Source organism: Haliotis cracherodii, unplaced genomic scaffold (assembly GCF_022045235.1).
Source record: "Haliotis cracherodii isolate W230 unplaced genomic scaffold, xgHalCrac1.p SCAF_10, whole genome shotgun sequence".
NCBI lineage: Eukaryota > Metazoa > Mollusca > Gastropoda > Lepetellida > Haliotidae > Haliotis > Haliotis cracherodii.
Genome location: NW_027266265.1, coordinates 552,852 through 624,940, shown reverse-complemented (window position 1 = coordinate 624,940; position 72,089 = coordinate 552,852). Strand labels below are relative to the sequence as shown.

Genomic DNA, 72,089 nt, shown 5'->3' with positions numbered 1-72,089 from the left:
ACCAAACCTCCTCTCACCTGCCAAAGCACCCTCCTCCAAACACCCACACTCAACACCTCTAAACTCACCAAATCTCACTCACTTCCACCCAACCTCATCTACAACAACATGTCCGACGCACGTGTTATCATCCAGGCAGACATCCACCAACCCGACACCCCTACACCGGCCGAAGCACACAACACTTCCAACCGGACACCCAACACCCTCATACCTCACGATTACGGCACAGAAACTCCAGCAGCTTCACCTCCCAAACCTGCCGAATCGCCTGCACCCATTACGAACCCTAAGAAACGGAAGCTGGACACTTCACCCGCATCACCCACCTTCCCAGCATCCATAGTCACCTTCGCTCTGTACTTTTGCGCCGCCGGCCCCATAAACACCCTAAATAAAGCTCTCACAGTTAATAAAGTAGGCATTTGGTTCAAAAAACAAAAAATCAATTTCGATAAAATCAAAGAAGTAAATAAAGGATTCCAGATAATCTTCCCCGACCTACAATCCCTAAACGCAGCCAAAAAGATAACGCAAATCTTCCAATTTACAGTCACACATCAAACTCCAAACTGGCAGCTCTACACCAGAGGTGTAATTAGGGTTAACCCTAGAGAAACAGAAGGTGACTTAATAATGTACGCTAACGAAGCAAACGATAACACAGACACCTCCCCTCAACCCAAAATCACTAGCACTAGGAGGATAACTTCAAATAGGAATGGAAAGACCTCAAACACCCCTATCGTTATCGTCAACTTTCAAAAAACTGCTAAATATCCTGAAGCCCCAAAATTCATCTCTTTCGGCGCATCAACAAAACTAGAAGTAAAACCTTATATTAAACAGGTAAAACAATGCTCTAACTGCCTTCAATACAACCATACAGCAAACGGATGTAATTTTAAAAAAACCAAATGCAGGAAATGCGCCCAAACAGAATGCCCAGGGATTTGCGCACCATGGTGCATACACTGTAAAACAACAAACCACTCCTCACTCTCTAACAAATGCCCACACAGGCACACTCTCACACAACAGGCCAACAGACACATTAATATAGATACGGCCAAACACCAAACAAGAAAACTAACACAGCACACGAAACAACCACTCATACCCACACCGCAACCAAACATTCCCCGACATCTAAACTCCGCATGGGATGGTATCCTCCAGGAAGTACACCCAGCAATCACCACCCACACCCACTACCCACACCACCCCCAAACCTTCACCACCCCCAACCCTCTCACAACATCCACACCTGCACGCAAAACAAACCGCATTATACCTGCCATCACCCAACCTTCCACCACTCAGCCTACAGCCACCAGGGCAACAACAACCACACCCGAGCAGGCAAAACCCGAAAATCCAACCAGCAGCCAAGACACAGACACGCCCAGCACGCACACGCAAACACAACCAGAGACGCTACCAACCCCCATGGAGAGTGAGGAACTAAACAACGATAACTCAGACTATTACGAAGTAGAAACCGATGATGACGTAAACGAAATAACACGCTCAGCACCTAAAAGAACCAAAAAACTACAACGTAAACCCCAAACTCTCCCCAAAAACACGCTAAATAGTGTTACTCTCCTTCTAGCTTACATGCTAAAACAAATAAATCCAGATGCTAGCACTAAAGCCCTGCATAAAGTAGCATTCAAACTCAAACTCACCACCCAAAACTATAAAGACTTCAATACAGGTTACCAACTAATTATCTCAGATATATAAAATAATCCCATAAAACAACCAATCTCCAAACACTAAAAACCCAAATAATGGCAGGACTAAATATTTTTCAGTGGAATGCTGGCGGGCTTAACTCGCACAGCCACGAACTAAAAGCAAAATTTAAACTAAACAAAGGACCGCATGTAGCATGCATCCAAGAAACTAAATTCTCAAATAAATCAAAATTTAACTTAGCCAACTATAACATAGTCAGAACAGATCGTCCTAAAACCAAAACAACTAGAGCATCAGGAGGCTTAGCCATACTAATTAGAGAAGACTTAAACTATGAAGAGATCAAAATAAACACACCAAACCTAGAAACCAACGGTATTCAAATCACCCTAAACACAAAAAAAATAAACATCATAAATATCTACCACTGGCATCAACAAAAAATCCAAGCAGAGGATCTAAACATACTTCAACAAATAGGCAAAAAGTCAACAATTTTCCTAGGAGACTTTAATGCCCACCACCCCTCCTGGGGCACGGGGGAAAAAATAGACAATCACGGTATAATAATCTCTGAATGGATAGAGGCCAACGATTTCGTATTACTTAACAATAACCAACCAACCAGATATGATAAAAGCAATAGAGACATGTCGGCTATCGACCTAAGTATATGCACCTCAGACTTAGCCCAAAGCACTCAATGGGAAGTTCACGACGCCCCACTAGGAAGTGACCACTTCCCAATAAACATAACCATAGGAAATACCAACGTCCCCGACAAACCCGAAAACTCAGAACCCAAATTTAACTATAACCAGGCTAACTGGGATAAATTCCAAAATATCTGCAAACAAGCCAATCTAAACGAGATAGAACATAATGACCCAGAAACCTTCTGCAAAAACCTAACAGAATACATAATCACCTCAGCTAAAAATTCAATACCCTTTAGAAAAGCAAACAAATCAGGCAAACCCTCAGTACCCTGGTGGAACGAGGAAATAGAACAAACCAGACAAAAACGTAAAAAAGCCTTCAATAAAGCCAAACGCGACCATAACTACATACCTATAGCCCACAAACTAAACCATGAGGTCCAAAACCTAGTCAAAATAGCCAAAACCAGGGACTGGAAAAATTTTTGCGAGGGATTAAATAACCGCACAGATGCCAGGACGGTCTGGCGCAAAATTCATGCCATTAGAGGCCTAAAAAGACACAAAAAAACTCCTAATATAAATAACTCAACCAACCCCAGCGAAAAAGCAAATAACCTAGCTAAACACTTTTCGACCATCAGCAGTAACAAAAACTTCAGTGATAAATTCCAAACAAAACTCAAAACAGAATCCAAACCTACCAAAGAATTAAACGATAACCTAGAAATAAACCAACCCTTCACAATAGAAGAACTAAACTATGTACTCCAAAACAGGAAAAAGGGAACAGCCCCAGGACTAGACCTAACATCCTACCAAATAATCAAAAAACTCCCTCCCAAGCTACTACAGTCACTACTCAAACTCTATAATCTAATCTACCTAAACGGCCAGGTACCAACCTCTTGGAAACAGGCTCTAGTTATCCCTATCCCTAAACCCGACAAACCTACAAACCAAGCTAACTCTTACAGGCCAATATCTCTGACCTCAAACTTATGTAAAGTAATGGAATCTATGACCAAAAATAGATTACAACACTACCTAACTCTAAACAACACCATAAATACAGACCAAAGCGGGTTCACTCCTGGCCGCTCAACTCTAGACAATCTCGCCCGGTTAGAACAGGAGATCAAAACAGGACAACTCAACAAACAATATACTACAGGCATCTTCTTGGACTTCTCAAAAGCATTCGACATGGTTTGGCACAACGGGCTAATTCAAAAACTTAAAAAAATAGGACTAAAAGGACAAATCGTTAACTACATCCAGGACTTCCTAAATAACCGAAAAATCACAGTGGGTATAGACCAGGTTCTATCGGACCAGTGTCCCCTAGAAAACGGCACTCCCCAGGGCAGCATTCTTAGCCCAACACTCTTTAACATAATGATCAATGACCTCTTCGAGGGCCTATCCCCTAAAATTAAAACATCCAAATTCGCAGATGACGGAGCCCTCTGGATCCGCACAAAAAGTATGTCAACTTCCCAAAATCTACTCCAAAAATCCCTAAATAAAATACAGCAATGGGCAGACAAGTGGGGCTTCTCCCTAAACTCCGAAAAAACTACAGGAATAGTCTTCAAACACCGAAAAATGAAACACACCACCCCAAATCTTAAATTAAACAATAAACCAATTAAGTTCCAAAAACAAACCAAATTCCTAGGGCTAATCTTCGATCAACACCTAACATGGGAGGCCCACGTTAAAAACTTAACAACTAAATGCAGCAAAGATCTAAACGCACCAAAGAAGCCTCACCGGCTCCAACTGGGGGGCCTCCAAAGATACTCTACTCTCTCTCTACACATCACTAATTAGGTCTAAATTAGATTACGGATGTGCGATCTATGATACGCTTAGCAATAACCTAACCAAAAAACTAGACTCAATCCAATACCAAGCTCTTAAAATAGTCACACGTTCCCAACATGGCACCTCTCTCACTTCACTTCAGGCCTTAACAGGAGAAATGCCACTAAACCTACGTAGGCAACACTTAACCCTTAATTTCTGGGCCTCGTCCCAATCAAACCCTCTCATCCAAAACCTCATAAACGAAAATATCCGCCCTCGTAACCAGGCTCTAACTAGGAAGCACCCTTTACTTACTCCAATATCTCAACGAATTTTCAACTACCTAAACGAAAACCAAATAGATAACCTCCAACAAAACTGCAAACCATCAAATATATTTACCCCAAAACTAAAAATCCCCCAAATAGACACATCTCTGGCAAACTCAATAAACAAACAAACCGATCCAAACATAGCTAAATCCACCACACTAGCTTACATACACGAAAACTGGCCAAATTGGTGCCACATCTACACAGACGGATCTTCCGATCCGATCACAAATCGCACTGGTTTTGGAGTCCACATAGCACAACCAAATAGGAACACTCAATCTTATCGACTCCCAAACAACCAATCCATCTTCACTGCAGAGTTAATGGGCATAGCATCCGCCCTCCATAACCAACATGCTAAAAAACATAAAAAAATCCTAATACTCACAGACTCACTAAGTGGACTACAGGCCCTCCAAAATAAAAACACCAAAAACCGCCCTAAACTCATTAACCAAATACTCAAAAGCGCAAATAACTTAACAGAGGCAGGCAAACAAATAGCATTTATCTGGATCCCAGCCCACGTAGGAATATATGGAAACGAAAACGCCGATCAAGCCGCCAAAAAATCCCTCAAAATTCCTGAAATAAGCCTTAATCTACCAATGTCTAAAGCAGAGATCAAAAGCATTAACAAACGTAAAATCACCCAAAGATGGCATAAGACATACCTAAAAACAAACACACAGATAATCAAAATCCTCAAAAAACCTCTAACCAAACCTAAAATCCTCCATCCATCCAAGAAAATTGATAGAATAATCACCAAACTCCAAACAGGTCACACTAAACTAAACAGTCAACTCCTAAAAATGAAAAAGCACGCAACCGGAAAATGCCCACACTGCCCACACCTGGAAACAATAGAACATGCACTCTTACACTGCACGCACTACCAAACCCACCGAGCAACACTCCAAACAAATCTAAAAGTAGATAAAGCCATAACCCTAGAATCAATCCTAAATCCACATAACAATATAGAAAAATTTAAAGCACTAGGCATATACTTAACTAAAACCAATCTAATGATCCGCATCTAAAAACACTCAACCACGCCACATAAACAAACAAACACACACCAACACACTCCCTTGGTACACTACCACACCCCTAGGCATGCATTCCAAATTTCAAAATCTCCAAAACTTATATAAGCAACCACTAAAACCCCCCTCTGGTTGCAACACCTTTATTTTCCCTTCAAAACCACGCTAAATGGCCCGACCGGGCCCGTGTGCGAAATACGCTCCAGTCGGAAAGCGCACGTTAAATCTCCAAACGTAAGTAAGTAAGTAAGTAAGCTTCAACCTCAAACACCATAAACCCAGATCAAAGCGGTTTCACTCCTGGCCGCTCAACCCTAGATAACCTCGCCCGACTAGAACAAGATATTAAGACAGGACAACTAAATAAACAATATACCACAGGCATCTTCTTAGACTTCTCTAAAGCTTTCGACATGGTATGGCACGATGGGCTAATACAAAAACTTAAAAAAATAGGACTCAAAGGTCAGATAATAAACTACATCCAGGACTTCCTAAACAATCGTAAAATAACCGTGGGTATAGACCAAACTCTATCGGACCAATGTCCCCTAGAAAATGGCACTCCACAGGGCAGTATCCTCAGCCCCACCCTCTTCAATATAATGATAAACGATCTATTCGAGGGTCTATCCCCTAAAGTAAACACATCAAAATTCGCGGATGATGGAGCCATCTGGATCCGCACTAAAAGCATGAAAATGGCCAAAAATCTACTCCAAAAATCTCTTAATAAAATACAACAATGGGCTGACAAATGGGGCTTCTCCCTTAACTCAGAAAAAACAACAGGAATAGTATTCAAACATAAAAACATGAAACCCGCCTCCCCAATCCTCCAGCTAAACAATCAAACAATCAAATTTCAAAAACAAACCAAATTCTTAGGACTTATTTTCGATGAACATCTCACCTGGGATGCTCACATCCAAAACCTAACAACTAAATGCAGTAAAGACCTAAACACCCTAAGATGCCTAACTGGCTCTAACTGGGGAGCCTCCAAAGATACTCTCCTCTCTCTCTACATATCCCTAATTAGATCAAAACTAGACTACGGCTGCGCCATATACAACACCCTAAACAACTCTCTATCTAAAAAACTTGACTCAATACAATATCAGGCTCTCAAACTCATTACACGCACCCAACATGGCACCTCCTACACCTCACTTCAGGCCTTAACAGGAGAAATGCCACTAAGTCTACGCAGGGAACAGCTAAGCTTAAATTTATGGGCCGCGTCCCAATCAAACCCTCTCATCCAAAACTTAATAAACCAAAACATCAGCCCTAAAAACCAAGCTCTAGCTCGTAAACACCCCTTACTTACCCCAGTATCCCAAAGAATAACAAACTACCTAAATGAACACCAAATTAAAAATCTTAAACAAAACTGCAAACAATCAAATATCTTCACCCCTAAACTTAAAATACCCAAAATAGACACAACACTAGCTAGCCAAATAAATAAACAAACCGACCCAAACATAGCTAAAACTACCACACTAGCATACATACACAAAAATTGGCCAAATTGGTGTCACATTTACACGGACGGATCCTCAGATCCGACCTCCAAACACACCGGTTTCGGAGTCCATACCACACAACCAACTAAAACCACACAATCCTTCCGACTCCCAAATAACCAATCAATATTCACGGCAGAACTAATGGGCATGGCCTCAGCCCTCCACAATCAAGAATCCAAAAACAACCAAAAAATCCTAATACTTACTGACTCCCTAAGTGGACTACAAGCCCTCCAAAACAAAAATACCAAAAACCGACCTAAATTAATAAATCAAATACTTAAAAGCTCCAACGACCTAACAAAAGCAGGCAAACAAATAACCTTCTTGTGGATACCCGCCCACGTAGGAATATACGGTAATGAAAACGCCGATAAAGCAGCTAAACTATCCCTCAAAATCCCAGAAATAAGCTTAAACTTACCCATCTCAAAATCAGAAATTAAAAGAGTAAACAAACAAAAAATCACCAAAAAATGGCATAACCTATATCTAAACTCATATAGCCAAATCAAAAGAGTGCTCAGCAAACCACTAACCAAACCAAAAATTCTCCATCCATCCAAAAAAATCGACAGAGTAATCACTAAACTCCAAACAGGACACACCAACCTAAATAACCACCTAAAAAAATTTAAAAAACACACTACAGGTAACTGCCCACACTGCAAACAACCAGAAACCCCAGAACACGCACTCATCCACTGCACACACTATCTAACACATCGAACCGCATTATAAACCACCCTCAATCTAAACAAGGCTCTCACTCTAGAAGCAATACTAAACCCACAAAATAAACTAGAAAACTTCAAGGAACTTAGGCGTATTCTTAATCAAAACGGAACTAATAAAACGCATCTAAAACCATAATAACCTACCAAATCAAAATCACAAAAACAAACAATCATCCACAATACCCAGCTCCCTTAGTTCTCCTCCCCAACCCCATCGGCATCTATTCCAAATCTCAAAATTCCCAAATTCTATATAAGCAGCCCCTAAAGCCCCCTCTTGGGTTGCACAGACCACCCTCGCCCCTTTCGGAAACACATTAAATGGCCTGGCCGGGCCCGTGTGCGAAATACGCATCAGTCGGAAAGCGCACGTTAAATCTCCAAAGTAAGTAAGTAAGTAAGCTTCAACCTCGTCCAATTAAGCTATGGCCGAAAGTTGAGTATGTCTTGTCCCAGAAAGGTGCCCCACAAGTTCTCCTAGACGCTACACGTATGCTAAGTACGGGACGAAGAATGTAAATGTGTACTGAAGGTTACGACATGGGTGGATGACGATGCCCGGTTCCCACCTCGACTGTGGATATACCATGCGACACAAGGGCCCCGTACAAACAACAACCCAGAAGGCTTCCACTCCAGAATCAGCAAGTCCCTCCAGCGCAAGCATCCAAACATCTTCAGATTTATCGAACTGATCCAGAAGGTAGAAATTTCGGAGAGAGCGAAACTAGCGCAGATTCAATTTGGAGCAGCACCGCCACCCAGGAAGGTTGTCTACAGAGAGAAGGAACAGCTTCATCGCCGTGAAAAGACACCCCTTCAGTACCTGGATGCAGTTGGTCCACTGATGATAAACAAGTGAAAATGACTGATAATCATAAATGACAATGAAATATTATTTGAATAAAAAATTGTGAACTGTACCCAGCTTTCTTTCTTGTTAATGGGTGATACCATTTTACTTAAGGGTACAGGGTACTAAATACTGATGCAACCAGCCATAACGAGTGTTGTTTTAACGGGTCTGCGTTTTGGCAGGTCTACGTTTTGGGAGGATACCACCTAACCATACAGAACTGCAAAGCTTGCTAGAATAATTCGTATGATTACTTATAAAAACATTGCGGATATGATGGAAAATAAACACCCAAACTGTAGCTCGAAACAAGGACGATACAATCTCAGCAAAGTAATACGCGCAGTTTGTTGTCTTTAAATGCTTATAGTTAAAAGATGAGTAGATTTATTTGTGTTTGTATGTATGTTTGTATTTTTCTCTTCTTTTGTGGAATTATTAATGCGTTGTCTGCTTGTCACGCTTGCTTGCTTGCGGAATGCTGTCGGTGATACAGTGTCCGTCCATCATTTTTCCGGTACTTTCCCTATACACCATTCAATATTTCTTCATTAAACTTTACATACACATTCGACATGCACTGGACTGGACAGGGGTTTTTCATATTGCGTTTCCAGGTCGACGAGAGTAGGGACGATCGTTTCTGGAGCATACCTAATAATCTGTTTACCAAAGGCAAATCACCATCATGTCACGTTAAGTAATGTCTAGAATTTAAGTCTGTGGTTGGTATTCAGAAGTTGGAAAACCATGAATGATGAAGTCAAAGGAAGTAGTCCTGAAATGTCGTTACAAAGAATAAAGAAGTTGTTATCCATAAAAAGAGGGGTTTTTTCATAGAAACATTTTATTGCCTTTATTTCTAAGATGTTAATCCCCATTAGGGGAGAGGATTTATGGATGTCTAGTCTCCAAAACCATCCGCAAGACCAACAGTGGGCAAACGGGAAGCCGGGGGTAATTAGCACTGATAGGTAAAAGATGGAAATAGCAATAAGGGCAAAAGGAAGCCAGCTAGATAATTAACACCGACAAAGATCAAAGCAATAAGTGCAAGCACCTGGCAGATAGGTGTCCTGGTTACGGTTCACGGCTGGCTGATGTCTCCTGGTGTCAATGGCTTCTTGTCGTTTTCTTTGTCGCCAGTCGTTGTTGGTAGACGGGACTTTGGTCGCTTCCCACATGATGTTATGTTCTTGGTTCTTCAGGATGCGTTCGGATAGCGGAAGAAATTAATTAACATGTGTCCTTTGTCGAAATCTTTATAGATCACAGTTAACCAATCAGTGTTTATGCAAAAATGCGTAAAACAAATATTGCCTCCAGCCTCCAAGTTTATTTAGCTGTCCTTGCAGACGGTAGCCCAGTCTCTGGTCACGCTCAGTTGCGTTGCGTATCATCCGGGTACTCACGGGGGAAAAAACAATAACAAAGGCAACAACCAGTCCGGGGAATGGCGTTAGATTAGTGCCCCTTTAAGGGCTGGCTTCCAGTTGTCCATAACCATCAGCGTTAGTTACAGTAAAGTGTTGGCTTTCATTGTCTTTTGCTAATCACCATTCGGCGGTAATTATCCCTTGTTAGTTTCCACATTTTGTTATCTTATTACTATTGTTGTCCTTACCTGTACATATATACGTTCTCTGCCTCATATCATTCATTCATCTGATGAAGGAGTAATTATATACTCATGAACGTTGTGTTTCCTCATAATAAAGAAGTTGACATCCATAAATTCTCTTCCTTATGTGTATCACTTCTAAATGCCATTCAAAGGCCTGATGTTAATCCCCATTGTTAATCCTCGTCGCCATTGTAGTGTACTTTACTGTCAGTCGGCCTAGTTTCGACCCGGGAGCGGCAAATTTGATATTTAGGAGGAAAACTCGTGGCGTTCCCGGGACCCAGCAACGGTTCATTGACACGGGACTTGGAAGGGTTCAAACACGTTTCATTAACACGAGATTTGGCGCTCCCGGGTTTATGCACACGAAGTCGAGTTTCCAATGACTGGTCACGGGTAAGTTAATTCTGATCGACTGCGTGAGATTTTGGCAAATAAAGGCTTAGCGGTACAGTATTGTAAGCCGTTAGTCCATACATCACTAAACACAAAATCCTTGTTACAACCAGAACATGTTTCAGCAGGGGTGTTCTCACTTTGCCAGCAGCTATTGTTCTAGTTTAAAACTCAGAAGCCCGTGATAATCCCTACAACAATCAGGATTAACACTGTTTCACTTTCACTGACTGACTATAACCAGACTACAGCCTGTGGTTTAAACATATTTTTATTCATTGAAATGAGTTAGGATAGGTGAACAAGCTTTACAGCTTATGTTGACACCGCTCCCATACAACATATATTACATATTGAAATGAAGGATGTGACGTCATCGATATAGACATTATTTAAATAATATGTTTGTACACATTACATCAAATACAAATACAAAGTGAACATAAATAGAAAGTTACAGCTTGTGTGTGTCTAACAAGTCGTTTGTAACAAAAGAAATAGTCAATAATGAGGTTATTGTCCGGTTAATTTAATTATTAATTTGTGAAGAGCTGAAACGTTTTGTCTTGATGAGGAAATCGTAGACGGATTCAACTAGTTTCTGGTTTTCAGAGTGAGCAAGTTCATTGTTTCCGTTCATAATAGTATCCAGGTTATAACCGGTAGTGTAAAAGTGTATATTAAGTCTTATCTGAGTAAAGTTACAGCAAGTAAAAAAATAATGTAGGTCGTTTTCACTCTGTTATCCACAGGAGCAACACGGACTGTCAATTAAATGTCTGTTATAATACTTATCGGCGTTTAGGTCGCTACAACCGAGTCTGAGGCGGCAGTGAACGATTTGACAGAATCGAGTGCCATAGCTAAGGTAAAAATAAGTCGGTTTTCGGTTTTCGTAATTAGGTTTTTAAATTCTGACTACTTGACTCTTTGGACTTTGGTAGAACATTCCATAAGTGTATTGTGTCAGGATTTGTTGATCATGTTGATGAACTTGTATACGTTCGGGTGGCAGGCAGCGAGCTTCGACTTCTTGGAATGCCATCCTTGTATGTTAGTTGTTCTAGGGCCGATGGTATCATGGTGGTTCCACATGAGTCTTTCACCGCCCTCTGCCCACTGCTAAGTGACAAAATCAGCAAAGTTTCTAACTCCAGACAGATACAAGGCACCGGCCTAGGGTCAACTTGAACTGTATCTATCATGGAGGCAAGGAAGACGTCGACTTTCAACTTGGCTTCATCGGGAAGATCTATGGTTATGGATGTTGCTGTAGGTGGTGATGAGATTGTTGGCAGTGTTGATGGTTGCAGGACATCCAACCTTACAACACCTCCAGTGCACTGTGTCTCGTCTTCTTGTCTTGACTCTGAACTTATGTCCACCATACACTAAACTCTGTCCATCTCGCGAATTAAGGATGAACTTAACGTTTTGCCATTTTGCAATAAATTCTCAAATGGCACCTCCATATATATACAGTGTATATACCCGTTATTTTAAACTCACTCAATTTGTCTGTTTGGAAAAGTATAGTAATCAGGGATTTATTTTCACATCAAATAATTTAGCCATATCTGTTAAGCTGAACACAGTTCACATCATAAGTTAAGTTTGGCTCACCGTGGGTCACAGCTAAGTCATCAAGGAGCCCAGATAATCAGAACAGGCTATAGCTGGCAAGTCACTGGACCGTACAAGTTAATCTCCCCAGCCTGCTGGCAAAGTGAGAGTAAACCGTTTAAGCACATTACAAGCTAAAACTCAATTGAGAGCTCTTTGTTAATTTAGAACATCTCTCCATAACTTCCTTGTCAATAAATATTGCAGAACCAAGGATAGTGATATTGGAAACTGTATATGTTCTAACTGTACCAACAAGGAGACTGAAGACGAGTTGCATGTTCTTTTTATATGTGAAAATTATAAAACGTTGAGATTAAAGTTTCTTCTAAATTTAGATATTTACACACAAAAGCAATCAACTGATAATCAATTTGTTGAATTCGACCAATGAAGATGTTATTAAATCTTTAGCAATGTATTTGAAACATGTATTTAGACTCAGGTGAATATATTATGCTATGTTCAAGATCACGTTGATTTTTATGTGTCTATTAAAACTGAACTGTACCATGGGCCATATGGCCTTGCATACTGAATAAACTGTCTGTCTGTCTGTCTGTCTATAAACACAAAATTGTGGCATTTCTGATTTTTATTTACCATTTTATATATCATTATCTTACCACAGTCATGCACATAAATACATAGATATATATGCGTTTGACAATGAGATAAATATATACAATCACTAAAAACGGAAACCATGTTATTTTCTACTAAAATTAATCCTAGTCCTAAATTACCTCTGCGAATGAATGATATTCTTATACCTGAAGTAAGTGATCATAAACATCTAGGACTTGTATTCCAGGAAGATGTAAAATGGCACAAACACATTGATTATATTGTACGTAAAGTGAGCCCATTAATTAATTTGTTTGCGTAGCCTGAAATACCGTCTAAATCGAAGAACGTTCGAAACCATGTACAAATCTTTTATTTTACCTATTTTTGATTATTGTGATAATATTTGGGATAATTGTAAAAATGAACAAGTAAAATTATTAGAAAATTTACACTTGGATGCTCTACGAACAATATGTGGAGCAGTACGAGGAACCAGTCACAAAAAAACTTTATAGGGAAACGGGTTTATGCTCACAGACGACATTACCATAAATTATGTATATTTTACAAAATGGTCAATGGGATAACTCCTAAATATCTATCTTTATGGGTCCCCACCTAATATATCCAGCATAACTGGATATAACCTTCGTACTTCTAATGACTTCCAGTGCAGGACGCTTATCCAAGTATAATCGATCTTTTTTGCCATCTGTTACCGATATAAGCCTTTTTGTAAAAAGGGTAACTCGGTTTACAAACCTTACTGGTGTGACGCCTTACAAGCTCAGTTGGATACAGTCTCTACTGCCGAGCGTGATTGGTTAAAATGTAAATCGCCATTTCGTAGAAAATCACTCAAAAGTGACTATTTATCTAAACGTAAAACTTTTGGCAAAATGCTCCGGGCTCGGAAGCGGTCTTACCAGAGACAACAACAAACACTTCTTAATAAATATAAGGATAAGGATTCCAGGGAATTTTGGAAGGCTATCGGGAAAATCGGAATAGTTAATGATAGGAGTACTTCTATCCCCTGGGAAGTTGTGGAAAATGGGACGGTTGTCTCTGATAAGGGCAAAGTTTTGGATAAGTGGAAATCTGATTATTGTAAATTATACAATGGCGACATATATGATCAGTTCGATGATAACCACTTCCATCACGTAGTGGAGTGTGTATCTTCTGATTCCGTTACTTGTACCAGCACTGTGGACACAGGCTCTTTAGATGCATCTATAACACGCGAGGAGGTCCTCCATGCAATTAATCGTGCTAAATGTGGTAAGGCTGCTGGGTTAGATTTTATACCTGCCGAGGCATTAAAAAATAACTACTGTATTGACGTATTATTGCGCATATTTTCATATTGTTTTAATAACAATGTTTGCCCTAATATTTGGCGTCATAGTTTAATTTATCCTATCAAAAAAGCTGATACCGACCCACGTGACCCATTAGGGTACCGCGGAATTTCTTTAATATCAATACCATGTAAGTTATACGCGGATATTTTAAATACTCGTTTTTCTAGATGGTTGGAATTTAATGATATTTTGGCAGAAGAGCAAAACGGCTTCCGCAGTAAAAGAAGTACAACAGAACACATTTATACTTTATTCTCCATTATCAAAAACCGTAAATCTGTTAAACTCCCAACTTACGTCTGTTATATCGACGCCATGAAAGCCTTTGATCGTGTGAACCGCGACTGTCTGTGGTATAAATTACATAGATTGGGAATAAACGGAAAGTTCTTCCGATCAGTTAAATCGCTATATGAAAATAATAGCTCTCGGGTTTTTATAAATGTTAAAATGACTGACAGCTTCGCTGTATTTAGCGGTGTAAAACAAGGTTGTGTTCTGTCGCCTATGCTCTTTTCTGTTTTTATTAATGATTTAGTTAAAGAAATGAATGATCTGAAATGCGGAATAAAGGTTGATAATTCTATAATCAGTATTTTATTTTATGCCGACGATATCGCTCTTTTAGCACCCGATGAAAAGTCATTACAATCAATGTTAACCTGTGTCGACAGTTGGTGCAAGAAATGGCGCCTTCAAATAAATAGCAAAAAAACAAAAATTGTTCATTATCGTTACACATCCTCTGTTAAGTCATCCTATCACTTTACTTGTGGTGCGGAAAATATAGAAATTGTTCATTCATATAAGTATCTTGGGCTTTGGTTACATGAAAACTTAGATATGAATTATACAGCAAAAGAAATATCTAAATCAGCCAGTAGGGCACTTGGGGTAATTATCAGTAAGTTTAAAGCGGTGGGCGGCATGGATTATGATGTATTCACTACCTTATACAATAACCTAGTTCAACCAATTTTATCATATGGTTCAGCTATTTGGGGCACCAAAGAATTTAGTTGTATTAACGCTATCCAAAATAGAGCTTGCCGCTTTTTCTTGGGAGTAGGCAACAAAACACCTAATTTGGCAGTAAGAGGGGAAATGGGCTGGTCATCTAACTATACAAAGCAAAAAATTGAGATAGTACGTTTCTGGAAAAGGCTGAGTTTGGCAGATGAAAACAGACTAATGCATATAGTGCAAAGATGGTCATCTAAATTTCGTAAGTCATGGGATAATTCAGTTAAGAAATTATTCGATGTGAAATCAATTACTTCTGTTATAACTAATCTATTATCTTGTGACTTCGACCATGCTAGAAATATACTCATCAATAAGGATAAGGAATTATGGTGAAAATCTGGGATGACAGAGGATTAACAAATGGTATTAAGTTAAGAACATATCGACTGTTTAAAACGTCTTTAAGTACCTCCAAATATGTCATTAATTTAGCCAACAGAGAACATCGTAGTATATTTGCTAAATTTAGATGTGGCACCCTCCCCCTGGAAATTGAACTCGGTCGTTTCTTGAAACCAAACATTCCCTTACATTATCGTATTTGTAAACACTGTAATACAAACAGTATCGAAGACGAGGTTCATTTCTTAACAACGTGTAATCTTTATGCAGATCAACGAGAATATGTTTGGGGTTACGCCTCGTCTCTTTGCCCAAATTTTTGTCTCATGACCCCTACAGATCAAACCACATTCCTTATGAAGTGCGATAATTTATCCTATTCTGTGGCTGCACTAATTAAATCAATGTACAAACGTAGGTTATATAACAACGTGTCATAAACCCATTCTAGTATTGTATGCCCCTGTGTATTTTATAAAACATGTCATTGTATAGCAATGCTTGTTTTAAATGTACGAGTATTATACTTTTATCACTTATTTTGTGCACCATTAATAAATTCATCACTGTCCACTATAACTATTTTAGCACTTGCAGTGCTTTTAAGAACATTAGTGTCTAATAGGCCTACGTTGGCCGGGCGATGTATATCTTTTAATATATTCTATTTCCTGTATAAATTGATGTAATTTTATGTATACACCGCTGGACACTTAAATAAACCATTTTTCTTCTTCTTCTTCTTCGTCTGTTACACAAGCTTGGAATGCACTTGATATTAATATTAGAAATGTAGATTCCTTATCTCGGTTTAAGCAATTAATTTCTAGAGAAACTAAGCTTACTTCAAATTTTACATCTTTTACTAGTTATGGCCAGCGGCAATGCCAAGTGATTTTATTTAGACTTAGGCTAGGTTGTAGTGATTTAAAATCACATTTATTTGACAGATTTCTGATTGATAATCCCATCTGTCCATGTGGCCTAAATAGAGAAAATGCTTTCCACTTTTTTCTATCTTGTCCACGCTATGCCAAGTTCAGAATTGATAAATACTTTTTTGTTATAAATACATTATAAAATCAGTTTACAATTACATCATTGAAACAAACCGCTTTACGTAAGTTATGTGTCAACTTAAGAATATAAAATGCATTTGGTATCTTGCTTTCCATTTTATTTCATTTTGTGTTACTCATTAATGTCTGCTTTATAGACTTCATTACAATCTACATGTATGATGTACAATATTAGGAGAAGCATTAATATAGGCCTTTTTGGCCTGTTTACTCATCCTTTTTCCATTTTGTAACGTTATGTAATGAAAAATCTGAACATTAATGGAAATAAAATACTGTTTAAATCACAATCACTAAATACACCACACTTAAGTTTCTTAATCTAGATGTATGGCATGTGAAGCTGATCTTGTGAAAAATGCAATGTCTATGTTTCCGAAACAAAACGATATCCGCTGTTCGACTTCCTGCGAACAGTGTCACATCGAAAGTTCGACTTCCTGTGCAGACACCAAAACCAGACCAAAGGAGTACCGCTCATCAATTGTGTGTCAATCCTAAACGGATCCTACACATTTGGTGTGTTCTGTCTGAACACGTTTCTGGTCTAAACACATGAAATGAACCTTACCACACGAACTAAAGTGCATATCATCAGCCAATAAGTGAAATGTGGCGTTCCCGTCCCATAACGTTGCAACTATGTCACTTATGAATTATAACTGTTCATATTTATAACCCGTGGTGCAGTGGTGAGGCCTTCATAGCCCAGCACTGGCAAACCCAATGGGACGCCACTAAACTCGGCAGATGGCTACACAAAGTTTAAGTCAATTCTAAACTCCCAACAGATAGTTCCAAAGAAGGACAGCTCAAGCTGAGGCGACCTCCCATAAACGTCATTACTATGTTGGCGTCGTGGGAGTGACCCTCTATGGCTGGACGCATTGTATATCTTATAAACATAATTTGTAATAGACTGCAAGTGTAATATATTTCGGTTGAAGTGTAATATTTCGTTGCGTATTTTTCTAGTATATATGGAAGATAATGATTTTTCATTCACCAGATTGTACGAAATTCCAAATATATATTTTCGTGGATGTATTTCTTATTCTGTGACCTTTTCTACGTCAGTACGTGTTCTAAAGATTTTAACTACAGTTATCGCCGTTGTCATTGCGTTCTTTAATTTTAAAAGCGGTTGACAGATGCAGGTGGTACGTGTTACTCTGATGTAAACGGTCCGCGAAAAGGAACGGCAGATTTTAGCACTGAAGTACACACTCCCCAAGGCCATGTATGTCCAGTATCTTCTATGTAAGGCAAATATTCAATAACTGAATTGGACATAAGGCCTTGTAACTACTATTTCCTGACTTGAAATTATACGTTAAAACATAACTGTGCGGGATACTTTATAGTATTCTGTTACACTGCCATATGACTATATATCATACAATTAGCATTAGCCTCCCTGCTTTTATAATTGCAAGGAATATCAGAGGCGAAGTATCGGTATATTGACTCAGGCAATATATACCAAACTGTCACCACCTACAACGATAAGTTTGACAGTCGGCAAGTTATTAAGTTGCATTCTACAGAGTTTCGTTTACGTATTTGTTGGTTATATTTGAGCACGAAATTGAAATCTACGTGAGGCAGTCTCTTCAACATGCATTTTTATAATAAGTTTCACAGTATACGACAGTCGGGTTGTCTTAGATCAATTACGTGCTGTAAACAATCCGCCAAATGGCGCGAGCGTAGAATTGGCATGTAGTAAACATGTTGCGTAGAATTCCTATAAGTGTATATTATTATCATTATTATTATTTACATATTAAAAGTTTTAAAAAATGCAGCAAAGAGGGTTTGGGTAATCCTGGCACAGTCAGGCTGGTTAAGCTCATCATCACCTCAAAGCCCTTGCCCCCTCTACACTCAGCCCAGACAGCGAATGGGACTTCTCCCAGGAAGCGCTGCATAGTCAAACCCACCCAGAACTTTTCGGAGAACGTGAAGACTCCCCAACACTGCAGCCTTCTGCATTAATGTGCAATATAGACTTGGTGAACATTTTATTTTATCACAATATAACATTTGTTTTACTAAACTATGTTAAAGGTATTTGGTTGCATAAGAAGTGGAACGAAAATACTTTTTGAAGCGACTTTTACTATTTCAGCCCACAACCTTATTAGAATTGTTCTTGCGGGTGTCAACATAAGAAGTTCAAGTGTGTGTCACCATAAGAATTTCAAGTGTAATATAAGTTGCTATGCAACTCGCCCAAGAAGCTTACCCATACACATTATCACAGATATTTGAAGGTAATTCGACTTGACCACTTACTCGCCTATTTAAGTCGCAACCTATCCTGTCCAGTATTTGGTGACTTGTAGTGCTTGAATGAATAAATGGCACAATAAAACTATATACTAGAACAGAATATGATAATACCTTCTTTTGAAATCTTTGTGTGGTGGAGTCCATCTGTTGCCCAGGTATAACGGCTACCGTGCAAGACGACGGCTGCTACCACAAAGGCCACTACAAGCACTATCAGCGATCTAACTTTCAAGGACGCCATGTTGCCACTGAGAGCCTGACGGACCCCTGCCTTATATAGTCAATTCCCGTTAATCCTACATGTTTGGTTGCATAGGATTATGCCGGATTAACGAGTATAACGGATAAACGAAATAAGTAGTATTAACTTTCGTGATCGAAAACTGGACAACTTCACGATAGATGACGATACAAACACGTAATAAAAAATGAAAAATGGAATATTCATATTGTTGTGTTACATTGTTAACGGAATTCTTATGTTGACACACACTTGAAATTCTTATGTTGACACACACTTGAAATTCTTATGTTGACACACACTTGAACTTCTTATGTTGACACACATTTGAAATTCTTATGTTGACACACACTTGAAATGCTTATGTTTACACACACTTGAAATTCTTATGTTGACACACACTTGAAATTCTTATGTTGACACACACTTGAAATTCTTATGTTGACACCCGCAAGAACAATTCTAATAAGGTTGTGGGCTGAAATAGTAAAAGTCGCTTCAAAAAGTATTTTCGTTCCACTTCTTATGCAACCAAATACCTTTAACATAGTTTAGTAAAACAAATGTTATATTGTGATAAAATAAAATGTTCACCAAGTCTATATTGCACATTAAGTTATTACGGGGAACTAACTGATGTTTGATAACCTTATACTATACAAAATTGCATTTTATTTTGTTTGTTTTCTGATTTCTAAATATAAGCCGCAAAAACCTGTACCATATTCATAAGGATTGACTGCCCAAAGCGACTGTACGATTCCGACTATATTGTGAGCAAGTGCCATATCAGATCGGCCCAGACTCAAGGAGAGGTTATCTGAACGACCACTGCATCGAGTTTATGTGCAGTGTGTTGATAAGTTGAGCAACCCTGGAGAGTACTTCACTTGGATGAAGTCGGCTGGCCTGAAAAGTGAAACAGAAGGCTTTCTGTTTGCTGCTCAGGAGCAGTCACCTCCCACTCGAAACCGTCAATGTGTGATTTTGCATCAAAATGTAAAAATGAAATTTAGATTATGCAACGAATTTAATGAGACAGTCCGACACATTGTCAGTGGATGCCCACCTTTGGCACAAACACAGTATCTGAAGCGACATGATGGTGGAGCTCGATCGTTTTATTACCGTCTTCGCTATGCTTGTGGGTTTGACACAGAGGTCCATTGTCTTGCTGTACAAGTAACCTTCAAAAAGAACCAGTTGTGTGCCTCGCTGCGATGTTACAATACTCTACCAACCTTAAACCCGACATGGTTATGAACCAAGCCTCTGTATACACAGGTAACTGTAGAGTAGAGACCCGACTCTAGTAAAATAATTTAAATTCATTAACAATTAATTTTCCAAAGAATATCTCATTGTTTCATATGTAATGTTCTAAGACATTAACCATACAAATCAATTAGTTGCCTTTTAGTCATGTCACAACATTTCACTTGGTATCTGTGGTAATTCTATGTACTCCAGTTAGGACTGGTCAATTATTCATCCGGTGTTGTCTTAATTAATCCCCCCCCCCCCCCCCCCCCCCCCACACACACACACACACACACACTGGCCTCCTCCCAGGTTGTGTATCAACTGGGAATATGGAGGTTTGTGACAAATGGGACGTGTAACTAATGGGAGATGACCACTTCACGATATAATAGTGAGTTATGATCTACGTAATCTCATTAAAACAGCCCACACGTATTACACAATCTCGGCTACTCTGATTGACTCTATTGTTTAAGCCAGGACGGCGAAACTATAGAAGCCGGCGGTTTAGTCTTTAGCGTGCCCACATGGGACTATGCAAAGGCTGACTGGCCTAAATTCAGGAAGGAATGTATATCATTCAAGTCCTCAGAAATTGCCTCGTATGATCCTGATCTTTTTTGCCAAAATCTCACCTCAGCAATTATTGCCGCAGCTGAAAAATCAATTCCAAAAAAAGACCACAAAACTGGCAAAACGCCGGTACCATGGTGGAACAGGGAAATAGCAAAAGCTAGGAGAGTGAGAAAGAAAGCCCTGAATAGGTCAAAAAGGGATAAATCAGCCTTTGCCCAAGTCCGAGCAGCCAGGACGAAAGTAAGACAACTCATAGACGATTCTAAAAAAGAGTCATGGCAGACCATCTGCAAATCCCTTAATGAGAAAACAAATGCTAAAACAGTCTGGAGCAAAATACACGCAATCAAGGGTAAGCGGAAACCCACAAAAATTCCCAAGTTAGCCAACGCCCATACAGTCAAAGAAAAGGCCAACATTCTAGCTGAGCACTTCTCATCTGTCAGCAGCAACACAAATTGCAGCGAAGAATTCAAACAGGAAAAAATGCTTATGCCTAAGATCTCAAAACGGCCGCAAAGCAAGCATCTGGTATACAATATACCATTTACTGTGACAGAGTTTGATGATGCGATACAGCATAGAAAAGGCACAGCACCTGGTCTTGACACAACCAGCTACGAGATATTGAAAAACCTACCTGATCAAACCAAAGGCTTACTCACTGAGTTGTATAACACGATATTGTCCAAAGGAGAAGTCCCAAAAGCATGGAAACATGCTGCGGTTATCCCGCTGCTAAAGCAAGGGAAAGACTAAGCCCTACCAAACTCTTATCGACCTATCTCACTCACCTCAAACATGTGCAAAGCCATGGAAGCCATGGTTACAAAAAAGCTCATGCATCATCTTGAAACTGGCAATCACATAAAACCTGACCAAAGTGGCTTCAGGAAGGCACACTCGTGTCTAGATCATATTCTAAGACTTGAAAATGAAATAAAAAAAGCCCAATTAAACAGACAATACCTAGCCGCAGTATTTCTGGACTTCAGCAAAGCCTTCGATATGGTATGGCATGACGGACTCCTCTCAAAACTATCACAAAATGGAGTTGAAAGGAACGTGGCACACTTCATAGACAGCTTCCTGCAAGACAGGTCGTTTTAGTTGAAATAGGGAACAATCGATCGGATCCTATGGCACTGGACAATGGCACGCCACAAGGCAGCATCATAAGCCCAACCCTGTTTAATATCATGATCAATGATCTTTTTGACCATGTCAACTCTCCTACCCAAACTTCTAAGTTCGCTGATGACGGAGCAATATGGGTAAAACACAGAGATATCTCACAAATCAGAAAAAAACTCCAGTCAGCCCTGGACGGAGTAGATCAATGGTGCAATAAATGGGGATTCACCCTTTCAAGTGAAAAAACGGTTGGAGTTCTATTCAAACGCCGGGGGAAAGATGCTATGATACCCCGTGTCTCCATAAAAGGCAAACCTATCAAATTCGAAAAATCTGCAATATTTCTTGGAGTTATCCTTGATCAACACCTCACTTGGCGCAAGCACATAGAATATGTGGAAAACAGATGTCAAAAAGACCTGAACGTATTACGGGCAATTCCAGGCACATCTTGGGGCACATCGATGGACACTCAGCTGGACCTCTACAAAGCTCTTATCAGATCAAAAATTGACTATGGTTGTGAGGCCTTTCACTCAGCATCAAATACTGTCTTGAGGCGCCTAGACAGAATACAATACAAAGCCCTAATGCTGGCCACAGGCGCAGCGACAGGCACCTCACTAGAAGCACTACAAGTAGAAACGGGAGAACTCCCATTGAAACTAAGAAGAGAGCAGGCAATATTATCGTTCTGGGGACGAACATCAAACCCTTTGGTTAAAAAGATATGGCAAGACAAAAACGCTCGAGATGAAGCCCTAGCTCGAAAAAATCCCTCACTAAAGCCATCTGGGATATTAGTACGTGAACTCATTCGAAGTCACAATTGCGATGACATTCAGCCTCCAGAAAGTCACTACAAAGGGTTACACCCTCCCTGGACTTTACAAACTCCCAAAGTTGACACTGCTTTAACATCAGAAGTCACTAAAAGAGAAAACCAACCCTACTACGATCAGTAGCTATCGCTAAAATTCAAACTACCTGGGACAGCTGGGCCCATATATACACTGATGGATCCAAGAATCCTATCAACAACAGTGCTGGTTACGGGATCCATATCCACAGCTCCAAACCCCAAGCACATTCAGTTCGCTTGCCTGATGGTCAGTCAGTATTCACGGCTGAATTGGAGGCAATTCATCATGCACTCAAACTCATACCGGAACTCCCGGAAGCAAAGGCAGTCGTCCTATCAGACTCGCTAAGTGCACTTCAGGCCATCAGTGGGAGAAACTCAAACTCCAGGCCAAACACAGTCAACAATATTCTATACGAATATACAAAACTATCGGACCAAGGGCAACAGGCGGAGCTGTGTTGGATCCCCTCTCACATAGATATTCATGGAAATGAAAAAGCAGACTCACTGGCGAAGCTAGCTCTAGACAAAGCGGATATACAGCCTATTCCCTTTAGTAAACTAGAGATAAAAAGCAAAATCAAAGCCTCCATAGCAAAAAGATGGCAAGCCCAATGGGACGCAAGTAAGATCGGCAGATGGCTATACAAAATTCAACCCAATGTCCAACAAAAGCCAAACTCATACTCAAATGAAAAGAAAATTGAAACTGCTATCTCACGCCTCAGACTTGGTCACAAAAAGCACTATGACAAGGTTTGTTCATCTTGCAATCAGGCTGAAACCATTGACCACCTGCTACTAGAATGTCAAGACCATGTCCCAGCCCGGGCTAGGTTAAAACAAGAATTGCAGTTAGATCCGCTATCTGTCATAGATCTCCTAAAGCCAAGAGATGCAATAGCGAAGGCCAAACTAACTCTATTTCTGAGAGATGGACAGCTGCTCGAACGTATATAAACAGAGCAGCCAAGGATAAAAATGAAATCATATCAATATAAGAAAATAGAAATCATATCAATGGAAAAAAAATAAATTATGTGAACACCGAAATCACAATAGATATGTGAACCCTTCTCACACACAGGAGTCCCAAAGAGGGACAGGTCATCCAAAATTGCCTAGGCAGAAGGCGACCTCTTAAACACCTAATGCAACAACAACAACTTTAGCGTGGATAACAGTGACCACTGGGTTTTTTGTCACTCTTTCCAATTGTATCAACTTAACAGAGTCTTATGTAAGATATGTTTTACTTTACAAGCAAGGAGATAATTATCCACGCCTAAATCAGCTTATTGTTTCCACAGATTGTGAAAAAAACGTTTGACTCCTGCAATTCGGTCAGCGAAGCCTGTGACGACTTAACATTAGCACTGAGTCAATATGTAAAAAAGAGTGCGTACCTTCCAAACGAGTAATAATAAGGCCAGGGGATAAACCCTGGTTTAACAGCGAAATTCGACGAGCAATCCGTATTAGAGAAACACTCAGAAATAAGGCAAAATTATCCTGTAAACCAAATGACTTTCTAGGGTACAAAAAAAACAAAAGAAATACTGTTAATAATCTTCGAAAACAAGCAAGAGAGCTCTTCCATTGTAAATTAGATGGGTTTTTTATCAACTATTGGAAATTACTTAGATTTATTCTGAAGGATTCTGGTACTACAACAACTGTACCCCATTGGTCACTGATGTTTCAAAAGTCTGAAGCATTAAATATATATTTCAATTCAGTCTCAAAACTCAAATAGCCAAATCAAAAAGGTTCTCAAGAAAACCCTAACCAAACCAAAAATTCTACATCCCTCCAAAAAAATCGACAGAGTAATCACTAAACTCCAAACAGGACATACCAACCTAAATAACCACCTCAAAATATAAAAAAAACGCAACAGGAACCTGCCCACATTGTGAACAACAAGAAACCCCAGAACACGCACTCATACACTGCACCCACTACCTAACACATCGAACTTCACTACAAACCACCCTAAATCTAAATAAGGCTCTTACTCTAGAAGCAATCCTAAACCCACAAAATAAAATAGAAAAATTCAAAGCCTTAGGCGTATACTTAGTCAAAACAGGACTAATAAATCGCATTTAAAACCCCAATAAACTACCAAAACCAAACCACATAATCAAAATAACAAACTTCCATACTCAGCTCCCTTAGTCCCCTCTTGGCCTTTTACCAAATCTCAAAATTTCCAAAATTCTACATAAGCCACCACTAAAACACCCCTACTGGATTGCCAAACAACTTTTTCCCCTTTTCGGAAACACATTAAAGGGTCTGGCCTGGCCGTGTGCGAAATACGCTGCAGTCGCAAAGCGCACGTAAAATCTCCAATATAAGTAAGTATGTAAGCAAATATCGATAACTGCAACCCTGTGTTACCTGATATTTATAACAAATAGGATTCTGAACTACAAGATTTTCATGTTGAACATAACGAAATAATCGATTTGATAATGTCACTTCCAGTAAACAAGGCACGTGGTCCAGATAACATTAATCATCGCTTATTGAATCACATTGACAATTCAATAGCCCCTCCATTGTATTTATTGTTCAATTTGTCTTTGCTTGAGAACGAATTTCCACACAGTGGAAATTGGTACATGTAATTCCTATATATAAGAAAGGGGATCAATCTTCACCTTCCAACTATAGACCTGTATCACTACTATCATGTATAAGTAAGATTTTTGAGCGAATCGTACACAAGAGATGGTTTAAACATATTTTTATTTCAAAGGAAATCTGGATCGGTTTGTAGAACTGCTAACTACACTACTGCCATGTAATATCGTTTTTAAATCATACCCATGTGTGTAGAAATACATAGTATTTCTGATATTATGGTATTTTTAACAGGTATAGAAAAAGTGAATTGCGTCTTCAAAGTGATACCCACAAGTGCAGGCTGATATGTCTGATACATGTCGTCTAAACTTATCAGCATTTAGGTCACTGCAGCCGAGCCTAAGGCGACAGTGGACAATTTGACATGATCTATGACCGTATTTTAAGTCAAAATTATTAATAATTGTATCAGAACGATTAATTAAGGATTTGAATTCTTTTAATGAGCATGAATTAGTAACTTCATTGGGTAGAGTGTTCCACAGGTTAATCATATCCGGAAGAAATGATTTAGGTCTGGGTTCTACATTTGATTGTTTATATGTTAGATCTATTTCTAAGGTTATAATTGCTATTATCAGAGACTGGACTTGGAATGAGATCGTTGAGATAAACAGGTGAAATACTGTTTTTCATTTTGTAAAATGTAATCAATTTGAAGCGGTGTCGTCGTTCTTTTAAGGACTGAAAGTTTGTTTCGTTATAAACATGACTGGTACCCCGAACCGCCCCACAAATAGTTCTCAATGCGTCCAAATGTAAATTCTCGAGTTTCTTACTCTTGCTTGATCAGTGAAAAATTCATTTAGGACATTGGAAATATCTTCAATATCATCATATATAGAGGTTATCACGCTTGTGTGTTTGGGGATGGTAAATATCCTGCAGTAGGAATAAACATTGTATTTAGCGAGCCTTGGCGAGCTAAATACATAGTGTTTATTCCTAATACAGGATATTTACCATCCACAAACACACAAGCGTGATAACCTCTTTATCATATAATGTCATTCTTTAATTCTGTGTTTCAAAATCGCTTTCCCTCTCTCACAAACATTACCGAAACATTGCGAGTTTTCCTGGAATGCGCGCATTAATATTTATTACGTCACAGGGTAAGTGATGTGTCAGTCGGACAGTGACAGTAGCCAGTATAGTTCCAACTAAAATCTGTTTCTTATACAGTGGCGAAGCAACATATACGCAAAACAACAGTTGTTTTAAATTGCCTTTCGCGGCAATCCATCGGTCTATTCGCTAGAGTAACTGCCCTTTGTCAAAGGGAAACTACTCTAAACCTAGTCTATGAGACGTCACGGCCACAGTCAGATGTTGTTGACAGTCGGTCTGTTCTGTCATAACGTTAAGAAGTGTAGTCAGATGTACACACGGCGACAAAACGAAACAAGGTAACCATTCAAACATATTTCGGCCAAATCCAACTATTTTAATTTGGGGAGAAGGTTTCAAGCCGCAGAGGTCTACAAGCACAGATATGGCTACTGATCCCGCTTGGCTCGTCCTCGTGCCCTCGCAAAATTGTTTCGAAATTTATATCTCCAAAGTTGCCAAAACTTATAAAATGCCTTAGCCACGTCACAGTTAGACACTGATTTTCAGTATGTTAGACTGTTTTTTTTATAATGATAGCAATTATCCCTGTAGTTTATCCAGATTCCCGATGGTTAATTCTGACTCGATCGCCGAATGACGAGGGCGACCCCATGTTTGTTTATAAACAGTGAAAGTAGTCCTACTTGACCTTTGATATTTGCATCTCTATCCGCATATGACCCCAACGGATATCGTTTTTATCCGTTGGCCTTATCCTGTCGAGAAACCTACCCATTATATGATAAAAAACATTATTTGATACTATTGACGGAAACGACGAATTTTCGGTGTGCGTTTTGACATATTTTTTAACTAGTCGCCACCAGATCTTACTCCCATATGAAGTATTTATGATGTTATCTATTTTTTATTCATGAGCTCTTTTGGCTATTCTGACTGATGATATTACTTTATTCCTGCAAAGCCTAAATTTTACCGAATCTGACGGCCGATTTCTGTTTTTAGCAATTTTGTGAATACGATTACGTTTCCTAATAAGAGAGCGTATCTCGTTATTTATCCATAGAGGATCCTTTGTTCGTATTGTGACAGTTTTAGTTGGAATGTATTTATAAAATATGTCTTTAAGTCTAGAAGTAAGATTTTCAGTGATAATGTTAATATTATCAGATGAGAATAGGCTATCCAGGTCAATCTCATTAATACCTTGATTTATACCATCTGCATCTGCCAAGGGATAGTTATATATTTTTCTCTTAAACGCATAGTTTCTGGGTATGGTTTCTTTTATATGAACAAAGATAGGGCAGTGATCGCTACAGATTGAATCAAGTACACCAGAAGACCTCACATTGTTTACACAGGATACGAATATTAAATCGATCAAAGTTTTAGAATTAGAGGTTATTCTTGTAGGATCTGTAATTATAGTTTGTAAATCTTCAATCTTTTTAGTGGTTTCGCATAGAATATCTAGATTGAAGTCGCCAGTGACTATAGTAAACATATCAGGATCAACAGCATTGCCTATTGATTCATCAATTAAATTCCAATAATGGACACATTTAGGGCGAGAGACACGGTTTAGTTACATAACATAAGTTGGCTGCACGCTTTACACAAGTGGTTTTATTGCCGTTGGATACCTGTTACAATAAAGAGAGAAAACACAAAACGTAAGTATTTGTTGTATACAATTTTAAGAGAGTTGTGGAATAGATGTTTTAAATAATGTTAGGGTGAGGGAAATATATGGTGCTGTATGAGAATGAGTGATCAGCCGGGGTTACAAATATGTCAACAATCATATCATATGCAGAAAAGTGGACAGCATCAGTGTTTTAACATTGAATTCTAAAACTTTGGATGGTAATTCTAAGCAATGATAATAGAGTATTTACTATTTGAGTGATTTAGTATGTGATTAGCTGCGACTTGATCAGTTTGTGTAAGTTAATACTTAAAGTATAATCCTTGATGTTTTGATCATAGGTGGATCAGCACATAGACAGTGTATTCCTATTCCTATTTTGTAAACATAATTTTCAAGTTAATCAGTGAATATCCACTTTGAATCTAATACCTGAGAGATCGTTATATATGTCAAAAGTAGAATGGAATATATGGTATAGACATGTTTGTTGTGATCACATGCTTGTGTACTAAGACTGTACATATACGACATCAAAATTTTAAATAAGATACACCTTTTCAGTCAGAAGTACATATTGTGCATGTGAAAAACAATCTATACCCACATTGCAAACTCCACATAATATACATACATATATATACACACACATACACATACATATACATATACATATACATATACATTTACATACACACACACGCACACGCAGATATATATATATGCACTCTTCATAAAAAGAAACTTGACATAGATGTAAAACCACTTTTAGCCAAATATCTAAAATAATTACATTAAATGAGAACCAAATAAGTCAAACAGAAAGATGATGTGTCTATAATTCGCGAAAACACATGCAAATCACATAAACGTAGCGTTTGGGGATCAATTTTACAGCTTCATCCAAACGCAACCGCCTGTAAAAAACGTGCAGCACAGGATCCTGCATTTAGTCATGCAGGCCCCCTGCTGAATGGGTATAAAAATCCACATCAACGGCTGTTCATACAGTCCTTATAACGGCAGTAGAGGCGGTGACAGAATGCCAAGACTGAATGCAGCTCAATGGAACAAGGAGCAAGAAGTGGCCAGGCACTTTGGCGTATCCAGACAGACAATCTCCGCACTGTGGACCCGATACAACAACACCAACAGAGTTGACGACAGACCAAGGTCAGGAAGACCAAGGGTGACAACCCAAGCACAAGATCGATACATCCGGCTGCGACACCTCCGAGACCGCACTACCACAGCCACGTCTACAACCACACAGATCCCTGGGGTACGCAGAATATCAGATCAAACGGTACGCAACAGACTGAGGGAGGCTGGACTTTTTGCACGAAGACCTGTTCGACGTCATGTATTGACCTCACGTCATCTGGCGGACCGTCTGCTTTGGTGCCATCAGAGGGTTAGATGGGCACGTGCAAGGTGGAGAAATGTACTGTTTACTGACGAGTCCCGTTCCTACTCACACGTGCTGATGGGCGCGCACGTGTCTACAGACGCCGGGGTGAACGTTACGCTCCCAACTGTGTGCAGCAGGTTGTCCCATTTGGCGGCGGGAGTGTCATGGTATGGGCCGGAATTCATCACGGTGGTAGGACGCCTCTCGTGCATGTGGCAGGTGCATTGACAGGTGTGCGTTACAGAGACTTGATCGTACAGCCTTACGTTCTCCATCACGTCAACGTTCATGGCGGACAGTTCCAGCAGGACAACTCTCGACCGATTATTGCACGTGTTTGTCAGGACTTCTTACAGCACAACAACATCCAGACATTACCTTGGCCAGCCCGGTCACCAGATTTGTCCCCGATTGAGCATCTGTGGGACGAGTTGGATCGACGCGTTCACAGAAGGAATCCACCGCCCCAAACACTTCCGGTGCTTCTTGGTGCACTTCAGCATGAATGGCAACACATCCAACAGCGTGTTATTCACAACTTGATTGCATCTATGGGTCGTCGGTGTCAAGCGATGATTGATGCACGTGGTGGGCACAACCGATACTGACATTTTCTGTCCCCCTGTGACATTAACTGTATCGTGTACGTGTGTCTGTCTAGGTGACACGATTAATGTTTTGAACATTGTGTACATTGATCTTCAAACAGTGTTTCAAGTATGGTTTCTGTGTCCTATTACAATCGCATTATATTACATTTCGAAAGTCAGTGTCAAGTATATATATATATATATATATATATATATATATATATATAGTTGGTATTTTGGTGGGTTTTTTTAAGTTACCAGATACAGTCGTGCCTCGTTTATACGGACACTTGCGTCATTTCACAATTCGTCCATATAAACGAATTTCCGTATAACTGAAACCATTTGATTTGATTTGAATCGACTGAGCCACCCACGAGAATATGCAAAGTCATAAATGTCCATTTTGCCATCAAAATCGCTAGCTTTCTCTATCAGCATTTCATCATTAACGGGCACATTACGAGTTAATTGAGTGATTATCTCCCTTACCCGAATAGCTATTTTGTGCACCACCTTTGCAATGTATCGTATGTGATACAGGCGGCCAGCGGGGAGGGTTCCAGGATCAGTTCAGGTCAAGCATGGGACGGTTCAAGACGATTACATACCTGGCCTCGAAATGACTTTGTTCAATAAACAACACATGTAAAACAACACATGTTAAACAACGGGTTTAATATGGGAAGTTTGTAATTAGTTGTCTCAATAATCACATGTATGGTGCTTTGTTGAACACAGTTTCAAGTAGTTTCCTGTATGTAGATAAGATAAGATAAGATGATATTTTATTTGCGTGTCACGCAGTATAAAAAACATACATTCAAAGTACATAACAAAATATAAAATATACCACCCGGCCAGTTGGCCTGTGAGACACGAGAGTAAAAAATAACTCAGTTTTATGTAAAGAGATTATACTAGTATCGTTTAGTGAGATACAAATGCAAAATATATACGAACGTGTGGTAACAGAACTATTTTATAAGTACTTATTTGAAAATGTCCCATTGTTAATATATTTTGTAACTGTTGAGGAATCCTTTAAGGAAGAATACCATTAAAACTGAATATATTTAGATTTTTATAAACATGTGGTTAAATCCTATAAGGAAGAATAACAATTACTTATGGATCAGAAGTGCACTATTTACAATGCAAGTTGAACCTTTCTTCTTTTATACATAGCAGTAACAACTGCGGCTAGGGGAATAGCTAGACTATCATTCTGCATAACATATATAAATTGGTCTTCTAGGGTTAAACTTCTTAGACAAGTATGTATTGGAGGAAACAAATGAGAATAGTCATATCGTAGATCAGAGTAGTATTAACATTCTGTGAGGAAATGTACTTCGTGTTCGACACACTGGCGGTCACTTAACCTACATAAACGGAGGTGTAGTGGTGTCTTTGGACGGGAGTACCGACCAACTTCAACCTCCAAAGGGAGAGAACTGCAGCGTAGTTTTGCGAAGGTACGTTGCTGTCTGTCTAAAACAGAGCGGACATAGGTCGACGTATTTAGAGTATTCTTAAAGAGTCTAAAAGTCCTCAACTTCTTCCCTTGTTCATGACCAGTGTCATTCCATAAATCACGTGACCAACAATCGGCGTCATTACATCTCAAAGTGCGTGTGATTAGATGGAATTCACTAATAGAGAAATTAAACAAATCCATAGATGGCAGTTGTAGTGATATAAACATTGCATTAACTGTCTTATCCCATGATTTGCGGAAGGTAAGAGACCAATTTCGAATCTGTGAAACAAGTCTAGATGGAAGAACAGAATTTATCTTTCTCCAAAATCGGAAAACTTTTATTTTCTGTTTAGTGAGCTGAGCAAGCCAACCCATCTCGCCCCGGACAGCTAAAGTTGGAGTATATTTACCCACCCCTAGAACGAAACGGCAAGCTTTATTTTGAACTGCGTTTATACAACTGAATTCTCGACTGCCAAAAATAACTGAGCCATATGATAAAATTGGTTGAACAAGATTATTAAATAGCGTATTATATACGTCATATGACATTCCTCCAAATACTTATAATTACACCAACAGCTCTACTCGCGGATTTGGCGATTTCTGTGGCTGTAGAATTCAAATTTAAGTGTTCTTCTAGCCATAAACCAAGATATTTGTATGATGTTGTCAATGTTGTCATTGCCACACTGAAACTCAAATGATGTTCGTTTCACAGATGTTGGCCGATAATGTACTACTTTAGTTTTGCTGGTATTAACTTGAATTCGCCAACTCTTACACCATTCAGCAACACAGTGAAGCATTGATTGTAATGAATGTTCATTTGGCGCAATAAATGCTATGTCATCAGCATACAACAAAAGGCTGAGGAGACTACCACCAATGTCTACACCGCATTTTAGATTGTTTATCTCATGTGCCAGGTCATTAATGAATACTGAGAATAGTGTTTGAGACAAGACACTTCCCTGCCTGACACCGCTCTGTATATCAAACCCTTCTGTAAGCCATCATTTACCGATACACGGGATACACTGTTGTCATATAAAGACTTTACAGCAGAATAAAATTTACCATTTATTCCTAACTTCATCAGTTTGTACCATAAGCAGTCTCGATTAACACGGTCAAAGGCCTTCACGGCATCGATATAACAGACACACGTAGAGGACTTTGGAGATTTCCTGTTATTAATTACTGAAAACAAAGTGTATATGTGCTCACTAGTATTACGCTTACTTCGAAATCCATTTGGCTCCTCAGCCAATATGTCATTAGCTTCTAGCCAACTTGTGAAACGAGAGCTTAGTATATCTGAATATATCTTACAGGGACTGGAAAGTAGTGACATACCACGATAGCCAAGGGGATCTCTATGTATGTATGTATTGTATGGGACATACCGTTTCATGCGGCTGGTTTACGGTTCTGCATGGTACATTGTTTTGGCAGTTTTGAGAATGAGTAAAAATATGGTAATGATGTACATACAAGGAATGCTTTTATAATTGTAGATATTATAACAGATCTTGGAAATTCTTTCTGAATAACTGTTGGTAAAAATGATGAAGAATTGTTCATTTTAATAGAGTGTACCAAATTCTTTATCATGATTGAGGAATATTTGTGATTATCTTTCTTGTTTGTATTTTATACAAGACAGTGCACAAGGCTGCTCATCTTCTAAGACATCACATGTTTCACAGAGACGGTGATCCAATAGGGTTGGTGTTTTTAAATATCTTCCAGTTTCAATTTTTAGTTTGTAAATTACCTAAACAAAGTTTTGAGAAATGTGACCTATGAGTTATTTTTACAACATGTATGATAATTGTTTTGTTTACCATTTCAAAACTTTGTTTTATTTAACACAGCCAACATTTGGACCAGAAAATAGATATTTGCTGCATGTTTAAGTATGACATTTGTTGTGTTATCTACATAGGACTTGTAATCAATTATGTTTGATATTATTGGTACTAATAGTGGGTATATAGCAAGTTCTGACTGACAGGCCCAGTTATGTGTTTTCTTGCCTTGGTCTCCTTGTGCTGACCATTTAAAGACACTATTTCTTTTATTGTGCTTTCCAAAGATAACTACATTTATCAGAAACAATTTGGACTTTACACCAATCCTCTCCTCCCATAGCTTACACTGCCTTCCTCTGCATATGACATCATATGACGGGGAACAATTGATGCACTGCAGCAATCTCTACTTGTTTACATTAAAAGAACGGAGCTTTCCCATGAGATTGAATTCCAGTGGAGCTATTGATCCAATAAAAGTTCCCAAGTACTTGTACTCTGTCACTCTTTCAACTTTCTGGTCATTAAAGGGGCACTAATCTCTGCCTTTTTCTCGGCTGTCTAACACCGCCTGCTAGGGCGCACTAGCTGACAAGAGACTGAGCTACCGTCTGCAAGGACAGCGAAATAAACTTGGAGGCAATATTTGTTTTATGCATTTTTGAACACTGACTGGTTACCCGTGATCTATGAAGATTTCGACAAAGGGCGCATGTTAATTAATTTCCTCAGCCTAAAGAAACAGACAAAAAGAACGATGCAAGCTCATCGGATAACCCTACACTTGTGTATTTGTTGTCATTCACTTGAAGCTCAGTTAATGAATTTATTACAGGTATGATTAGTGGTAGCACCACTCCGATTACCTGACAAAGGTTCCCATTTAGCATTTCTTGTATCTGGGGTAATTATTCAATCTAAATCCATGTTTGAGTGAGATGAAATGTGTATTATGTGATATGCACGTGGCAGCCCAGTGATCAGTTGATTTACTTTTTTACTTAATTCCTCTCCATCAAAGGATCACTGTTATCTTGCACAGTGGCAATGTCAAAAGTAAGTATTTATATGTGTAGGTTTACTAAAGCAAACGGAATACACTTACATGGGCGTGAAGTGCCAATGTAATAACATCATATTTTGTTGAAAGGATTAACCGATAATACGTTGATTGATTGCTCAATGTTATCTAACTCAGGGAATTTATTTCAAGAATCGTGGACATCATAAAAATAGTTGTCACGTGGGCTATCTCAGGTGACCAATGAGACTTGAATCCTATGTTAAACCCCCGAAACAAACTTAGTGATCAGTTGAGAAACGAACACGAGTTAATATCCCGAAACTATTTACAAAGATACGTGACATCGAACAAGTTTCCTTGTGCAGCTTCCTTTGTGTGGATATCTACAGATACATTTCTCAAAAAAGGTAATTGCCTAAAATTATACATATAACTTTGGTCGGTTGTAATTACGATATTTGCATTTTGTTCTCATTCATTTGCTGTAGCATTGAACAGAATCAGTCTTATCACTCTACGTCTTGGTTGGGAAGTTCTTCGATGCGTGATAGACGTTGTTTTCACAAGTCTTTTCCTTTGTAAGTGTGTACATGCTACAGTCAATGTATAAAATGTGATTCACTCAGGCAATTTATGTAATGTGTAAATAGTTCAGTCATTTTACAAATGTCCATTTGTTTAACAGATTGACTAAAAATGATAAAGACGTTCAAAGGGGCTTAAAACATCACAATGGACTAATTATGCTTGGACAAGAAGCCAAAACTAGAGAAATGTACTTCGTTTTCTTTTAGTCCTATCATTTTCAGTTACTGGGTGATGAAATTAAAACATAAAAATGTTTGGAATTCCTTATCATAATAACATAAATGGGCAGATTTTTCAGTCAATTTGTAAAATAACTGAATATTTAGGCGTTTAATAAAGTACCCAAGTGAACATTTTACACATTTTGACTATAAGATATACACATGATAAATTAAGCAATGCTCAGGAGAAATATTTACTTTGTGTTTCAAGTCAAAATAGTGTGAACGAAAATCGCACAATTACCAAGCAAGTGACTTATCAAAACTTCGTCACCATTACCGATGCTACCCACAAAGATACTTACATTTCCTTATTATTATTCCTAAGACAAAATCGTATTTCATTTTGTTGATTAATTTGACCAAGCGCCCTTATACTATCAACATAAGCCACAAATGCGCTTACGAATGGCGCAGTACAGGTTGCGAACTAATCTAAATTTTTGCTATCCGGGTACTCACGGGGTGTGTGTGTGTGTGTGTGTGTGTGTGTGGGTGGGGTGGGGGTGGGGGGGTGTGTGTGTGTGTGTGTGTGTGGTGGGGGGGGTGAGGTTGGGGGGGGGGGGGGGGGGGGTTATAACAAAGGCAACAACCAGTCCCGGGGAATTGCTGTAGATCAGTTGACAAGGGTTAGGGTTAGGGTTGCGTCACAAGTCCATTATACCCATTATGTCTTCACATTCAACAGCAAATACCTGTCTCTACACCATGTTGTAAACTGATCCATGTCTTCTTTGTAGTTTTGTTATGATGGTTCGTTCTCAGCAAGCTCAAAATCGGTCCGGTGCATCTTAATGTCAACAGTGTGTCACCAAGCTGTTAACTGACATGTCTTTAGTCTGGCTGGCTATAGTCTGTTTCAGGTAATGTCTATGAAGTGACCATACGCATTAGAATGAAGATATAATTGACAGATCATGTTTTGAAATAATATTTTATTTCATCGTAATTTTCTTCTGTCGTTCTCGGTATAATGTCGACTGGGCAGAATACGAAGATGAGCAAAACATTTGTCGAAACATGCACTCCTATATAAATGTTATATCGTGGAGCAGAGTAGGAAAGTGCGGAGTGGATGGGAAAATGTTACTGGCACTCAAGTCGGGGTGTTCTGACTTTGCCAGTAGCTATTGTTCTAGTTTAAAAGTCAGTAGCCCGTGATAATCCCTACAACAATGGGGAGTAACACTATAGACGGTTTCATTTTCACTGACTGACTATAGCCAGACTACAGCCTGTCTAGATAGATATAACACAAACAATGTATGTAGTAGTATAGGTTTTTATTAATTATTAATGAAAAGTTACATTTATGTACAGATGTACAAATTTTCAAGACAATATAATACAGTAGTTTGTATTGATACAAAAAATGTACGTAGTAGTATAGGTTTTTATTAATTATTAATTACAAATTCCATTTATGTTCAGATGTACAAATTTTCAAGAAAATTTAATACAATATAGCTTGCAAAATTTATGTCTGGCTACAGCAAAATCACTTAGAGTCCGACAAGGTGAGATACAGCATCACCATACTCGATGGGAGATTTAACACCAGCTGCGAGCAGTCTATTCTCTCTGTCTAGTTTGTCTTCCAGGTGGCGGTACTTCTTCTTCCTTGGTCTCAGTGTGCCACCGTTATGTAACTGCACTTCTGTAAAGTTTTGTTCATTCTTGATCCAAAGCACTTCACTTTCAAACCAATGCCCACACAGACACACACTCACCTAGAAGGCCAACAAACACATAAACATAGACACGACCAAAATCCAAACACGAAAATTTGCTACACCCGCATCCAAACCACTCCTCCCTACACCACACCCAAACACCATCCCACAAACAAACACCACACCCTTAAACGACAGCTCTGTCTGGGGCCCCTACCGAGAAACCGCACCCACCTCACACACACAAGCAGCCACTCAACAAACCACGAACCCTCCCACATCTCACATAGCCAAAACATCAACCCCCGCATGAAAACCAAACCACAAAACGACCGCCACAACACGACCCTCATCCAAGCACCCTACAGCCCACATGGCAACAACACTCCCCCACAAACAAGCACAACAACAAAACACAAACACTGAGAAATCCACAGCTACACCCATCCCGCAAACACCTCTACAACCCTCCACATCACATGCCTCCCCTATGGAAACTCAAAGAGCTAAACCTAATCTAACCGATGACGAAGATTTCTCCACTACTGAGGAAACAATAGACACTACTCCAACTAAAACAAACCAAACTTCCCTCTCAGTCCCAAAAAGGAAAAAAAACTAAACCACAAAACTCCCCAACCAGCCAACACCCAAAACCTAAATAACCTCACCTTACTCCTAGCATTCATGCATAGTCAAAACTCACCAAAAGCTAGCATGAAATCCTAATACTTACCGAATCCCTTAGTGGACTGCAAGCCCTCCAAAACAAAAATAACAAAAAACCGACCTAAATTAATAAATCAAATACTTAAAAGCTCCAACGACCTAACTAAGGCAGTCAAACGAATAACATTCTTATGGATCCCCGCCAACGTAGGAATATACCGTAATGAAAACGCCGATAAAGCAGCTAAACTATCACTCAAAATCCCAGAAATAAGCTTAAACTTACCCATCTCAAAATCAGAAATTAAAAGTGTAAACAAGCAAAAAATCACCAAAAAATGGCATAACCTATATCTAAACTCAAATAGCCAAATCAAAAAAGTACTCAGCAAACCACTAACCAAACCAAAAATTCTCCATCCATAAAAAAAATCGACAGAGTAATCACTAAACTCCAAACAGGACACACCAACCTAAATAACCAGCTAAAAAAAATTATAAAAAACACACTACAGGTAACTGCCCACACTGCAAACAACTAGAAACCCCAGAACACGCACTCATCCACTGCACACACTACCTCACACATCGAACCGGATTACAACCCACCCTCGATCTAAACAAGGCTCTCACTCTAGAAGCAATACTAAACCCACAAAATAAACTAGAAAACGTCAAGGCCTTAGGCGTATTCTTAATCAAAACGGAACTAATAAAACGCATCTAAAAACAAAATAATCTACCAAATCAAAATCAAATAAACAAACAAACATATACCATACGCAGCTCCCTTAGTTCTCCTCCCAAACCCCATCGGCATCTATTCCAAATCTCAAAATTCCCAAATTCTATATAAGCAACCCCTAAAGCCCCCTCTTAGGGTTGCTCACACCACTTTCGCCCCTTTCGGAAACACATTAAATGGCCTGGCCGGGCCCGTGTGCGAAATACGCATCAGTCGGAAAGCGCACGTTAAATCTCCAAAGTAAGTAAGTAAGTAAGTACCCTCATTCATGGCATATTTCAAAATTCCGAATTTGTTCTCCAAATTAAGTAAGCAACCCTAAAAAGCCCCACCTAGGCTGTTATCCATAAAATTGTGTCTACCTTGTGATGATATCGTGATTTTAGCCGGTCCTGAAGAGGACGTTAATCTTCTCTTGGTTATAGTAAATTCCTGGTGGTGTGGAAACAAGATGGTTATCAACCAGAATATTTTTATTATTCTTTTGGGAGTGCCCTCTACCCCAAGAACAAATGGGAATGTTGTATGTGGACAACATGTTCTAGAGGTCACATACAGCTGCAAGCTGCATCACCAGCTGTTCACAGAACTGTGAAACTATGACAAAAGCTGCTTCAGAATCCGGCCACAGAGCACTGGGTCACCAGACAGCTCAGTTCAATGTACTGGAAGAAATGCCTTTTAACATTAACGGCAAGTCATGCGACACTGTGTCCTGGTGGGTATTGCGATACAGCACCGGGAAGATTGCCCACTAATTCATGTTAAACCAACACAGGATCCATGTTTTCTGCAAGTGGATATTTGCGAATGTCATAGTGCTGACACGACACGTGTTAATAACTGTCAAAGCGCTTCTAAAATTACAACACATACTTTACATCTATAGACTAGTATTATATCTACCTGTATAACACTTTAGTGTCTCATATTGCGGTAGCAAACACGGTGCTCAAAGTGAAGCCCTTTCCCCTCTACATTCTCTCTATCAGAAGTGTTTGGCTTGTGTTGGGTCCGACTTGGCCCGGGCGGTCAAAATCTACTTTAAACACACAGATCTATCTTCAAATGTGTTTACATCTATAGATTAGTGTTATATCTACCTATATACCACTTTATAATGTCACAGTGTATAATTTAAAGAAACCTGGTCCATTAAAGTCAAGCATTTTTACAGGATTTTCTAAAGGAAATCTATGTCAGAAGTGTTCGGCCCGACTTGGCCCGGCTGTCAAAATCTACTTAAACCTCACAGATGTTTCATCAAATGGATTCACATCTATAGATGAGTATTATATCTACCTATATACCACTTTATAGTGTCTCAGATAGCTGTACTTAAAGAATAAAGGGGCTCAAAGCGAAGCCCTTTTCCCTCTACATTCTCATCATAGTCTCTATCAGAAGTGTTTGGCTTGTGTTGGGTCCGACATAGAAGTCAGAATTGAACAAAGTATGTATTTCATCTTCAACAGTTACAGTTTTTATGATTGGGGACAGGGCTGTTTGAACTGGGTTGGTGACACACCCACATCTGAACTGGGTCAAACACTTAGCTGAATAGTCAGGCCAACACGGAGGTACATCGGTCCATATAGATGAACACGCCCAGTGGAGTCAGTTACTGTGCAGGGTGCACTAGGTAAAACATGGCGTCAAGGACCAAGCAGTGGATAGTGCTCGTCGTGGCCTTTGTGGTTGCAGCGGTCGTTATTCATGATAGATATACACCCTATACCAACGTTGGATACCAAAAGGACAGTATCATCCAAATGATTTCAACAGAAGGTAACACCATGTTTGCTTAACATAAGACCAATATCATACCAGGTTTTACACGGCAGTTACATCAATAGTTATCCCACTGAGTCATTTATTTATTCAATCGCTACACATTGTAACTTGGCAAGAAATATTCCTATGATAAGGATGATAACAAAGGTTATTGGTGTGATCAGGCCCGAGGGGTTTGTTCTCCCTGCAGTGTTTTGCAATAACCTTGAAATACAGCCAGGTAGCTGTGGCGGGTGAACAGGATAACAGGGGATGAACGTGGCCTTTAGGGGAACTGGGGTCGTTTTTCATGAGAGAAATGTATTTATTTATTTTACTTGTTTATAACTTTAAAAAAATCACTGTTGTATGTTTATAGGCAGACGATCCACAGCATAATCCAATTGAATTTAATAGTTTAACAATACTTCAAACACATTCCACAAGTTGACACGTATTAATTTAATACCATACCATTAACAGCCTACATTTAGAATTCAGGGGTCCGTTCCACAAAGCTGCCGTAGCGCTGTGGTGATCGTAACTCTCATACGATAACATAGACTTACAACTGTCGTTGCGCTACGAATGCTTTGTAGGACGGGCCTTGCACCACGAAGTTTGCAAACACGTCACAATACCGTATGAAGTAATTTGTGGAATTTTGTTGCAAGATCCACCGCGGCGAAACAATGCCCTATGACATCAGCCAAGCGATGGGGGGGGGGGGGGGGGGGGGGGGGGGTGGTAATCGCGCGTCCCTACGCTCCTGTCTGTGATCTGTCATATACACATTGCAATGTCATTGAATAAGCAATGGGATGTTGGGAGTTTTCTACATGTATTAGTGAAATTTGTTCCCGCAGTACACAAGCACGCGCTTTGGTATTACACAATGTGTAATACAGCTGTGTGTTTATTAAGCGGATGATCTCTTCACGGGCAAGTAATAAATACCCAATACCAATGGTGGATACCAACAGGCCAGTATTATCTAGTATCGACTCGATCCGTGTCTGGGCTGACAGTGACAGTCCACAGCAATCTATGAATTTACCTTATTGTCTATTTGTCCTATCTTTATGATCAACTTTAAATTATCAGCCAATTGATCAATGGTGACGAAAACTAAAACAGGTTCATTAACAACTTAGGAAATTTCTCCCGTCGCGTTGATCGTGTCGGCCATTTTGACGTCATGTACTTGATGTAAATGTATTACGACGCGCTCTCATTGGGACTGACATACTGAGGTTGCTCTTAACAAAACTTTCTCAACTAATGGTGCTATTTGAATACATGTGTTGTATCAGATGTTGTGTATACATACGCTCACCTCTCTTTTTGAGGAACTATTGTATTCCGTGATACAGCTGGTTGTTGTTTGGCTGTCAGTGTAAACTTTAAGTCACACGTACTAAATACAACTGAGTTTAGATCTCGGCCTACATCCTTTGAGGCAAAAAACTGTCATAAAAAATTACAAGAATTGACTTTCACTTTGTACGAGTGAGGGCCAAACTGGAAGAACTCGGAGCTTGCGTAAGTAAACCACCACGTGATATTCATACCCGTTACATTGGAGTGCAGTGACCCACTAGCGGATATATTCATCACACTTACGCAAAACAAATCTCCTATTCCATAAATAAAATGAAAAATTGTATTGTACGTGGTGTCTTTCGTTGATTCATTACAAGCATAAATGTGCAACTGAAGTAGTCAGAAACGTTCTGAAATCAACTTGTTTGTTTGTTTTTATGGGGTTTTTTCATTGTAACCAAGAGAAGTAGTCGGAAAAGCCGATATGAAAACGTTGTTGTCGCTGTACGTGATGTTGTGTCACACAGGACGGAAACTTTGACAATTACAGTTGAATTTACCAAATCATTGAAATGTATCTGTTTTCTAATTCCATAACCCTTCTCACGATCCCCTTCTCAGGCATATTCTAAAAATATGCAGCCATTGTATGTCTCAAAATAGAAGACAATGCTACACAGTGTAATATCCGAATTTGGTTTTGTTTACATTTCAAACATGTGTAGTTTTCCCAGCACAGCGTTCGTTTTCACATTAATTTAGTTCGCCTGAGTTCATCTGGACAGTCTGTCTGTACTGGTGACAAAGACCATTTAGCATTTGATTCTAAAACGTATGAGGAATTAATGGATTTATGTATCGCAGATGAGTTTGAAAAATTCGTGACGTAATTAGCATCTCATAATCGGAATACGTGGACGTGATTATGTCAACACTGTCCAATATGGCGGATAGTTACTTCGGCATTCGTGTTTGCACATTTTCCAAAACATTGTAACGTTATCGGCGACGTTTGATAATGATCATTAGTGACTCGATAAAAAAACATACTTCAGAGAGATCACCGAAATGCTATTTTTTGAAATTTAATTCAAATTTTAAATATTCAATATTTCGACTGCAGAATACACACTAAATAACGTGTGAATGGTGATTTAGTAATGTGTCAAAAATGGAGAGATTTACGATGCTCCTAATTTTCAGAGGTCATTTTCAGTCATTTTCCTTTGCCTAAAATGAGGTTAAATAACATCACAGGACAGGGAATATTATTTGTGTGTAACAGGAGTGGTTTAGGTGAATGAATCACTAAACGCAGGTTTATTTGTTGATGACAGTTGTTTAATACAGTAGTATAAATAACAGGGGCCCTGTGAAAAGAGTTAAAATATGCACAATACCTACACATCAGACATTTGCTTTACTGGGACACACCTGAACATATATATATATATATATATCATAATTACATCAATATGTTTACATCCTTAGGTACATACAAGAACCCTAAAGTATATATTCTAATCACTCACCTCATCATATAGACATACATGTGCAGTTAAGTGCAGAACTTTAATTTAAAGGTAAATAGTTCCAGTCTATCAATAATATCCTCAATATCCTTAGTTACGCAATAAGTTAAGTAATATCAACATGAAAATGCTAGTTAAGATTATCTATTATAAACATACTTACATACTTAAAGTATTTAAGCAAATTTAGCCTAACTTCATTTACTTGAATATGATGACTGATATGATATATATTTATCACACCTAACAATATAAGTACTATTAAAAGAAGTTAAGAAACCATACATATGCACCTTAACAAACCCTTCAAGGCGCTAAATACGAACACATACATGTACAATTCAAACAAACTAACCTGTGACAGTTGATTGAATTATTTCAGCGATGAACTGAGAGCTTGTCTCCATACATAGTCAAATACAAGTGTAAACTGAATGAAACCTTGAGTGAAAAAGGAACGTTGATTTATTGTCCGACATTTCCGAGCCTCACGGTCGTGGTAAGCAGGGCAGAGAATAGATTTTTTCCCCTCGGGGATTCCCCATGAAAAGTAGTTCCGGTCAAAAATCGTGCAAAAGGTGAAGTTTATACTTTGTGGACGTCGCTTTTCGAATATTGTTGAAACATGAACGGGTCATGTGATTAGCAAATAAACCCTCAAAGCATCGGAAATACTTACACTTCAAAATAAGAACATATTTATGCAATCACTTCACAATCTAACGTTATGGTGCTACACTGGTTGTCAAAGCAAACGAGTTAAAAGACCGCCATCACCGAAACACCACGGCAAGAAATAATCCCATGGTAAGGATGAGAACAAAGGTTATGTAGGTAAACAATTTCCCGAATGCTGCCATTGGTAAGTGGCCAAATATAAGACAATGCCAAGGACATGTTCCAACAAAATTCAATTGATTTATTCATAACAGAACTTGTGAAAATTTTCAGGAATTCTCTATGAAGGCTCGTACAGAGTATGTATTCATTTTGTAGGGAAGTTGAAAGTACTTGGCAGTTATTGTTGCACGAGTGAAGGTTGTGGTGTGTGTAGAAACTCAGTGTGCCTTGACCGATTAAAATATCTGGTTTTGAATCTGTAGGTGAAACATATTTAATCTCGATACAAAATCACACAATCACATCAGGTGCCTGGACATCGAACGAATGTTTCACTACCGTGGTACAGACAGTCGATGTCCCAGCAGCGCCCCACCGTTCATACACATATATCAGTGTAAGTAATTGAGACTATCCATGTTTTCATTCTGTTCCCCGAAATCTAAATACTTATAATATGATCATAACGTGTGTTTCCCATGTCACTTTTTCAGAGGCCATACTTGTCACATTATTCTCAGATATATGACGGAAAGTCCTAAAGTAATTCCCCGTCACGGGATAAGCAACTCACCAGTGTGTCATACTTGCAAATGCATTTCGTGTGTGACTTTTTTGTGAACTTTGCAACAGAATGTGTGGACTTTGAATGAGGTGTCTGTTATATCATCTGATTCGTCTGCTACATTTATCCTATAGTCTAATTTCTACAATAGTGTTCAGAGTGTTTTGAGAAAGAGGATTAATTGTGTGCTGTACCATGGAGTTTGCTGGAGTCTGTATTAGTGTTTGGAGGATATCGCATTCATACTGGTCAAGCACCTTCCAATGGGATTACCCCAGTTTTGTTAGCCCCAAAAGGTAACGACACAAGCTGAAAACAGAGACACGAGCTCTTGACTATGGATCCACGTTTTGCTTACGTGGGTCAGAGCGTGACTGGAGACTGGATGGACAACGAAACTCGACTGTGATGAAATGCTTGATGGTTCGCTGGTTATTTAGAACATGCTTTATCACAAGGAGCATTCGTTCATTCTTCAACATGAACAAACTTACGGATGCATTACCCCATGCAAGATCAGGGCGTCGATGTCAGAGGGAGTGAACACAAACTGTATTCATCACTGTGACAGAAGAGGCACCGGCACCTCGCCACGTGTGGAGGTACAATGCATTCCGGCGGGGCTACGATTAAACCATTCGTGATCGTTCCTGGCGAATGGAGGGCTGACGGGTTATGGAAGGAGGGGGTGGTGTAGACTGACATCTAGTCTCTGAAATGAACATATTTAACAGAAAAAAACAGTTAAATTATAGTGATAATAAAAAGAAGCCCAGAGACTTTCTTCTTTTTCAGATACTTCCTGATACTGCAGTAAACTAGACTTGGCAAACATTATCGACTTGCATGTGCTGTATTTTTATATAATTGTTTCAGGGTCTGTATAACAGACTAGGAGTGTTGGTGTCTCGTATCAGAGAGATACGAAGTGTTGATAGATAGGTTTTAAGACTCACATAATCCACTGATACACTTTTGCCCACGATGTTATCCACAAACTTCTCCGCAGCAGCTATGACGTCATCGTTCGAGTCGAAATGGGTTCCGGCTTGAATTGTCTTCGTGTTTGTTTGTTTGTTGTTTAACGCCACATTCAGTAAAATTCTAGCTACATGACCGCCGTCTGTTAATAATCGAGTCTGGACAAGACAGTCTAGTGATTGACATCATGAGCATCTATCTACATGGGATACGAAAACATGCATCAACCAAGCCAGCGAGCCTGACCACCCGATCCCGTTAGTCACAAGCATAGTCACCTTTTCCGGCAAGCGTGGGTTGCTGAAGACCTATTCAACCCCGGATGTTCACGTGACCGGACACACCATCTGCGGTCTGTGTGGGAACAGGTGGACAGATGGAGCCAAACCAGAAGATATGTGCCGACTCACCCTCATGGTATCAGTAGCAATGCCGTGCCATCCTTTTTCCTAACTAAGATCCACATTACCCACAAAGCCTTCCCTCCCACACGTTTCTGTCACAAAACCACCCAGCGATTTATTTAATACCCTGTCAGTCCTGAGTCGTATTCCTTTCGGCCATATCAGCTCATTCCTTTCCACTCAGGATCCTGTTGATAACGGTCGGCTGTGCCAAAAGGGCGTCCTGACCAGTGCCCGTAAACTGAAGTCACGAGACGCCATGGTTACCCGTAACTTCCGTAAGTGTCCGTTCATTTCCGTAGCCGTTAAGACATGGGTAAATGAAAGTAATTTTGAAGCCAATTTAACAGTGTGGATGTAGCTCAGTCGGTTAGCTTGTCGGCCTAACAATCCGGTGGCGTGTTCAAGACTCACTATAATTGGTCACTTGTCCCCAGGAGAAGTTACGGTGCTAAATCCTGAGGGTCATCCTTTTAACACGGATATTTAAAACACCAACGACAGAGAATAATACTTTTCTGTCGAAACATTCCACAGGGCCTGAAAGAAAAGTATATGAATGGGCCATTGAAATCAGTGATGACACCAGGTGTTCGCGGGTAAGCATGTCCCGCTCTACCGGTGGAACCCACCACGCATTAATTTTCATTACAATATATCAGTGAGTCATCAGTGATTATTGAACCGATGACTTGTTTTCCAGTGGAAAATCAGCTGCAAAACCGACAACAGAACAGAAAAACTGGGAAGGATCCCTTAAGGATAACGGAGTGGTGGCAAGCCTCGTCCCTCTTGAAGTGGTAGGTATAGAGGTCAGGTGAAATGGGGTTTAACGTTGCGCTTATTGCCCTTATTTAGCGATTTGTATGCACGTGTGTGTGTGTGTGTTTGTGTGTGGCTGCTTGTACTAGTCCAGACTAATGCCGAGTTTGTAGTGCTAGCCCACTGAGATACCATGCTGCAGTTTAACATACCCCACACAGTATGCTGACTCGAACCGACCAGTCTTTGTTTTAGCCCCTTAATTCGGGGCGCCAGGCAGGGTAATACTAAGTACCATCTTTTAGTTTGTTTGTTTGTTGTTTAACGCCGCACTCAGCAATATTCCAGCTGTATGGCGGCGGTCTGTAAATAATTGAGTCTAGACTAGACAATCAAGTAATTGAAAACATGAGCATCGTTCCACGCAATTGGCATGCCATGCATTTACCAAGTCAGCGAGCCTGACCACCCGGTCCCGTTAGTCGCCTTTTACGACAAGCATGTGTTGCTGAAGACCTTTTCTACCACGGATCTTCACTGGTAAGTACCATCTTTTAACGTCTATATGTATGACGCGGACGGGTATCGAACCCCGGACCTTCGGCTTTCTGGGCGAACGCTCCACCACAAGGCCACGGAGGCTGTCGGTATGCATAGAATGAGACATTAGTGCTGCGTAATAGTGGCAAGCCTCGTCCCTCATAGGTGCAGAGTGAGACATTAGTGCTGCGTAATAGTGGCAAGCCTCGTCCCTCATAGGTGCAGAGTGAGACATTAGTGCTGCGTAATAGTGGCAAGCCTCGTCCCTCCTAGGTGCAGAGTGAGACATTAGTGCTGCGTAATAGTGGCAAGCCTCGTCCCTCCTAGGTGCAGAGTGAGACATTAGTGCTGCGTAATAGTGGCAAGCCTCGTCCCTCCTAGGTGCAGAGTGAGACATTAGTGCTGCGTAATAGTGGCAAGCCTCGTCCCTCCTAGGTGCAGAGTGAGACATTAGTGCTGCGTAATAGTGGCAAGCCTCGTCCCTCCTAGGTGCAGAGTGAGACATTAGTGCTGCGTAATAGCGGCAAGCCTCGTCCCTCCTAGGTGCAGAGTGAGACATTAGTGCTGCGTAATAGTGGCAAGCCTCGTCCCTCATAGGTGCAGAGTGAGACATTAGGTGGCAAACAAACAAACAAACAAACACTACTGACTGTTGACTACTAAATCAGATTCTTTTTATCTTCACTTATATGTTATAAGCGTATGACGTAATGTGTGTCAAACTTTAAATATAGCGTCAGAATGTAATATATTGGATGTCGGATGATGCTTTCAATTTTAATTAGATCATAATTAACACGTGAACTCTTGTGGGGCCAAACAATATCAAATCTCCTCAAAAATAACCACAGGCCATCTATGTGAGAAAAGCCATCGAGTGAACGTTGTTTGTCGTACAATAAAACACTGCAAGGAGAATAAACTCGTTTATTTCGTATATGAGATATCACCATGATGCAGAACCTCCCTAAGCATGTTATTAAAATATGCTCATTAAAAATATTTACCCATATTCAAATAATGACTGACTACAATCCGACCTCAGCCATTTTGGACAAGTCCATGTTGTGAACAGGGGTGGGGTAGGGTCGGGGTGGGGGATGTTTTTATATATTTAAATTTGGTATTTACCGCATATTCTCACAATTCTCACGTTGACTATCTGTATCTTATCCACCAATGCCGATTGTCATATCTCAGATTGGAATCTGTAGTTTATACTAGTCTGTATGTCACAGATTGGATTGTGCAGTTTGTATTGAAATTGTTTGGCTTTATTGCATAAAGTAGACAGGCGCTCCCTTGTATGTAAGTGACAGGCGCTCCCTTGTATGTGAGTGACAGGCGCTCCCTTGTAAGTGAGTGACAGGCGCTCCCTTGTATGTGAGTGACAGGCGCTCCCTTGTATGTGAGTGACAGGCGCTCCCTTGTATGCGAGTGACAGGCGCTCCCTTGTATGTAAGTGACAGGCGCTCCCTTGTATGTGAGTGACAGGCGCTCCCTTGTATGTCAGTGACAGGCGCTCCCTTGTATGCGAGTGACAGGCGCTCCCTTGTATGTGAGTGACAGGCGCTCCCTTGTATGTGAGTGACAGGCGCTCCCTTGTATGTGAGTGACAGGCGCTCCCTTGTATGTGAGTGACAGGCGCTCCCTTGTATGCGACTGACAGGCGCTCCCTTGTATGCGAGTGACAGGCGCTCCCTTGTATGTGAGTGACAGGCGCTCCCTTGTATGTGAGTGACAGGCGCTCCCTTGTATGTAAGTGACAGGCGCTCCCTTGTATGTGAGTGACAGTCGCTCCCTTGTAAGTGAGTGACAGGCGCTCCCTTGTATGTGAGTGACAGGCGCTCCCTTGTATGCGAGTGACAGGCGCTCCCTTGTATGTAAGTGACAGGCGCTCCCTTGTATGTGAGTGACAGGCGCTCCCTTGTATGTGAGTGACAGGCGCTCCCTTGTATGTGAGTGACAGGCGCTCCCTTGTATGCGAGTGACAGGCGCTCCCTTGTATGCGAGTGACAGGCGCTCCCTTGTATGCGAGTGACAGGCGCTCCCTTGTATGCGAGTGACAGGCGCTCCCTTGTATGCGAGTGACAGGCGCTCCCTTGTATGCGAGTGACAGGCGCTCCCTTGTATGTGAGTGACAGGCGCTCCCTTGTAAGTGAGTGACAGGCGCTCCCTTGTATGTAAGTGACAGGCTACCTGTGTGTTGCTCACCCGTGTTGTTGATGTTGTTGCTGTTGCAGGGACTGGGAGAAGCCACCGGAGTATCTGTGTGGGGAGATGGTGAAAAAAGGCAACTGGCACGTCTGCATGGACAAACTATTTAATATCAAGCCACCTTGTCTCGTGTATTCATTTGGGTGAGAAACAGCATATCCTTACAAATATTCCGTGGACGCAATGTGTGCGTGTGTGTGTGTGTGTGTGTGTGTGTGTGTATGTGTGCGTGTGTATGTGTATGCGTGTATATGTGTGTTATTGAGTGTATGTGTGTTTGTTTGTGTGTGCGTGTATATGTGTTTTGTGTATATGTGTTCGTGTGCGCGCGACTATGTGTGTGTGCGTTTGCGTGTATAATTGTGTGTGTATGTATGTGTTTTTGTGTGTACATGTGTGTATGTGTATGTGTATGTATGCGTTTGCCCGTGTATGGGCGCGTGTGTGCGTGTATGCGCGCGTGTGTGTGCGTGTATGCGCGCGTGTGTGTGTGGGTGTGGGTATGCGTGTGTGTGTGTGTGTGTGTGTGTGTGTGTGTGTGTGTGTGTGTGTGTGTGTGTGTGTGCGTGCGTGCGTGCGTGTATGCGTGTGTGTGTGTGTGCGTGTGCGTGTGTGTATGCGTGTGTGTGTGTCTGTGTGTATCGGTGTAGTCGTACCACTAATGAATGCAAGTATGATAGTTGTGAAACACCATTAATATAGTCTTGGTTCTCAGGCACCGCCCGCATCATCAAAAAGTCCTTTCGTTTTTATTTCCATTAATATAAAAATAAAAATCTTCACATATTCCGCGTCCCGAATACATGACCACGGCAGTGAAATGCTACAATACTTAAGAACAACGTGATTTCGCCGAAATTATTGTAAACAAAATTCTAGCTTGAACATCAATAAAACATATCCACCGCCCGCCCACACTATATTTTCAAAACCCATTGCCTGAGAACCAATTCTTTAATGTTTTAAGCCTAAATATAAGCTCTATACATTCATTTTGCACTGACTATACTTCTATACTGTTACGGGCGACACAATGTCTCAAATAACAAAAGGAAGGACCCCACTCATTCACCATTAGGAATATTTATTTATTACCAAAACCGATATTCAATACAGAAACTCCACCAATCGGACACAGTTAGGATCCCGGTCACAAACATTCCGATCACAGTTCCATTAGCCAACGACACATTGTTTCAGTCTAACTCAAATAACAGTTCCATTAGCCAACGACACATTGTTTCAGTCTAACTCAAATCACAGTTCCATTAGCCAACGACACATTGTTTCAGTCTAAATCAAATCACAGTTCCATTAGCCAACGACACATTGTTTCAGTCTAACTCAAATCACAGTTCCATTAGCCAACGACACATTCTGCTGCTTATAAGTAAAGAAATTCGTTTTGCAACACAGTGGAGGGCAGTGTTAATGTATCGACCCAAGCATTTCTTTCGTGATAGACTCAACATAGATAAATGCTTATGATGAAACACAGGGACTTCAGTCCACCAGTAGAAATATCGACCCAGTTCAAGTAAATTGTCAATGCAAGGCAACCCTTAACATCCAGATGGGATACATATATTCAATGTAAACATCTTTGTTAAGGAACAACTTCCCTCTGACCATATAAATAAAATGTTTCATGTTGTGTTTTGAAACCTTTACAGTATCTGGAACGACTTTTCGTTTGATGACGCGATGGGGAGACTTGGCTGTGAAGTTCACTCTTTTGATCCAAGGTAGGACTGATTACCTGAGACATATAACGAGGATATTTAATGCTTGGGAACTAGCATGGGTTGCTGGGTACCAACTCGAACCCGGTATCTTCACGGGGAGACAGAAATGGGTTGCTGGGTACCAATTCTAACCCGGTATCTCCACGGAGAGACTGGCATGGGTTGCTGGGTACCAATTCTAACCCGGTATCTGTACGGGGTTTCGGTTTGCAAGGTTTGATCGTTGTCATAATATTTAATAAACAACAATAAACAACATGTTGTTTCAGTATTGGAAAGAAGTCCCACAACAGGAGTGACAACGTCCACTTCCACGATATTGGCCTCTCCGGGACGGATGACGACATGTTTGTCCCTACTAAAAACATCTACGTTAACAAGACAACGACATGGAAGGTCCGACGTCTCGGTACTATCAAGGCGATGCTGGGACACGCCGATGTGAGTTCACTTGGGATCACCTCCAGTTTATGCAGGTTGTACCCGTCTCACTTTTTTAAGGTGCAGGTGTGTTCTGTCCGTCTGTGATCTGTTCGTGTGTGTTCCGCACGGGTGTGTTCTGGCCGGGTGTGCTCTGCTCCGGTGTGTTCTGACCGGATGTGTTCTGGCCGGGTATGTTCTGGCCGGGTTGTTCTGACCGGATGTGTTCTGGCCGGGTATGTTCTGGCCGGGGGTGTTCTGACCAAGCATGCTCTGGACGGGTATGTTCTGGCCAGGTATGTTCTGACCGGGTATGTTCTGGCCAGGTATGTTCTAACCGGGTGTGTTCTGGCCGGATGTGTTCTAAGTAGGTGTGTTCTGACCGGATGTGTTCTGGCCCTGTGTTCTGTTGGGGTATGTCCTTGTCGGGTGTGTTCTGACGGGTTATGTTCTGGCAGGGTATATTCTGTCCAGGTATGCTCTGTTTGTCGTGTTCTGGCAGAGTGTGTTCTGTTGGGGTATGTTCTGATTGGTGTGTTCTGGCCGGGTACGTTTTGGCCGTGTGTGTTCTGTTCGGGTGTGTCCTGGCCCGGTATATTCTGTTGGGGTATGTTCAGTCCGGTTGTGTTCTGGTCTGGTGTGTTCTGTTGGGGTGTGTTCTGATCGGGTGTGTTCTGTTGGGGGTGTGTTCTTTTCGGGTGTGTTTTGTCCGGGTGTGTCCTGGCCCGGTATGTTCTGTTGGGGTATGTTCAGTCCGGTTGTGTTCTGGTCTGGTATGTTCTGTTGGGGTGTGTTCTGATCGGGTGTGTTCTTTTGGGGTGTGTTCTTTTGGTGTGTGTTCTTTTCGGGTGTGTTTTGTCCGGGTGTGTCCTGGGTAGATGTGTTCTGGTCGAGTGTGTTCTGTTCGGGTGGGCTTTGGTCAGGTGTGTTCTGGCAGGGTGTGTTCTGGCCGATTTTGATCTTGCGGAGTGTATTCTAGCTTGGTATGTTCTGGCCAGATGTGTTCTGGCCGGGTTTGTTCTGACCGGTTGTGTTCTCACCGGTTGACTTCTGGCCAGATGTGTTCTGACCTGGTGTATTCTGGTAGAATGTGTTCTGGCCGGTTGTTTTCTGGCCAGGTGTGTTCTGGGTAGGTGTGTTCTGGCCGGATATGTTCTGGCTGAGTGTGTTCTGACGGGGTGTGTTCTGACCGGGTCTGTTCTGAGTAGGTGTGTTCTGAATAGGTGTGTTCTGGACGTGTGTGTTCTGTTTGGGTGTGTTCTTTTTGGGTGTGTTTTGTCCGGGTGTGTCCTGGGTAGATGTGTTCTGGTGGGGTGTGTTCTGTTCGGGTGTGTTCTGGTCAGGTGTGTTCTGGCCGAGTGTGTTCTGGCCGGGTATGATTGATGTGTTCTGGCTGGGTGTGTTCTGGGTAGGTAAATTCTGATCGTGTATGTTCTGACCGTGTGTGTTCTGACTGTTCACGTGTGTGCTCTGACCTAGTATGTTCTGGTCGGGTGTGTTCTGGCCAGGTGTGTTCTGGGTAGGTGTGTTCTGGCCGGATATGTTCTGGCTGAGTGTTTTCTGGTCAGGTGTGTCCTGGCCGGATGTGTTCTGGCTGGGTGTGTTCTGGCCGGGTGTGTTCTGAATAGGTGTGTCCTGGCCGGATGTGTTCTGGCTGGGTGTGTTCTGACGGGGTGTGTTCTGAATAGGTGTGTTCTGGCTGTGTGTGTTCTTTTTGGGGTGTGTTCTTTTCGGGTGTGTTTTGTCCGGGTGTGTCCTTGGTAGAGGTGTTCTGGTGGGGTGTGTTCTGTTCGGGTGTGTTCTGGTCAGGTGTGTTCTGACCGAGTGTGTTCTGGCCGGGTGTGTTCTGGCCGATTTTGATCTTGCGGAGTGTGTTCTAGCTTGGTATGTTCTGACCGGTTGTGTTCTGACCGGTTGTGTTCTCACCGGGTGACTTCTGGCCAGATGTGTTCTGACCTGGTGTGTTCTGGCAGAGTGTGTTCTGGCCGGATGTGTTCTGCCAGATGTGTTCTGGCCGGGTGTGTTCTGACCGGGTGTGTTCTGAGTAGGTGTGTTCTGTTCGGCTTATGTCCTGGTTGGGTGTGTTCTAAAGGGGTATGTTCGGGCCAGGTATGCTCTGATTGATGTGTTCTGGCTGCGTGTGTTCTGGGTAGGTGTGTTCTGACCGTGAATGTTCTGACCGTGTGTGTTCTGACTGTTCACGTATGTGCTCTGACCGGGTATGTTCTGGCCGGGTGTGTTCTGGGTAGGTGTGTCCTGGCCGGATATGTTCTGGCTGGGTGTGTTCTGGCCGGGTGTGTTCTGGCCGGGTGTGTTCTGGCCGGATGTGTTCTGGCCGGATGTGTTCTGGCCGGATGTGTTCTGGCCGGGTGTGTTCTGGCCGGGTGTGTTCTGGCCGGGTGTGTTCTGGGTAGGTGTGTTCTGACCGTGTGTGTTCTGACTGTGCACCTGTGTGCTCTGACCGAGTGTGTTCTGGCCGGTTGTGTTCTGGCCAGGTGTGTTCTGGCTGGGTGTGTCCTGGCCGGATATGTTCTGGCTGAGTGTGTTCTGGTCAGGTGTGTCCTGGCCGGATGTGTTCTGACTGAGTGTGTTCTGGTCGGGTGTATTCTGGGTGGGTGTGTTCTGCTCGCGTGTGTTGTGGCCGGGTGTGTGCTAGCTGGGTGGGTATTTTCAGGTTATGTAAACAAATCACGGAACGAAAAGAAAGGTATAGCTCTGTATGAAAGAAGATTCCAGGGGCGAGGCATATAATGGGCGATGTCGCATATCAATGAGGTCAGCACATTCACATTGAACCATGTTTTGTCTCTGCATCGCGCGCAGTTTACATAAACCGAGTATGCAAACATGGTTATTTCAACATTAAAGGAGACTTTAAGAATATAGGCTGTTTCAAAATACAGTGAAAATGATATTAACAAGATAGAGAGTTTAAATACTGATCTTACCGCGAGTCATACACTATTTCCTGAAACACTTTTCATGAAAATTAAGAGAAAAAAAATTTCCTTGGCAACTTATATCATAATTGAAAAAGTTTGACTCTTTGAAAAGTATCATTATTGACCTCGAGGATACGATTAGAGATAATTTTCAAAACATTGATTGTTGAGAAAACTCTCGAAACAAAATTGAATTCTCATTTCTAAAGGAAGAAGAAATTAAAGGAATATTTGTTGGAAATCGAATAAAATGGTGCGATGAAGGAGAAAGGGCAAGACAATATTTTTGACATTTGGAAAATCGGAACTTTACGAATAAACATGGACAATATCATTATTTTAATAGAAGGTCTCACTGCCCACATATTAGACGAACCAATTATAATGGATGAAATTGAAATGCTAAATTTACCATGAAGTACAATAAGAGCACGCTATAGATGGCTTCCCTGTAGAAGTTTTCAAGTATGTTTAGAAAGAAAGATTTTCAGATGTATTAAAGACACTTACATATGTGAAGAATTCGCTTACTACTTCGATCAATAAAGGCGTCATTACTTGTGTTCCAAAGATCTAGAATACAGAACAGGAGACAGATCTAAATATTAAACGTCATTGTATACTGTAACTGTACAGTGGAACTCCGCGTATCCGGACCGAGGGAAACTGGAAACCTCGCCTATCGGACACTAGTTGAAATGTGAAATGAAATAAACACTGCATACAATGGTTCTTTTATCCAGAAATTCTGTTTCCGGGTCAAGACAGTGGATTTCAAATACCATCCGTGGACAACAACCACGCTTGGTTAGCAACTAAAGCCCGACAGCCACCGCCCAAAGGGGCGGGTGTTAGTTTATTTAATTGTCACGTGTGGTACACGTGCTATGTCGGAATTAATATGCATTATCATGTCGTTAACCAATTATGGAGAGGTCTACAGTAAGCATGAAATATCTGATGTGTTTGATTTGGATAAAATAATTATGGAACCTCTGTGGCTTTAAAGATTCCGAGTTTGTCATACAAAGTTGGGTAAATAAGAAGATAAATCAATTTAAACACATGCAACGAAAATGGTTTTATGAATTTCCTGCAGTTTAATGACAACTATGCCATTGAAGGTACGTTTTTAGAGTTTAACAAATTGTTGATGAACATTCTTCCATCATGGAGGACATGGTTGAAACACGCCCACAATTTGACCCTCAACAAAGTAGGTGTTCTACGCTGATGTCTGACTCTACTATTAACATCGAATCAAAATAAAGGAGGAAGATAATTTAATGATATCTTAATTATAACTGGAAATGTACCCCATGTATGCTTTAAATGGCAGTTAACAGACAGTTTGGTCTGGATATATTTAATCACTATAGAAAACGCACAAGAGACACTAAATTTATAGAATTTCAGTATAAATTTATACATAAGATTATCTATACAAAGAAACAATTGTGTAAAATGAAACTTATTGATGATGATATTTGCTCTTTTTTTAAACACTCAAGTGAAAGTTTATTCCATGTTTATTTTGAATGTGATGTTATAAATGGTTTCTGGGGAGATCTGGAACAATTAAATCAGTCCCTTCAAGATGTTTCAGATTAAAGTATTTTTCATTCTGTTTGTTTTTAAAAAAAATATGAAATTACTTACTAACATATTACAGCTTGCTAAAAAACTTATTCACATATCAAGTATTAAAAGTATAAAAAAACATATGTTGAACCTTTCATTGGCTATCTATCATCTGTATACAAAGTCGAAAAATATATTGCAACAGAAACAGATATGGTACTTACTTACAGAAATTGAAGCAACTTACAGACTATATATACTATTACAACTGCTACAATGCGTGTCTATTGCCATGTAGCCAAATCTAATATCCACCTTACATGTACATCAGTGTGAGTGAGTGGATTGTGTTTAATGCCGCTTTTTACATTATACCAGTTTATCGCGGCGTGTCAGCTTAATGTGGGAGGAAAGCCCGAAGTGATGCAGGTCTCAGATGTTTATCACCTCGGTGAAACCCACGAGCACGGGTATGGTGCTGACAAACCTAGAAACATAATCCGGGCAAACCGGGACAATCATAGGTTTCTGGCGTGCCCAAGGGACGCAACCTTGCACAGCGAATTGCGGTGCCTTAGACGACTGGGCCACCCGTGCCTCCATATGTATATCAGATGTAAGATGTAAGTCTTGCGAAAGATGAGGTGAGGTGAAATGGGGTTTAACGTCGCGTCCAAGATTATTGCACTTATATAGCGACTTGCGTGTACGTGTGTGTGCCTGCTTGTACTAGTCCGGACTGATGCCGATTTATAGTGCTAGCTCACCGAGATACCATGCCGCAGTTTAACATGAATATCCCACTCAGACACAGTATACTGACTCCGAGCCGACCAGTCCTTGTTTTAGCCACTTAATGCCGAGCGCCAGACAGGGTAACAACAGGTACCATCTTTTAACGTCTTTTGGTATGACGCGGCCGGGGATCGAACCACTGACCTTACGCTCTCCGGGCGGACGCTCTACCACTAGACCACGGAGGCGGTCATTGGGAAATATAAATATATTCAAATGTAGCTTAAATTGAAAACTGTCGAACAGTAGCTTCAACCTTCTAATCCATAAAAAATAAGATGATGAGTGGTGCTAGATGCTGCTGCATAGGGATGTGCATCAGACGTCATTTTTGTCACTGGTGCGTCAAATTTCGAAATGTCCTCCAAATGTCGACTTTAAATATTTTGGAAAGGTTTACTGATGCCATGGATGCTATAACCTTGACCAAACAACTCCTGAGCTGAGTGAGTGAGTGAGTGAGAGTGTGAGTGTTTGTGTGTGTGTGTGCCCTGTGTCCTTGTCGCGTGTTTGTGTCCAGTGTTTATGCGTTGTTTGTTTGTGTACCGTCTGTGTGCGTTTGTGTCATGCGCGATGTATGTTTATGCCCTGAATGGTTATTCCCTGGGTGTCTATGCCCTGTATGTTTATTCCCTAGGTGTCTATGCCCTGTATGTTTATTCCCTAGGTGTCTATGCCCTGCAAGTTTATGCCCACTGAGTTAATGCCCTGAAGGTTTATGACCTGAATGTTTATACCATGCATGTTTTTAAGCTGTATGTTTATGCCCTGAATGTTTGTTCCGTATAAGTTTGTGCCCTGAATGTTAATTTACTGTATGTGTGAAGCACATTTCTTGAGTCCCCCGCCGTGATATTGCTGGAATATTGCTAAAAGCGGCGTAAAACCATACTCACTCACTCACTCACTCACTTATTTACTGTATGTTTATGCCTTGTATGTTTACACCCTGAACGTTTAAGCCCTGGGTGTTTAATTCTCTGCATGCATATTCCCTGTATGCATGTTCCCTGGGTGTTTGTGCCCTGGGCGTGGGAGACAACGTGTGATCCACTAGGCTACCACGCCGCCCCCTGTAATGTTACAAGAGTGTAACGGTCCATAGCCCCATGGCAAAGTACCACTATAAAACACTATACTGCACCGAGGTGCGTTTTCTTAGTGCGTGTCCATTCAGAATGTATGCCGAACTCTATATCTCAGATAATAAGGAGAGAGCACAACAACGATGTCTCTGTTAGGACACGTCAGGACAGCTGCGTCATGGGATGAGGAAGCTGCGTCATGGTATGGGAAGGTTGCGTCATGGGATGGGAAAACTGTTGTGTCATGGGATGAGAAAGCTGCGTCGTGTGATGGTGAAGACAGGGGAATAATAAGTCTCTAATACAGATTCCATTGGGTGTAAAAAGCCACAAAAGTGATGGAACCAATAATGTGTTGTTGCTCTGGGGTGCATACTTCTAATTGATGTGGATGTTTTTCTTCCAGAAGCACATCGATTACCTGAAGATGGACGTAGAGTCCAGTGAATGGCCGGCTCTGAAGGACGTTGTGAAATCGGACCTTCTCGCCACGGTCCGGCAGTTTGGTATTGAGTGGCACTTGTTCTCGGCCTATCCCAGCAAACACCAGTACGTCGGCTTCTATAAAACTGTCATGGCAATAAAGGAGACAGGGTTTCGCACTATCAGATCTGATTTCCACAAAAAGAACTTCCGAGAAAGAGGTTGGCGTCTCCAGGCAGATGTAAATTACGTAAATACGTTGTTTACAGATTTATGAATGTTGCACACTTGCTTCAATTCCTTGTATACAGATTTGTCACTGCCATTTCTTGCTTCTGTATACACTATTTAAACTCAGTCACGCCATTGCTTCAAAGGCACTTAAAAACTCCATTAATACTTTTTGGCCCGTAGGCTTTCAGTGTGGAAATGTATCATTTAGACACCGCCGTGTTGTCGGTGCGACTGAAACACTGACCACATGGGCTGGTCGGTGTTGATTGACTCCCGCAACAGACGCGCGATATTGCACATAATGTTCCCAACACTGACGCTAGCAATGTATTTGGGCGGGGAGAATGCACATCTCTGGTTGAACACACACCAGTTACATCTACCTATCTTTCTGTCTATCCATCCATCCATCTAACACATAGCATAGTGTCTCAATCTAACAATCGATCGCTCACATAGAACAGCACACACCAGATGTAATGCAGCATAATGCAACTCTCGTCCAAGCTGGTAACTGATTAATCTGAAACATAGCTGTGATTATGTGAGTGAGTGAGTATGGTTTTACGCCGCTTTTAGCAATATTCCAGCAATATCACGGCGAGGGACACCAGAAATGGGCTTAGCACATTGTAACCATGTCGGGAATTGAACCCGGGTGTTCGGCGTGACGAGCAAACACTTTAACCACAAGACTACCCCACTGCCCCGCTGTAATTATGTGTAACATATTGTTACATTACGATGAATATAAATATGATTGCATTCAACACCTTCGTAATTGACTGAATATCCTTGGTCGTTTGAAATCAACGATGTCTTCCAAGTTTATCTTGGATGAATTCAGTTGTACACAAACACATTCAGATCCACTTACAGGGGTGTTCCCTGCAGAGGGCACGTCTAAGGGTATCTTTTACAGGCGCTTCAGGGACTATGTTGTGTACTGAGAACATCCCCTGACTCGGCCACGCCAGCTATTTATGACAATTGTAAGAGATTGCATCCATAGATTCCAGCAGACGTTGGTAGACGGGCATAGCACGTAGTGAAATAATGTGCTCATTTTGTAATACCAATGACCTCGATGACGGGTATTGCTTGATGCCAATAATGGCATTTTGCAAATTGTAGAGGAATCCTGTATGACCACACTGACTGCCGATAACTATGTGGGATTAATCCTGTGAGTAACATTCACTCAGGATGTTTTCAAACCCACGGAATAAGATGTATTCGATGACCATCCGATGCCATCATCTGTTATTTTGGACAAATATTCTTCCAGGTCATTTAAATAACAAAAAAACAATTTTGGACAGAAAACTTCCTATAAACAAAACTTTTTTCTTTTTTGTAACTCTTAAAGATTATGGCAGAAAGAAATACGCCTAAAACCTGAACGTGGTTCTGAAAACAAACTGTTTGTTTCGAAATATTCGCCAATTATATTGCTAACAACTGACGCAACCAATTTTCCAATACAACTAGCTTGTAGCCAAACGAGTTCACATTTTTGCCCTCGTTCACTCGCGTAATAGACAGATTATTGTATCTCAGATATTTACAAATAGTTAATGACTGGATATATTCACTGGAGTGAGGAACATTTCTTGGACTGTGTCTGTTCTATTATTTGCTTCCAGTCAGTAAACTGTGCCTCACCAACGCATTTTGGGTAGCGGATTGAAATGAATGTGCGCGTGTTTTAACTGAATATTGTTTTACGTCAGAAGCATGTTGGTTGATGTTGGGTTAGTCTCTCCCAAGTCATCGTCGAGCAGGCGATGTTCATCTCTTCAGCATAACTCTTCAGTCCTATACGGACTGATTTCATGTGGGTGATGCACAATGTTCGGGTGTGGTATTCCATTGTGGTAAGGGACCGGCCACTTGATATTGGGGTGGTGGTAGGGGATGTGTGTGTGTGTGTGTGTGTGTGTGTGTGTGTGTGTGTGTGTGTGTGAGTGTGTGTGTGTGTGTGAGTGTGTGTGTGTGAGTGTGTGTGAGTGTGAGTGAGAGAGAGGGGGTGGGGAGGGGTACCTGGGAGTTTGTGTGGACAACAGATATGTTTCAGCTACATCAAGCAGATATCTTTTAATTAAAGCTGATGATCCTGAATATTCTTTTTTTCAAAACTCTGAAGCACAACAGTATTTTTTCAAGGATTTTCTAGGACAATGTCCCACCTCTACCCCCGAATATTAAGGGTCGGTCCCTATATCTGAATATTTTTGTTTTGTATGTAAACAGGTATTTGTGTGATATTAAAGGTGAAGTGAAATCTTTGCATCCTTTATCATTATAATTTCAAGAGCATTCATATTGCAGTACTTATTTTTCTGAAACACTCACAACGCTTATCAAACACAAACAAAAGCAGAGGTATCACGAAATATCCTTACCACGCTCTGTATATAACACATTTCAAGTATCAAACAGTTTGATTATTGTGATCAAACCAGTTATCCTCATAAAATATAAATTGTCAATACAAGAGAATAACCACTCTAGATTGTCAACCGAAACAGATTCCATTTGACGTAAAGGGCAAATAGCCGTGAACATTAAAAGAATGGACCACTGAAGGACAGTGATGACACCAGGTGTTCGCGAAATGTAACAATCAAACAACAACATCGAACCACTTCACCAACGACAATGTTGACACTTGTAGGCGGGTCAACCTGTAAATTAACAAAAGATCAGGTAAATATAACAAACGACTGAAAAAAGAACACTCTAACACACTTTTTTAAGTTTGTTTTTTTTCTAGCGATTTCATAGTGTAAGCACTTGTTGTTTTTTTTGTGCTACATGGTAGCTACGCCACTTGGCACGGTCGGCAGGTCGTCAGAGGTCACGCAATGCGCTGTGCAGAGTTGCGTCCCTTGGGCACGCAAAAAACACATGACTGTGGAATTGCAAGTTATTTCGCCACTGTATAAACTCAACAGCAAAGTCAGGCCCATTCAGAGGCGGATTAAGTATTTTCTAAAGTGTGCGTGCATGCATACGTGCGTGCGTGCGTGCGTGCGTGCGTGCGTGCGTGCGTGAAGTGACTTGACCGAGTACGCCTATGTACGGTGTCTGAAGGAGGTTCTGAGCATATCCATGATTTGTGACATCTGTGTCAGGGGTTGCGTCCCAAAGAGCCCGAGTCAAATCATATGCGTGATATATAACGCTGACTATGATGTTCGTGTAACTGAAATTGTTGATCAACTTAAAGGTCAGAAGAAGTCATACAAGCTAAGCACTTAATAGAAGGGACAGAACAAAAAACCATGAATAGTTTACATGCTGAAAAGGAATAATCGGTAAAACACTTGTTTTTCTTTCTATTTTGCCCATAAATGCTCAACGTGTGGTAGCTCATTGTGATATTCTCTAAGAATTCATATCAAATAATTCCCAGCTTCACGGCGTAATCTGTGTTCAGGAGACAATCCTGTGGACACCGGTGGCACGATTACATGACATTAATAAAGGATGGTGATGACCCGTATTTCATCTGTGGCGAGTCTAACGGTCACCTGTGGCGAGTCAAATAATCATCTGTGGCGAGTCAAATAATCACCTGTGGCGAGTTTAATGGTCATCTGTGGCGAGTCAAATAATCATCTGTGGCGAGTCAAATAATCACCTGTGGCGAGTTTAATGGTCATCTGTGGCGAGTCAAATAATCATGTGTGGCGAGTCAAATGGTCACCTGTGGCGAGTCTAATGGTCACCTGTGGCGAGTCAAATGGTCACCTGTGGCGAGTCTAATGGTCACCTGTGGCGAGTCAAATAATCATCTGTGGCGAGTCAAATGGTCACCTTTGGCGTGTCTAATTGCCATCTGTGGCGAGTCTAATGGTCACCTGTGGCGAGTCAAATAATCATCTGTGGCGAGTCAAATGGTCACCTGTGGCGAGTCTAATGGTCACCTGTGGCGAGTCAAATGGCCATCTGTGGCGAGTCAAATAATCATCTGTGGCGAGTCAAATGGCCATCTGTGGCGAGTCTACTGGTCACCTGTGGCGAGTCTAACGGTCACCTGTGGCGAGTCTAACGGTCACCTGTGGCGAGTCTAACGGTCACCTGTGGCGAGTCAAATGGTCACTTGTGGCGAGTCTAATGGTCACCTGTGGCGAGTCTAATGGCCATCTGTGGCGAGTCTAATGGTCATCTGTGGCGAGTCTAATGGCCATCTGTGGTGAGTCAAATGGTCACCTGTGGTGAGTCAAATGGTCACCTGTGGCGAGTCTAACGGTCACCTTTGGCGAGTCTAACAGTCACCTGTGGCGAGTCAAATGGTCACCTGTGGCGAGTCTAATGGTCACCTGTGGCGAGTCTAATGGCCATCTGTGGCGAGTCTAATGGTCATCTGTGGCGAGTATAATGGCCATCTGTGGCGAGTCTAATGGTCATCTGTGGCGCGTCTAATGGTCACCTGTGGCGAGTCTAACGGTCACCAGTGGTGAGTCTAATGGTCACAGACTGACATAGCCCATCGCTCTAGTCACATCAAACTGAAATAGTACCTCACTCTAATCATATCCACAATCGCAGACTGACATAGAGCCTCACTCTAAACACATCAACAATCACAGACTGACATAGCGCCTCGCTCTAGTCGCATCAACAATCACAGACTGACATAGCGCCTCACTCAGTCACATCAACAATCACAGACTGACATAGCGCCTCACTCTAATCACATCAACAATCACAGACTGACATAGCGCATCACTCTAATCACATCAACAATCACAGACTGAAATAGCGCCTCACTCTAATCACATCAACAATCACAGACTGACATAGCGCCTCACTCTAGTCACATCAACAATCACAGACTGACATAGCGCCTCACTCTAATCACATCAACAATCACAGACTGAAATAGCCCCTCACTCTAATCAAATCAACAATCACAGACTGACATAGCACCTCACTCTAATCACATCAACAATCACAGACTGAAATAGCGCCTCACTCTAATCACATCAACAATCGCAGACTGAAATAGCGCCTCACTCTAATCACATCAACAATCACAGACTGAAATAGCGCCTCACTCTAATCACATCAACAATCACAGACTGACATAGCGCCTCACTCTAATCACATCAACAATCACAGACTGAAATAGCGCCTCACTCTAATCACATCAACAATCACAGACTGACATAGCGCCTCACTCTAATCACATCAACAATCGCAGACTGAAATAGCGCCTCACTCTAATCACATCAACAATCACAGACTGACATAGTGCCTCACTCTAATCACATCAACAATCACAGACTGAAATAGCGCCTCACTCAAATCAAATCAACAATCACAGACTGACATAGCGCATCACTCTAATCACATCAACAATCACAGACTGACATAGCGCCTCACTCTAATCACATCAACAATCACAGACTGAAATAGCGCCTCACTCTAATCACATCAACAATCACAGACTGAAATAGCGCCTCACTCTAATCACATCAACAATCACAGACTGAAATAGCACCTCACTCTAATCACATCAACAATCACAGACTGAAATAGCGCCTCACTCTAATCACATCAACAATCACAGACTGACATAGCGCCTCACTCTAATCACATCAACAATCACAGACTGAAATAGCGCCTCACTCAAATCAAATCAACAATCACAGACTGACATAGCGCCTCACTCTAGTCACATCAACAATCACAGACTGAAATAGCGCCTCACTCTAATCACATCAACAATCATAGACTGAAATAGCGCCTCACTCTAATCACATCAACAATCACAGACTGAAATAGCGCCTCACTCTAATCACATCAACAATCACAGACTGACATAGCGCCTCACTCTAATCACATCAACAATCACAGACTGAAATAGCCCCTCACTCTAATCAAATCAACAATCACAGACTGACATAGCGCCTCACTCTAATCACATCAACAATCACAGACTGAAATAGCCCCTCACTCTAATCACATCAACAATCGCAGACTGAAATAGCGCCTCACTCTAATCACATCAACAATCACAGACTGAAATAGCGCATCACTCTAATCACATCAACAATCACAGACTGAAATAGCGCCTCACTCTAATCACATCAACAATCGCAGACTGAAATAGCGCATCACTCTAGTCACATCAACAATCACAGACTGACATAGCGCCTCACTCTAATCACATCAACAAGGCATCATCCATAGCACTGTTCCCCTCAATAAAAAATCTTCAAGCAGTTGCTCTCCCTTACCTTGCACATTGCACTTACATTGTGCTCCTTGTATGTTCCTCCTTCGAATACTCTTCGGCAGTCTGATCTTCAGACTCTCTAGGATCAGCTACCAAAGCCCTGTATCATCATGGGCGAAGTCCAACGGGGGGAAGTCCAAGTACAAACAGTAGGGGAAAATCCTTGAAGACTTTATTTCTGACAACAATCTCTGCACTTTTAAAGACGACTCAAACACTTATTTACATCCTGTCAATCACAGATTCAAACCTTTAAAACGGATTTGTATGGTCCACGCTGACCTCTGTGGAAGTGACCACTTGCCTACTATTCTTAAAACTGTTAACTCCACTGACCATCAACCAACAACCAGGTGGACTTTTACAAAGGCTGATTGAGCATTATATAAATTATTATGTACTGGAAAATTAAAACCTGACATTTTCAGACATGTTCAAGATCTGATACAGTTGTTTTCGGACATCCTGAATGAAATTACTGATGAAACAATTCCTCTGCAGATCCACATATTCACAAACCATGGTGTAACAGTTAGGGCAAACAGGCATGAAAATGTAGGGGAAAAGCGGGAAAATATTTCTCCCGACATCCTGCAGTTCATTATTTTGATAAGGTTAGAATTACAAATGCCAAGGCACGACGTCCTTTTAAACAAAATAAGAGTCAATCTTGGAGGAACTATGTCTCCAAAATAAATTCCTGCACACCCATATCATCTTAAGGAAGGTGACACGTTATCAACTGATGAAACTGATATTGCCAATAAGCTTGGAGAAACGTCAGCAAAACTATCTTCAACGTCTTATTATGTCCCGGAGATAACAAAAACATCAGAAACAACAGAAAAGAAAAAAAGTAAATTTCACTTCTGATAATGGTAAAGTATTTTCATTACATGGGCTACATACTGCCCTTGGGCAAGCTCATGACACAGCAACGGGAGCTGATATCATACACTACCAGCTTTTGAAACATTTACCCGAATCATGGGATACTTTTGGATAAATTTGATCAAATATAGACACCAGCCTGACCGGGATCATACAGATCCATCTAATTATCCACCTATATCTTTAAGGAGTTTCGTTTGTAAAACCATGTAAAGAATGGTAAATAATTAATTAGTGTGGTGTTTGGAAACCAATAATCTAATTACAAATATTCAACGTGGTTTCCATTTAGTACTACTAGAATGCTTTGTCAAAATGCTATTGTAAACAAACAGTTTTGTCCGATCTTGAGAAAGCATACAGTATTACCTGGAAATACGTCATTCTAAAGATTTACAGTATTTTGGCGTTTACCTCACTTTATATCATAGTTTTTATCAGATAAATAATTTCAAGTCCCAGTGGGTCCCATCCTGTCCTATCATTATAATCAGGATCGGGGTGTCCCGCAAGGCAGTATTTTGTCTGTCACTTTATTTAGTATTAAAATAGATACTATTAGCCTTTCAAAGGCTTGTAGTGATTCAGTAGATGGATCACTTTTCGTGGATGATTATTTATATTTCTTGTCATGGTAAAAATATGCATGCAATGTGTCTCATTAAAATTCTTAAAAGGTCCCTTGAAAACGGATAAACGGGTTTACGTTTTGTAAATAAAAAACTAACTGTATACATTTCTGCAGACCTTTTAAGCCATATAATGACCCTGACCCATTTTTGAATGGCAACCCTATCAAAGTAGTAAAGGAGGCCAAGTTCTTGGGACTAATTTTCGAAAGCCAATTAGTCTTTTTATCACGTATAAAATACCTTAAAGCTAAATAGCTGAAGGCACTTGATTTGTTGAAAATCGTTTCTAATTCCAAGTGTGTGTGTGGGGTGGGGGGGTGGGGGGAAAGGATCAGAATTTACTCTTGCACATGTAGAGCTTCCTGATCCGTTCCAAACTTGATCACGGTTCCGCCGTCTATGGTTGAGCCTGTAAAAGTAATCTACAGAAACTAGATATTATTCATCACAAAGGCCTGAGGCTTTGCCTTGGAGCTTTCAGAACATCTCCTGTTCATAGTCTGTAAGTGGGGTCGGATGAGCCATCCCTTAAGCATCGCCATCCAAATTTTTCAAACAAATCCAGCTTTTGACTGTGTTTTTCATCCTCTTTATGAAGATTTCTACAATAAAAAAATCGTCTCTTAGTCCTCCTCTTGGAATAAGTTTACAATCTCATATTTCTGCAGCTAAAATAAATCTTGAAAATATAGCCCCCACTCAGCTTTTGTCTCCTCCGCCATGGCAGGCAGTAAAGCCAGAGGTTGGCCTAACCTTAAACTAATTGTTTGTTTGTTTGTTTGTTGTTTAATACCGCACTCAGCAATATTCCAGCTATATGACGGCGGTCTGTAAATAATCGAGTCTGGCCCAGACAATCCAGTGATTGGCATGATGAGCATCGATCCACGCAATTGGGATACAATGACATGCATCAACCAAGTCAGCGAGCCTGACCACCCGATCCGGTTAGTCGCCTCTAACGAGCGTAGTCGCTTGTTACGGCATGCATGGGTTGCTGAAGACCAATTCTAACCCGGATCTTAGCTAAATTGGAGAAGTATTCACGAAATTGATGAAATCGGAAACAAATCGGTTAATTCATCAACAAGAATATACTCATTCAAGATCCTTATACAAAACCTACAAATCTATATTTACAGATGGTTCCAAGGATGGTGACGCTGTTGCCAGCGCCACTGTCATTGGATCCAGGACTATGTCACCACGACTACCAGATAACTCTTCCATATTTACGGCCGAAGCAAAGGCCATATTAACAGCACGAGAATATATAAGTAAACAATCAAAACATAAGCAATTTATTATATTTTTAGACTCACTTTCTTGACTTCCAGCTTTTAAAAAATCTATCTTGTACACATCCACTTTAAATAAAAATTGTTGAATTATTTCATTATCTTGCTACTGGCCAATACGACATCGCATTTTGCTTGTTACCGAGCCATGTTGGAATCATTGGTAACACAATGACTGATGCTGCAGCTAAAGCAGCACTCATCAAACCCGTGACACCGGTTCAAATTCCATGCAGCGAATATAAACTTGTGATCAGATGCTACATCAGAGACCTCATGCAGAAGAAGTGAGACATCCAAGTAGGTATAAATACGTTACACGAACTCAAACCACATATCGGTTACTTGGGTTGTAAGTTCAGATTTGAAGAGATCATTTTACGACGATGTCGTCTTGGTCATAGTAGATACACTCATGAATATTTATTGAAAGGTAAGGATCCTTCATTTCATATCTCTGATGACAGAATGTTAATTTTTACAATACAAGGGACAAATATTTCAAAGTTTATACCATCAGGGATCTTTTTAATCAGATAAGTATTCCTCTAATTCTTTTTTTATAAAGAAATTGAATTAATTTTTATTAACTGAGATTGCTATTTGCTATGCCCTTGATGGGGGTTGAAGTAGCGTAAAATTGTTGTCCCCCTGAGAGGGTATGTAAGCCCACCTCATTCGAAGTATTGTATGTCTACCAGTGTTTAACCGAAGACTATTTGTTTGTTTAATCACCTGGTCCATTATCACCAGTGACGAAGGGATGGTGTAAATCCTGCTGGGATCCATGCAGGTAGCAGAGATATAATAAGTCCCCATGGTCCCAAGAAAGGTGGCCTTACTTTGGCTGCTAGTGATCTACAGCCCGTTTTTATATTGTATTGTTATGTCTAGTGATATGTTTGTATGGTTATATGCTAGTTGTAATTTATAACTCTGTGATACTCTAGGTGTTTGTCTGCCCTTTGTTGATAGGTTTTATATAGTCTGAATGTATGTTTTATTCGTGTGTAAATTGTTCTCGTCACGATTTGGCCGACATATTGCCGATGTGACATTAACTTTTAACTCACTCACTCAATTCTAACCCACATATTCATAAATCACTTCAGAGCGCCTTTACAGACCTCAAGGGAAGAATGGTCGTTCACAATGAAGTGAAAATTGACAATTCTACGACGAGTGTTTATCTTACCTGACCTGACACTGGCAAAAACACACGAGTAGCACGATAGGGTGTTCACATATAATATTATGTTATCTCGTCAAGCCTCAGCATTTGGGACATTAGATATGTGGATATAGATATGTGAAAAGGACAGCTGAATATGATCACGAAAAGTGTAAACAAATGTTAACTTAAGATCATCCTTTTCATGTTTCCTCTTGTTTTAAGAAAAAAGACCAAGATACATAAATATAATCATCGTCAAACTCTTTAATGTAGGTTCTGGTCAGGGTCAGGGTCAGGGTCGGGGTCGGGGTCAGGGTCGGGGTCGGGGTCAGGGTCGGGGTCGGGGTCGTGGTCGGGGTCAGAGACAGAGACAGAGTCTGACCTTACCTTGAGCATTTTGTATAAATAATATGTACATCACAGCAAACTGCTTGGAGGTTATAGTCATATTTACTCAATTGAATACAAGTATGGATGGTGTTGAAATCCTTTACTTGTTCAGTCCAGAATGTTCAGTAGGTCCTTTTCGTAGACAGCTATGGTCAACATGATACCTGAACCAACACACACGCCCACACATTGCAGGAACAGGTCACGGAGAGGATTCTCGGTATCCACTGACGTCAGTTCCGGTACCATGGTTACCAAGGAGATGTAGATAAACATTCCACCAACACATGCAAAAATCCACATGGAAGCTTCCTCAATATTTCCCAGCGCGACACCAATCAGCATCCCAACAAAACACAGCACGGAGGACAGACAGTTGTAGACAACAGCCTGCTTGATCGACATTCCAGCTTTCAGAAGCACGGCGAAGTCCCCGATCTCATGAGGAAGTTCGTGACAGAAGACAGCGATGGCGGTGCTGATTCCTCCAGTGATGCTGTTAGCAAATGCAGCCCCGATAGCCAGGCCGTCGCTGAAGTTGTGGACGCCGTCCCCGAGGATGACCATCCACGCCACAGCGGAGACAGAAGCGGAAAGAGGGCCGTCATGGTGGGAGTGGCCGTGTCCGTGACCAGTGGTTGACTGACCACTGACCTTCTGAGTTGTTTCCTGTTTCAGTGGCACTGCTTGTTCAGTTTGGGCCTCACTGTTGACAGTTGTCACCATGTCACCGTCCTCTTCCGAAACAGACTCGTTGTACGAGGAAAGATTCACAACAACTGCAGACAGATCTGGTTCATCACTGAATGTATGTTTTGCCTTCGCCTTCTTCCTTGCCATCCTCCTGTTCCTCGCCCCTGTCAGGATGACCAACAGTCGCTGAACGATGAAGAAGAAGTAGATTCCCAGCAGCCCACAAAGTCCCTTCCAGACGCTGTCCAAATGGTCGTGGTCGTGATCCTCGTCAGCACCTGTTGCCGTCTCCCCGCCGGCAATGGCGTGGGGCAGCAGATGTAGCATGGCGTCCCCAGTGAGGGCACCGACCGCCATGGCCACGAGGAACTGCAACAGTTGGTTGAAGAAGAATTTCTGCATAATTGGAATGACAGCCACACCCAACAAGCCGACGAGACTGATGACGACGACGGCAGCTGTGCTGTATCCCCAAACCCGAGCAGCTACAGGGACAGTGGACGTCGGCGCAACGTGGCGGTGGAGGGTCTCATCGTGTCGTCGGCGACAGTGGGGATTGTCAAGCTGGTACACAATGGCAGGGGACATGAATAGAAAATCCTTTTTGCCAATCTTACCTCTTTCGTCGGCATGGTAGATTTGGATGAGTTCTTGTACAGACAGGCATTCAGTGTGCAGGTCGTGGGTGTGGATGACAACAGACTGGGCGTCACCACTGCCAAGCCTTGATGGGTCACGCGATGGTGTCCTATGTCCAGTTTGAAAGTTCACATCCCTGCGAACACGTGGACTCCGGCCTTTATTAGTACTGTAACCAGTGCGTCTTGTGTGGTCACGGTCACTCTCTGGCTCATGGCGTCCTTTCTCTCCATGGTCGCCATGACCTCTGTTGTCCTTCGCCCCATGGCCACTGTTTTCCCCATGGTCGCGGGTAGTGTTCACCTTACTATTATAGTCAGTGTTCGCAGATTCATTTTGACTCATGTTCATGTCACGTGCTGCGTGTGTGTTCACATCCTCCTCGTGATCCTTGTGTTCTCCCTGTACGGCGCTCGCACTAGGACCAAGGTCACGGTCTTCCATCTCGCGGGCATCATCAATCCTATCAGGTTCGAAGCCTATTCGCTCTAACAACACTTCAAAGTCAGCCAAGAGAATCTCTTTCTCCCCACGGCCATACTTCTCAAATATCTGCGTTAGGAAATATTTCCCTTCTTCTTCGATGTAAGTGGAGTTATTCCTGCGTCCGATTCCGCCGTTATGCTTGTGTATGTGTACAGCTGGGCGTCCCCGACTCTCTTTATCTGTCCCGGAACGTCTGGCCCCTCCAACATCACAGAGACCTCCCAACAGAAGTACTGACATTAACGCTGTGACAGCCGCCATGCTGACGGACATTGCCATGTCCTCAAAGGTGTGCAGCAGGTAGGCCAGCCCCTAGGAGAAGCACTTACAGAAGCGCCATGTGACGAACATCTGGGGCAACTCACACACACTTCTCGCCATACAGTGTGATACGATCATCGTCACAAGGTGACTGTCACGGCTTCTGCTGAACAGCCACGTTTTGGATCTAAGTGAGCAGGGAGAGGTAGAAGTGTGATACAATGTTAATAAGTTCTACTCAAGTTATCACCGAGGACACAGGTACGCCCTTTGCCCTGTTGACAGGAGAGGCGCAATACAATAGGTGTAAGCTTCACTGGGCAATAGGGCAGAAAGTAGTCTACAGCCACAGGCTTTGCTAAAGTGTATCTGTAATCGCTATCGGAAAAGGCAGGTGGGTGGCATGGCCTTCACGCCGATTTTGAACATTACTCCAGATACATCACGGCCTGCTATCGGTAAAGAGAAATAGTTCGTGTGTTGTAACAAATAGATAAAGGGTTTGTTCAAATATTATCTGC

The 72,089-nt window shown here is 41.1% G+C and overlaps 2 protein-coding genes across 2 annotated transcripts; one reads left to right on the top strand and one right to left on the bottom strand.

Moving 5' to 3' along the window:
• The first annotated feature begins 40,314 nt into the window (after nucleotides 1-40,314).
• LOC139444777 (probable methyltransferase-like protein 24) lies at nucleotides 40,315-61,099 on the top strand. The gene is made up of 6 exons (XM_071225730.1): nucleotides 40,315-40,480; nucleotides 46,814-46,910; nucleotides 49,656-49,772; nucleotides 51,303-51,374; nucleotides 51,644-51,815; nucleotides 58,604-61,099. The coding sequence occupies exons 1-6, from the start codon at nucleotides 40,342-40,344 to the stop codon at nucleotides 58,895-58,897; spliced, it is 891 nt and encodes a 296-aa protein (XP_071081831.1). The 5' UTR covers nucleotides 40,315-40,341; the 3' UTR covers nucleotides 58,898-61,099.
• An 8,262-nt stretch (nucleotides 61,100-69,361) lies between these two features.
• On the bottom strand, nucleotides 69,362-71,811 carry LOC139444768 (zinc transporter ZIP10-like). The gene has a single exon (XM_071225719.1). The coding sequence runs from the start codon at nucleotides 71,584-71,586 to the stop codon at nucleotides 69,598-69,600; it is 1,989 nt and encodes a 662-aa protein (XP_071081820.1). The 5' UTR covers nucleotides 71,587-71,811; the 3' UTR covers nucleotides 69,362-69,597.
• Between the last annotated feature and the right edge of the window lie 278 nt (nucleotides 71,812-72,089).

Excerpts from the sequence above, each read along its gene's own strand:
- LOC139444768 (XM_071225719.1), bottom strand. The coding sequence starts at position 71,586 with ATGGCAATGTCCGTCAGCATGGCGGCTGTCACAGCGTTAATGTCAGTA.
- LOC139444777 (XM_071225730.1), top strand. The coding sequence starts at position 40,342 with ATGGCGTCAAGGACCAAGCAGTGGATAGTGCTCGTCGTGGCCTTTGTG. Across the intron at positions 40,481-46,813 it reads CCAAATGATTTCAACAGAAG|TGGAAAATCAGCTGCAAAAC; the intron begins GTAACACCATGT and ends CTTGTTTTCCAG. Across the intron at positions 49,773-51,302 it reads TGTCTCGTGTATTCATTTGG|TATCTGGAACGACTTTTCGT; the intron begins GTGAGAAACAGC and ends AAACCTTTACAG.